Source organism: Phascolarctos cinereus, unplaced genomic scaffold (genome assembly GCF_003287225.1).
Source record: "Phascolarctos cinereus isolate Bilbo 61053 unplaced genomic scaffold, phaCin_HiC Scaffold_726;HRSCAF=1367, whole genome shotgun sequence".
Classification (NCBI taxonomy): Eukaryota; Metazoa; Chordata; class Mammalia; order Diprotodontia; family Phascolarctidae; genus Phascolarctos; species Phascolarctos cinereus.
The window spans coordinates 293555313-293627401 of record NW_027556098.1 but is presented as its reverse complement, the minus strand read 5'-3'; the positions used below and the strand labels follow the sequence as shown (position 1 = coordinate 293627401).

General features: G+C 38.2%; 2 protein-coding genes across 3 annotated transcripts; both read left to right on the top strand.

Annotated features, from left to right (window-relative positions):
• Positions 1 to 12973: 12973 nt before the first annotated feature.
• On the top strand, positions 12974 to 28048 carry LOC110215021 (neutrophil collagenase). Of its 2 annotated transcripts, none has more exons than XM_020996187.2 (11): positions 12974 to 13053; positions 13390 to 13635; positions 15328 to 15572; positions 16715 to 16863; positions 16952 to 17077; positions 20520 to 20681; positions 21293 to 21410; positions 22015 to 22148; positions 24533 to 24692; positions 25954 to 26057; positions 26503 to 28048. In XM_020996187.2, the coding sequence occupies exons 2-11, from the start codon at positions 13531 to 13533 to the stop codon at positions 26604 to 26606; spliced, it is 1407 nt and encodes a 468-aa protein (XP_020851846.1). In that variant the 5' UTR covers positions 12974 to 13053; positions 13390 to 13530; the 3' UTR covers positions 26607 to 28048. The 2 variants fall into 2 exon arrangements, with proteins under 2 accessions (XP_020851846.1, XP_020851849.1); XM_020996190.2 differs by lacking the exon at positions 12974 to 13053 and adding an exon at positions 14428 to 14493 and having other exon boundaries at positions 13554 to 13635.
• A 10838-nt stretch (positions 28049 to 38886) lies between these two features.
• On the top strand, positions 38887 to 59681 carry MMP27 (matrix metallopeptidase 27). Its single transcript, XM_020996197.2, has 10 exons — positions 38887 to 39047; positions 39996 to 40234; positions 45938 to 46086; positions 46510 to 46638; positions 50984 to 51145; positions 51337 to 51457; positions 52241 to 52371; positions 53516 to 53675; positions 54110 to 54213; positions 59007 to 59681. The coding sequence occupies exons 1-10, from the start codon at positions 38949 to 38951 to the stop codon at positions 59246 to 59248; spliced, it is 1536 nt and encodes a 511-aa protein (XP_020851856.1). The 5' UTR covers positions 38887 to 38948; the 3' UTR covers positions 59249 to 59681.
• Positions 59682 to 72089: the final 12408 nt, after the last annotated feature.

Below are 72089 nucleotides of genomic sequence, written 5' to 3'. Positions count from 1 at the left end.
CCAACAGAATGCTGAATGAAAATTATGTTTCCCACCTCGATGACTTGGATCCTAAACATTTTGCTTATATTTTGCATAAGTATAGGATCTTGATCTGTGACTTTACTCTTAGAGATAACTCCAGGAAGAGCAAACTCCTTCTACCAGCGTAGACTGACACATTCTCCATAATTTATAATCTTGAAAAAGTGGCATAGAGCACTTAGAGATTAAACGACTTACTCAGGGTCACATAGCTAGTATTGTGTCAGAGGCAGGACTTGAACCCAGGTCTTCCTAAGTTTTGAGGATGGCTCTTTAGCCACCACAGCTACAAATTCTCTTCCTCCCTTCTTCCCCTACCCCCTCCCAGATATGGTAAGCAATTTGATATAGGTTATATATGTGCAATCATGCAAAACATATTTCCACATTCATCATGTTGTAAAAGAAGAAACAGACCAAAACATAAATGGAAAAAAATAAAGTAAAAACAGTATGCTTCGATCTGCATTTAGACTCCATCAATTCTTTCTCTGGAGATGGTAGCATTTTTCATCATGAGTCCTTTGGAATTTGTTTTGCATCATTGTATTGCTAAGAATAGTTAAGTCATTCATAGATGATCATCACACAATATTGCTGTTACTATGTACAATGTTCTTCTGGTTCTGTTCACATTACTTTGCATCGATTCATGTAAGTCTTTCCAGGCTTTTCTGAAATCATCTCGCTCATCATTTCTTATAGTACAATAATTTTCCATTACAACATACAGCACAACTTCTTCAGCCATTCTTCAATTGATGGGCATCCCCTCAATTTCCACTTCTTTTCTGTATTCATTTTTGAATCCACTTTTGACACCATTACAGTTCAGAAGTTCATGTTAAAAAAATCATGCCTGACTTGTTTTGAGTTTCCAAATTAGACTAAGTTTCCAATACTATAAATCTTTGCACTATTATCTCTTACTCTTACCCAATCTCTTTCTACTTCAGGCAAGCAATAATTGGAATATAGAGAAAGGAATAAATACTTTAAAAGTTTGGAAACTTCTTACTAAAAACTTTCATTTCTTTCTCTTTTATGTAGGGAAAGAGAAATCTCCCTTTTTTTTTCTTTTGGTTGATTGAACTACAGGAAAAATACATTCTGCCCTTTTAAATAAAATAATACATAACAATATATGTCAAAAAACAGATGAATTTTTTTAAAGAGCCCTCTACTTTATAACATAGGTGATAGATTGAGAGGTAGATATATACATAGAGGTAGCGATAAAGCATTTCTAAGCTCTTCCTATGTGCCTCACATTGTACCAAATGCTGGGAATATAATTATGAGAAAAAACCAAATCCTCAAGGGGTTTACATTCAAATGGGAGAAAGACATTTTCTGGGAGATAACTTAACCTGTATGGCTTGTACTATTTCAGATGCTTGGGTGGATTAAGCTCAAATTTCCAAAGGACTTTATCTTGAAAACCCTGCCTTTGGATGTAAAGTACTCCTCCCCTCTTTTTCTCTCCATACCCACCATACCTAAGGCATGGCAGGGCATCCTATCATGTCCCATTGGTGAGATTTCTCCAATACTGCTCACTGAGTACCCTGGCCTAATGTTTGGCCAAATCTGAAAGGGAAGGGGAAAGAGGTCAACTTTTCTTCTTACATTTTCACTAATCTGTCAACTACATCATTTATCTTAGCAGGGCTGGTGGTATCCATCATTTACTTTGGCATTGGAATGGTGCAAATGCCTGACATAACCAAAAGAAGGATAAAAAACGTAGGTTTATTTAACTTACAGAGATACAATTGGCAAACACAGGATAAGAATGAATGCTGATAATACAAATAAATGCCTATATATCCTCTCTGTCAATTGAGACAAGACATTCTTTGACATATATTGTTTTGTATTATTTTCATTTAGAAGGGCAGAATGTATTTTTTCTGTAGTTCAATCAACCAAAAGGAAAAAAAAGGAGATTTCTCTTCCCCTACATAATGCATGAAAGTTTTTGGTAGGAAGTTTACAAGCCCTTAAAGTATTTATTCCTTTCTCTATATTCCAATCGTTGTTTGCTTGAAGTGGAGATAGGGTAAGAGATAATAATGCAGAGATTTATAGTACTTGGAAACTGTGAAGAGATTAAATTGGTGACTCAAGATGAGTCAGGCATGATTTGTTTTCAATGTGGATTTCCAAATTGTAATGGTGCCAGTTAAGGCAGATAGTTTGTGAAATTTGTATATAAATGTACCAAGACCTTTCACTCTCTTTTCCTCAGAGACTGTGGAATATTTATTGTTTTATTGTATTTTGAGTGGGTTGCTGTTCTGTTTCAGAGTCTGGAATAGCCCCATTACTTAAATAACTCCCTTATGCCTAGACCACTATCAGAGGGTTTGGGATTATTAAATTTTTGATGTGAGCCTTCACAAATCAGAAATTAACAAATGATACAAATCATGACTTTATTTTTTGTAGAATGTCTAGTTTTAAGGAAGTGATACAGAAAGTTCAAGTAATATAGATCAGGGGGCAGCTAGGTGGTGCAGTGGATAGAGCACCAGCCCTGAATTCAGGAGGACCTGAGTTCAAATCCGACCTCAAACACATAACACTTACCAGCTGTGTGACCCTGGGCAAATCACTTAACCCCATCGCCAGAGAGAGAGAGAGAGAGAGAGAGAGAGAGAGAGAGAGAGAGAGAAGTAATGCAGATCAAATTTAAAGCATGTCCTGGACATATATTTTTTTTCCAGAGAGCTAGTTATTAAATATTTACTAGCACACTACTCAGAACCCACTAATATTACAGTTTAGTATACAGTCTGTTCCAGGTAGATGTACGTTGCTGAGAAGGCTGAAAGGATGTCTTTATGATGGTAGGGTCCCCTCAATGCCATTTCCCAATTCTATATTTTTCCTTAGAATGGGAAAATTTCCCACCTGTTAGACAAGTCAAGTCACTGAGCACTTATTAAGGATTCACTATGTGCCAAACACTTGGGGATATAAAGAAAAGCAAAAGACAGTCCATGCTATTAAGAAGCTCACAGTCTAAGGGGAGAAGCAACATATAGACTGTTCTGTGTAAACAAGATACGAACAGGATAAATTGTAGGTAATCTCAAAAGGAAGGAACTAGCATTAAATAAGTTTCTTGAAGAAGGTGGGATTTTAGCTGAGACTTTACTGAAGCCAGGGAATCCAGGTGGTAGAGACAAAGAGGCTGAGTTCTAGGCATGGAGGAAAGCCAGTAAAAATGAACAAAACTGGGACATGAAGTATCCTATTCAAGGAACAGACAATGGCCTGGCTAAAAAATGCCTTGAAAATGAAGAGTTCTTATGCCCAAAGGGCTATAAAACTGTGCATACCCTTTGTTCCAGCAATACCACCATTAAGTCCGTATCCCAGAGAAATCATAAAAAGGGAAGAAAGGCCCCCATGTACTACAGCAGCTCTTTTTGTGGGTGGCCAAGAATTAGAAATTGAGGGGATGCCCATCAATTGGGGAATGGTCGAACAAGTTGTAGTATATGAATGTAATGGAATACTATTGTTTGATAAGAAATGATGAGCAAGAGGCAGCAAGATGGCACAGTAGATAGAACGCTGGCCCTGGAGACAGGAGGACCTGAGTTCAAATCCAGCCTCAGACTAAACACTTGACACTTACTAACAGTGTGACCCTGGGCAAGTCACTTAACCCCAATTGCCTCATGAAAAAGAAAAAATTACCAATGGTCTCTTAATTGCCAACCCTCATGATCTTTTGGGGCGGCCAGGTGGTGCAGTAGATAGAGCTCCAGCCTTGGAGTCAAGAGGACCTGAGTTCAAATCTAGCCTCAGACACTTGACACTTACTAACTGGTCAAGTCATTTAACCCCACTTGCCTCACCAAAAAAAAAGGGGAAAAAAAGAAATGCTGAGGAGAAGGACTTCAGAAAAACCTGGAAAGACTTACATGAACTTATGGTGAGTGAAATGAGCAGAACCAGGAGAACGTTGTACACAGTAACAGCTGTCATTGTGTCAACTATGTTAGACTTAGCTCTTCCCAACAATACAACAATCCAAGACACTTCCAAAAGACTTGTGATGGAAAATGCTATCTACGTCCAGAGAAAGAACTATGGAGTCTGAATGCAGATCAAAGCATACTATTTTTATTTTTTTTTGTATTTTTTCTTTCTCATGTCTTTTCTCTTTTGTTCTGATTCTTCTTTCACAACATGACTAATGTGGAAATATGTTTAACATGATTGTACATGTATAACATATCAGATTGCTCGTTGTCTTATGGAGGGGGGAAGAAAGGAAGGGAGGGAGAAAAATTTGGAACTCAAAATCTTGCAAAAAAAATGAATATTGAAAACTATCTTTACATGTAATTGGAAAAAAATAAAACACTATTAAGTAACCAAAAAAGAAAATAAAGAGTTATGATGCATTGATTAGTCATTTTAAAAAATTTTTATGGAATTCATCTAGAATAAACAAAGTTGAGAGTCTTGTCAATCATACTTATGATAGGTCAATCTGTGACCTTTAGTCTCAGGATTAACAGAAAAAGTTTGATGTTACCACATGATTCTTCCTTCTTTTACAGCAAATTTTTCTGACTGTTGCAAGAGCCATAGAAATGCTTATGATTAATCTTATTATTGTCATAAGGTATCCCCAAGTCTACAGTGATAAGTGGGAGGAAAACCATCCTACCTATATTTCTATTGTTTTGAATTTAAAGATGCTTCTGTGCTGTTTGGGGGACTCCCACAGCCCCATCTTAGAAAATAGAAACTGAAATATTAGAGTTCTTTTGGTCAAGGGGGTAGTCTTAGCGTCCTTCCTGAACCACAGACAATTGTCTCAAAGGAGAAGAACAAACTGTTTGGGGGACTCCCACAGCCCCATCTTAGAAAATAGAAACTGAAATATTAGAGTTCTTTTGGTCCAGGGGGTAGTCTTAGCGTCCTTCCTGAACCACAGACAATTGGCTCAAAGGAGAGGAACAACAATCCAAAGATTTTTTATCATGGACCTTAAAAAGGAGTATAATTTCTAGATCAGGATTTCTTTTTTTTCTTTTAATTTATTTTTTGGCTTTTAGGCAATTGGGGTTAAGTGACTTGCCCAAGGTCACACAGCTAGTAAGTGTCAAGTGTTGGGTCTAAGGCCAGATTTGAACTCAGGTCCTCCTGGCTTCAGGGCTGGTGCTCTATCCACTACACCACCTAGCTGCCCCTAGATCAGGATTTCTTAACCTGGAGTCTGAGAACTCTAAAAAAATAAATTTTGATACCTACATTTCAATATAATTGATTCCTTTGCAATCCTACATGTTTTATTCTGTGCATTTAAAAACATTATACTAAATAATGATCCATAACATTTACCAGACTGCCAAAGGATCAGAAATATAACAAAAGGTTGAGAAACCCTGCTTTAGGTGAATGATTTTACCTAAATGGAATTCCAATGAATAACCACATTATTTTTTTTAATAGCCCCTATATGGCATAGTGAATAGAGTGCTGGGCTTGGGATCAGGAAATATTGAGTATGAATCCTATCTCAGACACTTACTAGCTATGTGATCTTGGAGAAGTCACTTAACTTGCTTTCTTCAATTTACTTATCTGTAAAATGAAGATAAAACAGTACATACCTCTTTATTCTTACAAACTTGTTGTGAAAATAAGATAATATGCATAAAGTATGTTACAAAAATTAAAGAGATATCAATATTAGCTATTATTATTATCATCATTATTATTATTATTATTATTTTATCCCAGTAGTGACCATATTAGAAGCTGTATAATTGAATCTAGCATTGGCTTAAGCAAGAGAGAGATGAACTCATCCATGAATGCATCAAGAGAAACAATACATTTTAGAAATTTCTTTTCCAGGTAAATTGTGTGCTCAGATAAAATTCTGATCAGGTTTAGCTAAGTATGTAATAGTCCTCATAGGGAGTAGTATCAGTCTTGATGAGCTATGCTAGGGAAGTAAAGCCACTAATTAGGGAGCCTCAGAAAGAAAGGTGGTCATGGAAAGTTTCAAGCAGCACCTTTCCCAGTATTCATAATGGGAAATCTAAAGATTTTTAATAATAAAACATATGGGCCCTAGGTAAGTGGGTAACTTTATTATACCACCAGCAGTAATTTTAATAATAAAGTTCATCATCTGCTTGCTAAAATATTGCTTAGAAAGAATGCTCCACCCAGCAACTAATTAGATACATTGTTCTTTAATCTAGAGCAGAGAACTAGGTTCTACATTAATAATGATGATTTGAGTCATGGGACAACTACTCATGACCCCCAGTCAAGGGGTGGAATGTGGTAAGCCATGCCACGTACACATTTAAAACACAGGCTCTGTTACAGAATTTCAAAGAAAGAAGTCCCCAGATCATAGTGTGGCCAGAAAGTAGGAACCTGGGAATGCTGTTGCCCGGTAGCTCCTGTCACATAAGCAGCTAAAGCACAAAAGTTTCTTTGTTTCTTGTGTAATAACCTGGTGACATGGTCCCTCATATCTTCATGAATTTATAAAGAATTTGCATCCTCAGAATTATTTGGTTCTCTATTCTGGCTGGGCTATACTTGCCACTGATGGAGCATCATCTCCATATAAAAAAGGAAGACAGAGGGGTGTGCATTCAAATTATAAGGTTGTACCCCTGCCCTGTGTTTACTAACTGAATCCTCACAAGCTAAGTAATCCTTCTTTTTTCACTTTTGCTTATATTTGGTCATATATATATATATATATATACCACACTGATATCTCCTTGTAATACAACTCCCAGCAGCCCTCCTAAGACAAACCCTCATCTATATAAAGTCAACTAAAAGTCGTAGATAATGTAAGATTCCGCTATGATTATTATAGTCGGCTTTAAAAAAAAAAGACATGTGACTCAATAGTGCCAATGCAGTAACCTGTTATCTGACCACTCCTACTCTGTCTCCTTTGCTGGATCTTTCTCCAGACTAAGCCCTCTGTCTGTAAGTCTCCCTCAGGGGTCTGTCCTGGTTCTTTTCTCTCTATATATTATTTCACTTGGTGATCTCATCAGTTCCCACGGATTTAATTGCCATCCCTATGTTGACGATTCTCAAATGTACCTATCCTGTCCCAAACTCTCTGCTGACCTCCAGTCTCACATCTCCAACTGTCTTTTAGACATCTCAAACCAGATGTTCAGCAGAGAACTCATTATCTTTCACTGTAAATCCTCCCCATCCTACCTTCCCTGTTACTGTAGAGGGTAACACCATCCTCTTAGTCCCTCAGGTTGGCAATCTAGGAGTCATCCTGGATTCCTTCCTGTCTCTCACCCCACCTCCCACTTCAAGCTGTTACTGAAGCCTGTTGGTTTCACCTCTGCAATGTTTCTCAAATAGATCCTCTTCTCTCCTCTGACACTGCCACCACTTTGGAGCAAATCCTCATCACTTCATGCCTGGACTATTGTGATAACCTGCTGGTGGGTCTGCCTGCCCCAAGTCTCTCCCTCCTCCAATCTATCCTGCAGCCACCAAAGCAATTTTCCTAAAATGCAGGTCCCAACATGTCACTCTCCTACACAATGGTTGCAACAATGTAATGTAAAGAATGATAAAATAATCTAAAGTGCATGCTACACGATTTCAAAAACCAAGCATGGCCCCAAAGTAGAGATGTAAGAAGATACTCCCACTCCCCTCCTATGCAGAAGTGAGAACTGCACTGTGAAAAATGGGAGTTATTTTCAGCCTTTTTCAACGTATTGATGTCTGCTGTTTTTTTTTTCTCTTCCTTTTATTTGAAAATATTATTTGTTATACAGTATGGCTCTTGGGAAGAGGGAGAGGGATACTTGGAGGAATTGCCTGTATACTATTTCTTTCCACTTTGGATCCCTCTACTTCCCTGAATTCTGAGATCCAGAGAGTAAAGCTATGAAGGGAGATCCATCCAAAGTACAGAATTTTGATATTTTACTGGCCTACAAAACTTTGGAATACTGCAATTTGAATAAGGAGATCTGGGTTTTAGTCCTGGTTTTGCTTGGCTCAGCTGTGTTGCCTTCCTGAGTGGAGATAGAAACTTCTTTGCAATGCTTAGGGAAAATGAAAATAACAACAAAAAAATATGTATTGAGATCCTAATTGCCTCAACCCTCACCAGGACAAATTGGGTAACAACAGCTTGAGTTGGCCCAGGATAAAAACTATTGCAGCCCTGGAGGAAGCCAAGGCAAAAGGTTTGGCGATGAAAGAGCAGAGAGCTCTTTGCCACATGGTGGCAGTAATTCTCCACCTCAGTCCAACACATCCTAAAAGCAAGAAGAATCAGGTTAGATTGGAGGCAGGGATTTATCTCTTTATCACTTACTTGTCCTTCTCATATACAGATCATAGTATGTTAGAGCTAGAAGAGATCTTTGAGACCATCTGGCCCAATACCTTTACTTTAGAAATAAGTTATTAAAGGCCAGGAGGACAAGGTACTTGCCCACGATCACATAGCCAGTAAGTAATGGAGATGGGATTTGAACCCAGTTGTACCTATTAGAAATCCATGTTCCTTCTATTCTCACCTCACTCCAAACAGGTTATTCAGGATATTCAATTGTGAATTAACGGGATTAGAGTTGGAATGGATATTAGAGCTGATCTAGCCCAGAGGTGTCAAACAAGACACTGCCAGTCACAACTCTCCCAATTAAAATGTAATTTGTTCAATCATGTCCAACTCTTCATGACCCCATTTGGGGTTTTCTTGGCAAAGATACTAGAGTGGTTTGCTGTTTCCTTCTCCACCTCATTTTACAGGAGAGGAACCTGAGACAGAGTTATGTGACTTGCCCCGGGTCACACAGTGAATGTCTGAGGCCAGATTTGAACTCAGGAAGATGAGTCTTCCTGATTCCAAGCTCAGTGCTCTATCCAGTGCATCACCTATCTACCCCTAAAATGTAATTGGGACATATTTAACAAAATAAATAAAAATACTATAAAAATAGGTAATATCACTTTTTAAAACTAAGTCAATAGGCAGCCTGCAGGAATCCTTATGTACATACTAGTGGCCTCTATTTCTATTTAAGTTTGACACCACTGATCTAGTCCAACCCCTTCATTTTACAAATGAAGAAACTGAGGCTTTGAGATATAAACTGGCCAGCTTCATGGAGATTATTGTTAGTGATGAAATTATATAAGTATAGAGATAATTATGATACAAAAAGTGGCTATGTCTTAGGCTAGACCTATGTGACAGAGAAGATATAACTCTTCACAGGCAGTGTGGAAGAGTGCATGGAAATGGTCTCAAAGCCAGGAAGACCTGGGTTCAAATCCTGACTTCAACAGAGGCTGGTTATATGACCCTGACTAGGTAAGTCACTTAACTCCTCAGTGCTCTAGGAAACTCTCTGAGACTATAAGTTGCTGAGACATTGACTCTCATTGGTAGAGAGAGTTCCCTTAACCAGTAGTTTCCCATATAAGTAAAATCACAGGTCCGTCTTTTTCCCACCTTCACTGTGTTACATAGCACACCCATTTCATTTACTTTGAGAAAGCAAAATAACTAAGTTCAACAATGGATATTTGCTTGGTTTCCTATGTTATTTATACTTGTGTAGTCAAGTTTCATGTCTGGTGAAGCTGTCTGTACAGGAAAGGACTTTCTAAACTCTCAAGTGCCACGTAAATGCTAGCTAATGAGTGATTTAAGCCAAATAGGCAGTCACTGGCATAGTTAGATTTTAATGTTGCCAAGAAGGTCTCTCTTTCTCTGATGCCAAAAATTCCATCTACAGTAGAGAAATCCTTTCATTCTAGGTTTAAATTACAAAAGTTTTTCTGAGAGGGAATATATCAACTTAAAGTCATCCTAAAGTACAATTGGCTCATACCAGAGTTGTCCCTGAAAGCAGTTTTGATAGGGGAGCCTGAGGTAACACAAGGGCACTGGGCACCAGAAGCAGGGAGGTATAGCAAATGCCACAGAGGGATAACAAAGATGAAGAAAAGGGGAAGCAGGAGGACCAAAGACAAACTTCACCTCCTCCCCCATTTTGCAAAATGTTGGTCCTGCTGTCAGGAAACAGGATATAGCAAATGTGCAACTGCTAGAATCAGCCTGAAAGTGTTGGCTTCCTGACTGGTTGCTTAGAGAAAAGTCAAGTAGACCAAGTTTGACTGCACAAGCAAATTCCCCAATATGATTGCAGCTTCAGCTGGGTAAGTGTCAGACACCTCCATTCTGTCCAAAGTGGATATTTTAACTGCATACCTGATAAAAGGCGGGGGGGGGGGGTGGAAATCAAGCAAAAACTACCCTAAGAGTAGATCTGGAGCCAGGAAAATCTGAGTTCAAATACAACCTCAGACACTTACTAGTTATATGACTCTGAGCAGCTCACAACCTCTGCCTCAGTTTCCTCAACTGTAAAAAAAAAAGATAACAATAGCACCTACCTTGAAGGGTCATTGTGAAAGCATTTAGCACAGTGCCTGACATACAATAGGAGCTATATAAATGTGTATTCCTTTCCCTCCATCCATGAGACAATACAAGGAAAAACACTTTGAAGTGCTTATAGAAAAGGCACTATTTGGATTCAGAGTGCTATGGCTTTGATTTTGTAATGAATCTATAATGTACATAAATGTGTTATTTGGATAATAATAATAACTAACATTTACATAGCACTTTAAGGTTTGAAAGGCATTTTACACATATTATATCATGTGAGCCTCCCAACAAACCTGGGATGCCAATGCTATTATTATCATCACCATTTTACAGATAAGGAAACCAAGGCAAAGGTGAAATGATATTCTCAGGGTTAGGCAGCTGGTAAGTGTGTGAGGATACATTGAATTCAGGTCTTCCTGACTCTATGGATTCAGTTATTATCTCTATGCTGATGATTTTCAAGTCTTCTTATCCAAACTTACCCTCTCTGCTGACCTCTGATCTCACATCTCCAGCTGCCTATTAGACATCTCAAAATATATATCTTATTAACATCTTACACTCAGCACACATTTTTTGCAGCTGAAATTATACTGATACTCATCCAGAACTCTTTCTCTTTCCCCCAAAAGCCTCTCTACCCTATTACTGTCAAGGGCACTACTATCTTCCTACTCCCCTAGGTTTTCAATCTAGATGTCATCCTCTACTCCTCACTGGCTCACCCTACTCCCCTCCCTGTATTCAATCTGTCACCAAAACCTTTCAATTTCACCTTTGCCACATTTCTTGCATATACTCCTTTCTCTTCTCTGATAACTGCCACCACCCTGGTGCAGGAAAGGGTGACCTATCTGTGTCACCTCTGACTCAATAAATTCCAATGGCTCTTTATCACTTCCAGGATCAAATATAAAATCCTCTGTTTGGAGTTCAAAGACCTTCATAACCTACTCCCTGCTTCCAGTCTTCTTATGCCTTATATCCCTGTTCTATACTCTGCAATCCAATGAGCCTGGCCTCCTTGCTGTTCCTCCAACAAAACACTCCAATAATTCCTGAATCTGGGCATTTTCACCGACTGTCACGCATGCCTAGAATGCTCTCCCTCTGCAGCTCTGCCTTCTGGCTTCCCTGGCTTCCTTCCAGTCCCAGCTAAAATCCCACCTTTTACAAGAATCCTTTTGAACTTAAGTGCTTTCTCTCTGCTATTTACTACTTATCCTGCTTTTAGTCTGTTTGTACATAGTTATATGTATGTGGTCTTCCCCATGAGAGCGTGAGTTCCTTGAGGGCAGGGGTTGTCTTTTATCTTGCTCTGTATCCCCAGTATTTATCAGAATTCCTAGCATGTGCTAGATTAACTAATTTAAATATTAATGCATATTTACTCACTGACTCTAGGTTCAGTACTCTATCTACTATACCACCTAGCCGCCACATGAATCTAGTTCAAGTCCCAGCTCCTAAGTGGTCAAAGTTTTCCCAGCAAATATTACAAAGGATCTGAAGGCTTATCTCAAACAAATTAGATAACAGCAACATATGTATGTGTTTTCATTCATTCAATAAATATTCCTTGAGTATCTACCATGAACAAGACTCATGGTAGACAATCTGGGAGGATACAGGAGCTGATTTTATATCAAGTAGACCATGCTATTGCTTATAGGCTGTAATTTAAAAAGTACTGCGCAAGGGCTTCCCTAACAAAAACTATCCGGAATATGATACAGTGGGGATTCTCTGTGACAGTGGGTAACCAGCCAATTAACCAATCAACAGACATTTATTAGGCACCTACTACATTCCGGACATCGTGTTAGGCCCTGGGCAGGCAAATGAGACAGCTGTTGCCCTCAAGGAGTTTATATTCCCATGAAAGAAATAAGAGAAAGGAGTACTGTTGGCCTGAGAAGTGAGTTTTGGTCCGGGGAAGCTTTCTAGCAATTGTGATAGAATTAATTTGAATATTGTTCCCAGAATAACAACAACAGGTGGAAAGATATGTGGACCTTGAGTTTGACAGCGAGGCACTGAGCAATGTTTCAGCACTAGGTAGGCCCAGGAATCCTGCTGGATGACTAGATGGGATGAGAAGCATTGCCTCTACATACAGTGAGTTAGGTGAGTTTTCAGTTAGTTGCCCATCCATTTATTGGCTTAGCACAGCCCTTGGAGAAATGGAGTCTCAAGACTGAGTGAATTAACTTACCTTGGATAGGAAAACATGATTCAAGGAGTTCTGACCAGTTAACCTCCCTTGATCTCAGTTTCTTCATCTGCAGAATGAGGGAGTTGGACGAAATGACCTTTGCCAACTATAAATCTATGATCTTATGACCCTCCTTACCTTCATAGGACTTGAAATTCTACCTTTAGAGATTAATTCTTTAGGGCCCTTTTAATCTTGTCCCTCATCATTATCCGTTTTTGATTCCATCATTGAAAAAATTCTTTTTTCATTTCCCCCAATGCACAGCTCCTATCTTCATGGCCCTGTGGCTAGGCACAAAATCTTTTCATGTACAATGAGGTGGACAGAACCCAAGAAGTCTACGCTACAGGTAGGAGGCACGCAAGCACACCTTACCTGTCCCAGTGTCTTATATATGCAGGAGGAAACTTCTACTTTTTGTCTAAAAACTATCAGAGCTACTTCCTGCTCCTATGTAGAGCTCTTGCAGGTGTAAATTTTGCTGAGATGAACATCTGACTGAAAAAGCCTATAGAAAAATCCAGGAAGCAAAGAAAAAAATCTCTTTTTTTCTGTCGAAAGCCTCTTTTTTCCCCCCTTCCTTGTGATAAATCACAGAATAAAAATTACAAAATTGATAGTGTAACAAGCTGGGGTTGCTACACAACTTCTGAAGAAACCATCATGTTGGACATTGCTTTATCAGGTCTATAAAGAGAACATTAACAAGGGACAAAGGAGGGTATGAGCCCCAAGCAAGCAAGCAAAGAAGGTCTTCACCCAGAGAGCCGGACTTCCCTAGCAGGGAAAGATCTGTTGGGAGAAAGGAACGGAAGTCATACCAAACATGAAGAAGGTCCTTCTGTTTCTCCTGTTACTTCACCCACAGCTTTCAAATGCTTTTCCTGTATCTCCTAAGAGCCTTGAGGAGGAAAAAATGGCAATTGTTCAGGTAAAAACTGGTTGTGAATGACCTACTGATTTTTTGTTTTCAGGAAGTGAAATGGATATTGCTTCCCTTCTCAATGGCAATGTCCTAATATGAATGTTAAGAATGAGACTATTCTCTCTGGATTTTGGTTTAGGTTCAGCTTCATGATTTAGAAGATTTAAAGATGATGAACATTGTCTCTTCACACTCCTCCACCCCCAGAGAGAAGAAAATAAAATTAGCCATGCCTTTAGTATTTATAAAAATGCTGTAGCTCAAGTACTACTTACTGTGAACCTTTTACAGTGAGTTATTTTTTTATTTTTTGTTACATGAAAATTCTTTTATCTAAATTAGGATTTCCTGTCTCCTCCCACGACCCACCCTCCCATACCCACATGTTCATAGAAGGGTAATATGATGTACTGGAAGCCAGGAGACCTGGATTTGAGTTGTGATTCCCTTATTCACTGACTCTGTGATCTTGGGAAAATCATTTGACTGCTGTGAGCCTCAGTTTTCTTCTCTGTAAAATGGATCACTTGCACTCCCTCCTTTACAAGGTTGTTATAAAAAAAAAGAGCTACACAATGCTATTTGTTATTATTGTTAACTGGTTTCCCATTCACAGAATTCATTTGTAGCCAGGGACAGAAGGAAATCTAGAGCCATGAAAGTAGAACAAGGAAAAATCAATTCAGTAGATCCTGGCAGTGGAATCAGAGTGCCTACTCACCAGATTTAGGGTCTATTTATAAGTCATAGTAGTCAATAGAAAAGTAGATCTAAGGGATTTTTTCCATTATTTCACAGAATGAAAGCTCAACATCACAACAAAAAAGGAATTAGTGAAACTGCTACAAGCATTCAACATGTTCGGTGATATCATTGTTTCTCTTTAATTTTCCTAAAATAACTTTCTATAAACAATATTGCATAGAGCCATAACTAACTGAAATGGTAGAATAAATTTAGTTGATGTGGAAGAAGGAGGATAGGCCCCCAGAGAGGAGCAGAAACAATCATAAGACAGAAGCAAGACAATACTGTGGTGGTGGGTGGAAGGCAGTCAAGGTGTTTTCTCAGGAGCAGCTCCAACTAATGCCTGTGTAGGACTGCAAGGTAAAATCCAGGACAGCAATTAGCATGGGGAAAAGTATGGAAGCATGATCTCCCAGTGGTATGCCCTTGTCCATACTAGTACCCTAGTAAAAATTCCTGTTTATCTTATTGTGGTCATAGTTCTGATACACACACACACACACACACACACACACACACACACACGATGAAGTGTTTTTGTTATTGATTGTTAAGTATCTATTACATGCCCACAATGTGCCCCACTAAGAAATGTTCTTAGTATCCTTAGAATAAGTGCATAGATTTCCAAGGTGACTACTTTGAAAGTGACAGCACTTATTTGGATGTAAGCTTGGGTCTGCTTGTTCTCTGGTCACATGATTTCATAGTCAAAGTCTATGCATGGGTCATGTTAGTCCTCAATGGATTTGCACTCCAAGAAACATATATTTTGGCTCAAGTTCTATAGAAAGAGAGGTATTCTCTGTAGCTGTCCTTACATTTCCAGAGAGCACAGTTGATGTGAAAGCGGAGGTCATCCTGGGTTTCTACACCTGGAGGAAGGATAATTCAGAAAACATAACTGCACAGAGATTTCAGACAAGATTTCTAATGTTTGTCTTTGAACAGAGGTATCTAGAGAACTTTTATAATATGCCAAAAAGTGGAGATAAGATAAAACGGCAGAAGAATAGCACTCATTTAGTTAAAAAGCTTAAAGAAATGCAGAAATTTTTTGGATTGGAGGAGACTGGACAAACAGATGAAGAAACCATGGAAGTGATGCAAATGCCCAGATGTGGGGTTCCTGATGCAATTGAATACAAGCTGACTGAAGGAAATCCAAAGTGGAAACGGAATGAAATTACATACAGGTAAAGTTTCCTGTATTCAAGGATGATAGCATACAAAGAGTAAATGACAAGTTATACAGGATCCTTTCTCCCCCATATCTGTTATTTAATGAATTAATTCTCTAGTGGACTAAGTGGTACCTTGATAGCACGAAGATATCTGTCCATGCATCCAAATTGCTTGCCACCAAGGAAAGGTTTAGTTACTACTGGGGACAATCTAATTCAAATTTATGCAATTCACTAAATATTCACCGTATCTGATAAGCTGATGTTTGAATGGGGAAATCGGTTATATTATCATCTCCTCTTTCCCACTCTGTCATCTTAGCACTTTCACCCTTTTGGTCTAGCACCTACTTGTACCTTCCTCTCTCACTGTCTCATAGCCTGACATTCTCCCAAAGAGTGATGGAAAATATAGTATACCACTTTTTCCAAAAATAGGAAGGAGAACTCATGTGAGACATTAACTACTTGACTTCATTTATTCATTTATCGCATTTGTTGAGTGCTTAATTTATGCAATGCACTATGCTAGAAATCAAGGATACAAGGATGAACCATGGCATTGTGGTATGGTGCACTACAAAGGACACCAAATATGACATTACAAGACCTGAGTTCCAATCCATCTCTGCTACTTCCTACCTGTGTGACAGTGGGCAAGTCACTTAATGTCTCTAGGTCTTAGTTTTCTCACATGTAAAATGAGAAGTTCAACTAGATGATTTCTAAGGTCTACTTCAGCTTTTTGCTGTTCAGTTGTTTCAGTCACGTCCAACTCTTCGTGATCCCATTTGGGGTTTTCTTGGCAAGGATCCTAGAATGGTTTGCCATGTCCTTCTCCACCTCATTTTACAGATGAGGAAACTGAGGCAAATAGGATTAAGAGAGCTAGTAAGTGTCTGAGGATAGATTTGAACTCAGGAAGATGAATCTTACTGACTCCAACCTGCCACTTTACTCACTATGCTACCTAGACGCCCTCTATTTCAGTGACAGATCTCTGATTCTATGACCCTACCTACAAGGAATTTTTATCTAGAAAAAAGGATAAAACAAGTACCCACCTAACTCTAAAAGAAATCACAAAGTGATTAATGCTTAATATGATGACTTTAATGTTGATAAGTCTTTTACCAATCCCTTTCATTTAAAAGCATTATAGACTACACACAAGATATGTCACAAGCTGATGTGGATTCAGCCCTTGAGAAAGCCATACAGATTTGGAGTGGTCCATCACTTCTGAAGTTCACCAGGATCTATGAGGGTGAAGCTGACATAAAGATCTCTTTTGTCCGAGGAGGTAATAGCAACCTTGTCATGCTAAATGCAGTCTCTTTGGCCAATCTGAGAATATGGAAGGCTCAGCATTGCCTTTGTTTCGATTACAGATCATGGTGACAATTCACCCTTTGATGGTCCCAATGGGATTCTTGCACATGCATTTCAACCAGGCCAGGGAATTGGAGGAGATGTTCATTTTGATGAAGATGAAACTTGGACCAAGGACTCCAGGGGTAAGTTACAAAAAATAGTTTCCAAATTGATACTTTTGAGAGCGTTTTTTTTTTCCTCACAGTTCTTTTAACATCTCTCTTCTGGAAAATCAAGGTGGAACAAGGCTCTGTAGTCAGAGGACCCAGGTTCAAATCTTACCTTTGACTCAGTAGCTTTGTGACCTTGAACAAGTCACTTAACCACTTTCAGCCTCAATTTCCCCATCTGTAACATGAAGGGGTTGAATTGAATGACTAACAACAAAATTCCCTTAGACTCCAACCAATAGACAGTTTTCCAGTCTGTTTTTGTTTGTTTGTTTCTTTTTGTATAATCATAGCCCAGAAGATCACTTGATTTATGAACAACTTGTGTCTTAGCTATCTTTGTCCACCTCATTCTCCTCCCTTTTTACATGTACACACATACATATGTGGTGCCTGGAACATAAAAGGGGTTTACTATGTGCTTGTTAAATTGAATCCAATACTTCAATGATCTATGTAAACCATCTATATGTATACTTTTTCCACCCATGCAAATTCCAATCTTCTGTGCCTTTTTGGAATCACAGTAGGTGCTTAACAAATGCTAACTGAGCATTTTTTTTTAATGAAGGGACAAAGGGACCGGCTAGTCCAACTCCTTAATTTTACAGATGAAGAAATTGAGTCTCAGAGAAAGGAAATAACTTCTTCACAGCTAGTAACTGATGGAGGCAGGATTCAGACCCATTCTTCTAACTCCAATAAGTATTTTTTCCATGATACCATACCACCAATTCGTGATACTAAAAAATGCAAAGCATTTAGAAATAGTCTCAATTAGGAAAATATCTAATCATTTCATTTATATAGTTTAAACATTCTCTCATTAAATTTAACCAAATTTAAATAGTCATTAAGCACCAGATAAATTCACTGAGGTGAAAGACTTAATGGGTACGCTAAAGGAAATGGCCCAAATATGTCCCTATTCAATAAATCACTGGCTTTTCAAAAGCAGCACTAGCTAGAATAAGAAGGCTCTCATCCTTTTCCCTGGAAAGGTAGGAAGGAAAGGCTGTATAGGCTTAGAAGACAAATAGAAGACTATTTTTGATCCTGAAGGTAATAGGGAGGCATTGGAGTTTATTGAAGAGAGAGGTAAGAGTTATCCTTGGAATCAGGAAAGCTATATTGAAGTCTAGCTTCTTATATATAGCTGTTAAATGACTATAGAAAAGTTACTCGTCCTCTAGTGCCCAGGCAACTTTCTTAGACTATGAATTATAAAGAAGCTACTGATCTGGAGTGGTGGAAAGTATTTCCACAGCGTGAGTTCTTGACATTGATGAAATCATAGACTTGGACTAAAAATATTTGTGTAGTTCTGTATTAGACTACAGAGATATGAAGATAAAAACAAAGTAGCCCCTGCCCTCAAGTAGCTTATATTCTACTGGGGTTATACACAAATAAGTAGGCCCAAAGTATAGGAGGCAATACGGTATAGTAGAAAGAATACCAACTTCGCAATCAGAAGACTTGGGTTCAAATGTTGCTTCTGATTTTTATTATTCGTGTGCCCATGAGAAGGTTACAATCTCTTGGACTACAGTTTTCTTATTTGTAAAATGAGGGGATAGAATTAGGTGCCACTGAGATCCCTCTAGTTCTAGATCTATGATTGATGATAAAGAATTTCAGGAAGGAGAGTATACTAACAACTTTCAGGACTCAGGAAGGGCCTTAAATAGCACCTCAGCCATGCTTTGAAGGAAGCTTGGAAGACTGAGACAAAAATGAAGAGAGTTGATTTTAGAATTGGGAGGTAACCTGTGTAAAGCTGTAGAAGATGGAAATGAAATGTCGCCCAAAAGGACCAATGATGCCAATTTGACCAGATGGTGAGTGTATGAAAGTGAATCATATAAAATTAGCTTGGATAACTAAATTGATAATTAATTATTAAATTCCAAGCCAAGAATTTTATATTTTAGCCCAGCAGCAACAGATAGCCTTTAAATATTTTTGAGTAGGATAAAAGCATGGTCTGCTCTGTGTTTTAGGAATGATGGTTTGGCAACTGTGTGGCGGATGGGTTGGAGGGTTGAGAAATACTATAGATGCTGTACAAGTGCAGAGGAATGGAATAACTATTATAAGCTAGTGAGGATATGGGAAGAGATATGAAGACATCATGGAGGAGACAATATTTGAAATGGGCTTTGAAAGATGGATGAGATTTAAGATTTAAGTAAACAGAATTCCAAGCAGTCTTTACAGGTAGAGGGTGGGAAAACACAAAGGCATTTTCTGAGGAAAACCAGTAGACTATTTTGTCTGCAATAGAAAGTTTGTATAATAAGAAGAACTTACATTTAGTTAGTTGGTCAATAAACACAGTATATAAACTACTGTATGCCAGACACTGTGCTAAGCTTTGGTGATGCAAAGAAAGGCAAAAGACAGCAGGAGCTCGAAGTTTAATGCAGGAGGCAACATGCAAAACTATCTATAAACAAGCTATATATAGCATAAATTGGAGATAATCAACAGAGGAAGGCACTAGAATTAAGACTAATGGAGAAAGGCTTCCAATAGAAGCCAGGATTTTAGCTGGGACTTGAAGGAAGCCAAGAGGCAGAGCTGAAGAAGAAGAGAGTTAGTTCCAGGCATAGGAAACAGTCAGTGAAAATGCCCTAAGTTAGGAGATGGAGTGTCTTGTTTGAGGAACAAGGTTTTGAGATTAGGCTGGAAAGAAAGAAGTATAGAACAATGCAATGCAGAATAAGACTAAATGTCAAAATTACTGTTTCCTTTGACCCTCTGTGCCTACCCTGGATACCCATTCTCATTCATATTCTGAAGTTGGCCATGATTATACCAATGAGAATTAAGGATGTGAAAGACCAAAGAGTAGAGGAAGAACAAAAAAAGGAACAAAAAGGCTGAATGACATACAACAGAAAGAATATTGAACTGGAAGTCAAGAGACTTGATTTCAGGTCCTAAATCTGCCTCTAACTACCTTGTGACTGCGGATGAACGACATCATGTTTCTGCTGCTTCATTGTTGTCATGTTAAATGAGGGAGTTAGTTTTCAAAACATTCCATGAGAAAAATGCACTAGGTTATTCTCAAGTCATATCAAGAATGCCTGGATTCATCTACTTCCCATTGCTTGGTTCTATGTGTGAATAAACTCCTAAACATAGGGTGGAATGAGGCATCTTTAGGCATTTCTGATTTGGACATGTCAGCACCTATATTCATGATTCTTATAGTCTTTTTTTTTCCCCGGTGAGGCAGTTGGGGTTAAGTGATTTTTCCAGGGTCACACAGCTAGTAAGTGTCAAGTGTCTGAGGCTGAACTTGAACTCAGGTCCTCCTGACTCCAAGGCCAAAGCTCTATCCCACCTAGCTGCCCCCCTGTAGTCTTGAATATAGGGGAAAGTTATGACCACACTCTTGTTTCAGATTACAACTTATTCCTTGTTGCTGCTCATGAGTTTGGCCATTCGTTGGGCCTTTCTCATTCCACTGATCCTGGTGCCTTGATGTTCCCCACTTATTCCTTCTCTGAACCCAGCACTTATGTACTGCCACAGGATGATATTGATGGCATTCAGTTTCTCTATGGTAAGCGATGGCAATTCTCCTCTGTGAATAGCTATTCTTAGGGACTGGTTCATAGATTCAGTTAGGAGCTGAGACCCATGCCCATTTTTCTGTTTGGAGGACCCTAGAAGTGGTGTCTACATAGGCTCTGAAGAACTTACCTTTTACCCTCTTCAAGATTCTCTCCATAAGTCAGCTTCCTTTAGCATTTTCAAGCTGCTGATACCAAGGAGCTTATTTTAAAATGGCTCAACTAATGCTCTTCTAGCAATTACTGTAAAAGCTGCCATGCGGGCAGGAGTCGAATTTCTGCTTTAGCAACACCATTGACTCCAGGTATAATCTCCTTCCCTCCTCCAAAAGGATGTGGTGTATTGGACCTGTGTGATGGCCTAGGGGCTGGCTACATCAAAAGCCTTAAATTAGTATATGATAATGAATTGGATTGAGGTGAAGACATTCTTCCCACTAGGATTGGGCAAATCCTATCTCTCCAGGAGGTCTTTCCCTGGTGTCCTCACTACCTGCCTCTCTTGCTAGAGCCTTCCCTCTTAGATTACCTCAAGAAGCTTCACAGTAGTCTTGTAACTCTTCACTTTTTAAAACCTACCTCTTTAAATATTGTCTTTAAGGTGTTTCGAATAATTCAGTCAAACCTACTGGACCCACTACACCAGGAACCTGTGACCCGCAATTGACATTTGATGCAATTACCACTCTCCGTGGAGAAATCATAATCTTTAAAGACAAGTATAAAGCTGAATCAATACCTCCCTTAACTTTCTATTTTGTAGATGTATCCAAACGCATTTTAAAAATAAGTGATTAGGTTTAACTCATAACCTAATTCTCTGCTTTTCCTTTCTATTCTATTTGTTTTATTGGTTGGTTGGTTATGGTTTTCATTGGAAATCGTGGTTGTGTCTACACTGCTTTAAACCTTTAGAGTAGGGGTTGGCAAACTATGACCCATGGGCTAAATGTAACTCATTGACTGTTTATGTATGCCTCCAAACTAAGAATTATAGTAGCTTTTAAAATGTAAAAACCATTCTTAAATCACAGGCTGTATAAAAATGGGCAGAGGGCCATATTTAGTCTATGGGCCATTGTTTGCTAACCTCTGCTCTAGAAAAAAAGAACAATTACGGATATCTTTGTGGAATAGCTTAAGATGCAAGAAGCATTTGGTACAAGATAATTTCTTATGTCAGTTTATGATTTTGGTTAATCAGTCCTTTATAAGACATAACCAGAATCAACTTTGTTACATCCATTTTGGTTCACTTACTGAAAGAGACACTGTTACTGCCAACCTTAATTTTATTTTCTTTTTTTCAAAAATTCTCATCAGGTACTTTTGGCGAAAGCACAACCAACTACCAAAGCCTGAACTCCATAAGATTTCCTTATTCTGGCCATCATTACCATCTGGGATACAAGCTGCTTATGAGGATGATGAAAAGGATCTAGTCATTCTATTTAAAGGTAACTGCAGCTAGATTTCTCTTCTTACCCTACTCCTGCCCAAAGAGAGGCATGACCTAGTTTCAGTTACCATTTATTGTCCTTTCCCATGTCTCCATGTCAAGAATCTGCAATTTTAGACCTTGGAATAAGGAATTAAAGAAGTTACTTTTTTCAGTAGTCCACTTCTGATACATACTGGTGGTATGACCCTGAACGTAACCTATCAGTGCTCTAGGCAACTCTCTAAGGCCAGAAGTTGCAGAAAAGGTGCATTAGAAGAGGATATTTTCTTCATCTGGAAATACCTTTTATTAATGAAATTCCAAATCTAATACCTATCCATTAGAATATAAGCTCCTTGAGGGTAGAGACTTGATTCCTTGTATTCGTATCCCTAGTGTTTAACACACCATATGGCATAGCACTTAATAAATGCTTATTAACTGAATGATCCAAAGAGCTATATCAGCTATATTTGACTTTTGGCAGGAAGCATGATGTTCTCTCCCGCCCTTAAAGGTGTCATAGTGGGAAGCTCTTGTCAGCTGAAGCAGTATGAGCTCACTGGGTGCCTGAGTAGAGTGACTGCATAGTAAGAGGATGGAGATATTGAACTGAACTGAAAATAAATCTTGTTGTTGAGTCGTTTTTAAGTCACATCTGATTTTTCATGATTCCATTGGAGGTTTTCTTGGCAAAGATAGTGGAGCAATTTGCCATTTCTTTCTCCAACTCATTTTACAGATAAGGAAACTGAGGCAAACAGGGTTAAGTGACTTGCCTAAGATCACACAGCTAGTAAGTGTCTGAGGCCAGATTTGAGCTCAGAAAGATGAATCTTCCTGACTCCAAGCTTGGCAGTCTGTGCCACCTAGCTGCCCCAACTTTTGCCTGGCCTGACTTTGTTCATACCATTTACATGATGCGATAATTTTTTATCATTTCATAGTGGGGTTTTGAACTGTTTTTTGGAAAATCTAGTTAGGATGACACTATACAAGCTCAGAGAATATGATTCTGGATTATTTGCCTGAAATATTCCCATAATCAACATAACAGTTCCTCTTATTAATTATCTAATTACCCTAATATTAATTTTTCAAAGTAGTCCACTACTTTACTATACATTAACACCTAAACTTTGGGGTTTAGCTCTCTGATTTTCACAAGTATGGAGAATATGTAGTGTGGAAACTTCCTACACTCATGTAGATTGGCAGGTCACTTGTAATTTAGAGTCATAGAGAGTTAAATGGGGCATGGGGCACTAAGAGGTCATACAACCAGTTTATATCAGGGGCAGGACTCGAGCTCAGGTTTTCTCGATTCCAAGGACAGCACTTTAACCTACTATGCTATGCTGCTTCAAAGTTTGAGCTAAAAAAGTTGTACACTATTAGGTATAGAATTTCACTTAGGGTTTTTCTCAAGGACAATAGGAGATTCTTTGAGAACCTACAAATGGGAAGCTGACATTGGAGATAACCACCAGCTTCACCACATTTCTATATGTCTAAGACCAAATCATCAGACAAAAGGCTGGCTGGCTATAACATTGAGAGTACCAGAAAGGAAAATCTAGTTTCTTCTTACAGGGTGTCTAACCCTGTGAAGTCTCCCACAAAAACAAAAGTTCTTTTATAGGTATTAGCAAGACAAAGAATTTATATCACCACCATTGAAAAGTATTCTTTGGGTTCCTGCTATTTGCAAGGAAGGCCCTGTGCTAAGCTAAGGGGTGTGTGTGTGTGTGTGTGTGTGTGTGTGTATACGTGTCCATGTGTGTGCATGTGTGTTGGGGTAGGGATGAGGATAAGACCTTACCTCTGTCTTCAAAGAACTTACAGTCTTGCTGGTTAAACTATGCATCATAAAAGCTAAGTGGTAATTTAACAAATAAATCTGGACCAAGTGCCAAACAGATAATTAAGGCCACAAAACCTACAGGTATTTACATGAGGGAACCAGCTCTTTTTCTGGGGCTGGAAGGAAGGCACTGACTTTGAAATGAAAAGAGCAGAGAGGGAGGCAATCCCAATAGAGAAAACAACATGAGCAGAGGGGCTATTATGGCAATCATTTCTGCATGTTAACAGGAATCACTGTTTGCTCAGTAGATCAGTTTGATTGGAGCAGAGAGGATTAATTGGAAATTATTTCGAAGAGGTAAGTAAAGGCCAAATCACTGACAGCCAAGCTAAAGAATTTGGCTTTTATTATGCAAGTGATGAGAGATATTGGTAATTATGCTTAGCAGTATGGGTATGCCTTTGGTTATTTAAAAACCCACACATTTGGTCTAATTTCATTTTTATAATGATTTGCAATGAGACAAGTTGTGATAGAAACTGTTCAGAGAAATTGAAGAGTTTTACATAATGGCTTCCCATCACTATTTATAGGTAACCAGTACTGGGCGCTATCTGGCTATGAAATCAGGCCTGGCTTTCCCAGACATATCTCCAATTTTGGCTTCCCAAGAACCGTGCAAGCCATAGATGCAGCTGTTTCATATAGTAACTATGGAAAAACATATTTCTTTGTAAAGAACCAATACTGGAGGTAAGAGTACATATTTCCATATCCAGAAGTTGAAATCTGTTTTCTGAGATGAGAAGAAGTCATCTTTGCTCTTTTTTTGACAAGAAAAAATCCAGAGGAAAATGGGCAATTCCATTTTCTAGTGATTTCTGAGGAACTAAATGTTTGTTGCTACAAGGTCCTCTGGTGTTTGACTGAAACAGAGTGAGGGATTTGTTTAGGATTGCATAGCTATTTGGGGATCATTTGAGACAAAAGGCTATCTCTTCAATACTAATATTCTCCAGGTGCCATAATATATAGTTAGAAGTCATGGAATATCTATTTCAGAAGTTTCAAAATGAAAAATAATACAAAGGGGATGAAGTAGTGTGGTGACTGTGGAGTCAAAGAATTTGGACTAAAGTTCCAGATCTACCACTTACTGGTCATGTGACTTTGGGCTCACTTTATGTCTGTGGACCTCATTTTCTTTATGTAGTATGATGATGACTTGTATGCAAAAAGTGGTGCAAAATATGTTACTGGTGATATGGATTACTACAAAGGATGAAATGATATGGAAGGGCTCTGACCTATACTCATGGAGGGAGTGACCATATCAGTGAATTGATGGCTACATCAAAATAATAAAGTGTCGTGTCATTTAGGTGTCCTGACTCTTGTGTCGGTGCTCTTTCCATGATTTATATGTTGTCATTGTAAAGCTAGGATCTGTGAAAATTCCTTTTTTTTTTTTTTTTACAAATTCCTCATTCAAATAGTGGAATGGTGGCTTCTATAAGAGAAGAAAACACATCAGGCTGAGCTGAAACACTGTGGTACAATAGAAAGGAAGAGTAATGCAATGCAAGTACTCATTTCTTAGGGATTCAACTCTAATCTTTTGAAGCAAATATTTTTCAGATGGCCCAGAGAATTTGGTGACCACAACTCTCACACCAATGTAGTATTAAGCACAAACATGAATGTGCTCATGCAATGTTTTGTGCGGGTATACTGATAACTTTGTAAATCATAAGATCTCTTATTGAAGAAATAACACAGACACTGGGAGGCTAGGGTTCTAGTGCTGATTCTACCGCTGACTACTTCACCTTGGACAAGTCACTTGGCCACACTGTAGATCAGCTTTCTCATCTGTAAAATGTGTGTAAATACCTTGCCCCACTTATCTTCCAGGATACTCGTGAGGATCAAATAAGAAAATGTATTTTGAAAAACATAAAGTATACTTTATATGTGAGCTGCTTATTATAAACCTTTATCTATTTTTTATCAGATATGATAATCTAAGACGTGCCATGGATCCTGGTTATCCTAAAAATATAGCAGATAAATTTCAAGGGTTGCAAAGCAGTGTGGATGCTGTTTTCCAGAAAGATCGTAAGTAGAAATACCTATCTGGTGAGAGCATTTTAAAAAGTATACTTTCAGAAATAACATTGAGAGGCCCTGTGAAGATAGGTCTGAACCAAATACCCTCAGAGGCAGCATAGATAGCATAGTGTATGATAGCCAGACAGAGTCTGGAATCCCTGGGGTCAAGTCTTGCCTCTGGCACATATTAGCTCTGTGACCAGAAGCAAGTCACATTAACCTCTCAGTGCATCAGGCACTAAGTCTATAAGTTACAAGGAAGTTGTCAGTCTATACTGGCAAAGGGAATTTCCACACTAGGTGTTGCCTACATCAGTGAAATCACAGGTCCAGATAAAAGACATAACATTCAGAAAAGTCAGTCTGGAAACAAGTGTCATAATTTCCTCCAGTTGAAAAGTTTGAACATAATTGTAAGGTAACTAACTACTCAATTCCTTTTTCCCCCTAGACTATTTCTACTTCTTTATTGGACCAATATACCATAAATTTGATCTCCATGCTAAAAGAATTGTTGCTGTGGGAAGAAGCAACTGGTTGTTAAATTGTAGATAGAATACGACTAAAATGTAAGCTGGAAGTAAAGTGTATTTTAGAAGTATCAACAAGTAGTTTTAAAAAATCTATTGGTGAAGATTTAAGGCCTCTTTTTCACTTTTGTCTATTACTATTGTCTTCTGCCATCTTTCCAGTTCCTGTGCTTGTTTCAAATTTCAATTGTGAGTAAGGAATAAGGATTAATCAATACTTTTATATCCTGACCCAATTGTAATCAAGCCATATACTCTTTATCTAACAAGTGATCCTTAGTCAGAATAGTCCTCCGGTGAGTCCTTGTTTTATATACATTCTTTGTCATTTTGGCAATCCATTATCTGATCCTTAAGATATTTGACACCCACAAGTCCCTTTTACTTTCCATACATTGCTAGATAGAGAGGTTGTATAGTGCTACACTTTGAGTATGAAAGAGCTGAGTCAAAAAGTGCCAGTCTTGGCTTTGGCATTTACTAGCTATGTGACTATGAACAAGCAATTTATCCTTTCTGAGCTTTAAGTAACTCTCTAGGACCACAAGCTATAAATTACCTGGAATCTGCCCCCAAAGAAAGGAGTTCTTGCACAGAGGAAATCAGAGGTTCTTGATATATTGATTTTCTGGACTTGATGCCCAAACACATAGCGCTCTGTATTGGTTGAGAAAGGAGGTTGGTGTAGGGTATAGCCATGGCCCCGCGGGATCATGGAGATTCAGTGCCATTTTTCCCTGTGTAGTCCTCCACAAGTAAGGTGATTGATTTTCATGACTCCCTTGAATCTGGCTGGAGTTGGTGAGGAAAATTGCTGAGGGCGGAGAAAAAATATGCAGTCCTATAGATGGGGCTTAACCTAGTTTGTGAGGGTAACTGAGGCTTTCTTCCTTTCGTGCTTTTCATGTTTCTAACTTCAGCTTGCTGTTTCTCATATGTTAGTTGCATTCACTGTTGCTGCTTTTGTTGTTCTAATTCTCAATGTTACCCATGATGAATAAAAAGGATTTATCACATTAAGAAAAACCAGTCTTTAGTCACCCAGTATTGAACAGAAGTTTGTTAAGTTTATTAAACTACTCTATATTTCGTGAATTTGTTATTGACTCTCTTTTTCGAAAATATTATCTAGAGTATTTAGACAGGGGTGGGGAACAAATCCCCTTCTACGATTTGGATTCAGTTTGGATTCAGACAAAGGACCACACTTAAGGACCTAGAGGGTCACATGTGGCCTCAAGGCCACAGGTTTCTCACCTCTGAATGGGATTTAGAAATAACATTCAAATATTAAATGTCTCACAATGTTTTATTTTTAATTGTTGGAATATACTAATGAATCAACATACTGTTTCATGTCAATGATCGAGTGAATTTTAAACATCTGTAACCATGAGTCTGTTTTATATATATTCCATGTTTCTAAGTTTTTATAATGAGTAAATCATTGATTTGTTTTCCTCTTTATTTCTACTCAGATAAAATTTGAAGTTGATTTCAAAATCAAATGTTGATTGAAATCATGACTAACTTATATTTTCAATTTGGTTTTCATTCATCGGAATATTACTACCGTATTTATTGGGTCTTATTGGGTCAATGAGAATTATAGGACATCTGGTTGACTTTTCTGGTCTCTAGAATAAGGAACATGCCAAGAGTAAGGCTCCGTGAGCTCCTTATGGGCAATATGAATACTGCTTCAGAAAGGGACTTCAGAGCTCAACTGATTCTTCTTCCCTGGTGGCACCCCTAGGCCTTTTTAATAAGTTACCAGTAAAATGGTGCACTATCTGGATCTCCCTCAATAAGATAGACTGAATAAAACAAACTGGAAGAGCTTATTGTTACTTTTCAGAAATCTTTGTAGAGGAAGAATATGCTGATGAACACTTGAAAATATGCCAAAAGAGTTATTAAACTACTTATACCCTTTAAAAAAGCAATACCATTACTTAATCTCTTTCCAACGATGATTAGGGAAAACGGAAAAGAACCTATATGTTCGAAAATGTTTGTAGCAGCTATCTTCGTGGTGGCAAAGAATTGGACATTGTAGGGTTGCCCATCAATTGGGGAATGGCTGAAGAAGTGGTATATGATTGTGATGGAATACTACTTTGCTATATGAAATGATGAGCTCAATGATTTTAGAAAAACATGAAAAGACTTGCACGAAATAATGAAGAGAGAAATGAGCAGAACCAAGAGAATTTTGAATACCATAACAGCAATATTGTTTTAAGAATAACATTGAAAGAATAAGTTATTTTGCCTATTATAAGCACCCAAATTAACTATTAGAAGACATATTAAGAAAAATGCTATCTGCATCTAGAGAAAGAACTGATAAATAGAAGTATGTAGAGAATAGTTTTACATACATACCCACATAATATACCTATTTGTATTTAATCATAGCCATCTCTAGAACAGAGGGGGAGGGAAAAATTACATGATAATTTTGTTGTATATTTGAAAGGAATATCAAGTTGTGTGTAGTAGATTTGTAGTTTCATGTACAATTGTCTTTTTATTATGCTATGGAAATGCTTGTTTTATTCCATATAAATGCTATGGAAATGCTTGCTTTATTCCATAAATTAAAAATAAAATAAAATAAGAAAGTACATGAGAACCAGTATGGCATAGTGTTTATAAAACTAGCTAGGAAGACCTGAATTCAAGTCACACCTTTGACAAATCCTGAACAAGTCATTTACCTCTCAATGCTCTAGAAAATACTATAAGCCTCTAAGTAGCAGAGAAGACACTGATTTTTCTTGGTAGAAGAGGGTTCCTTCCCCGAGAATTCCCTATACCAATGAAATCACATTTCCAGACTTTGTCTCTTTCCCTTGAGAATACACAGACTTTCAGGGAAAGTTTTAGTTTTATCCAAATGTAAGTCTTGAAATTTAATAATTGTCATATATAATCATTTTCCCCATTGCTAGAGTCTATATGTGTCTGGAAAGTCAAATGGGGGGAGGGGCAGAAATCACACTATTTGTATTTCAAACATTGCAGATTTGAAGGGCAATAGGGTTCAGGTCAGTTTTGAGCAAAAAAGGTCCAACCCTGCTAATAAAAGAAAGCTATCTCTTCGATCACCCTGGGAGACTGTGCTTCCATGTTTCCTAAAAGCTATTGTTATTGCATAGGCTGATGAAAGGAATATAAATTATTATATTCCATCTTAAAATAGCTAGAAGATAGTTGACACAGAGGATAGAGCACCATGCCTGGATTCAAGGAAGACTGAGTTCAAATTTGGCCTCATACATTTACTGACTATGCGGCCCTGGGCAAATCATTTAATCCCATTTGCCTCAGTTTCCTCATCTGTAAAATGAGCAAAAGAAGGAAATGGCAAACCACTCTAGTATCTTTGTCAAGAAAACTACAAATGGGGTCACAGTCAGACACTACTGAAAAACAATTCAACAACTCAATTTTTGTTATTTTCATTAAAAACATATGGATCAATAATTACAATATTAATAGCCTCCTAAGAATACAAAAAATAATATTTACCTTGGAGATCTTGTCTGCTAACAGGCAAATGTTGAGACAGGGAATAAGTTTGTCCCTTTCATAAGTTGTGCTGGACTATTAGTAGTTACTTCCATTTAAGAATAAATCAAGAGGAAAACCTATCTATCAACAGACACATAGATCCACCACTGTGTATGGGGAAGTTAGGAGAGTGAGTTTCAAGCCCCCAGACTGGTTTCTTGTTAGTCTAGAATAAGTCATTAAGTGACCACTCTGCTCCATTACTTAACAAGAAAAGGGTGGGATGAACCAAGAACCTTGTGTCTCAGGTGCTTTCACCTCAAAGATTCCAAAGGTGTATTTTGAAGCTCCAGGTGCCAAGGGAGACTATAATAGGAGTTGAAGAATCAGCCAATAAAGGAAGTGACCAGGAATTTAGCCTGAATTAGAACTTTAGAAAGAGAAGGAAAAAGGCGAGAGAAGGTGGAACATGGGATAATGGCACTGGGGTATATGTGTATGTTTTCTGAGGATGTATGTTTTATGCTGGACGGAATGCAAAGGCTTGAGCTGGTGATCCCTGTGATGACCCACATCACCTATACTCACTGGTATAGAAAACTGAGCTGGAAAAACAGCAGCATCTATGATGCTTGGCTTAGAAATAAGACTATGTTGGGAAAAGCTGAATGGTTCAGGACTGGAACTTTTGAAACTTTATTAAAATTTGCACTTTTAAGTAGCTGCTATTTTACCTACCCAGGGGTTCCTGATTTTGATCAGTGTCAAAGGAAAATCCCTAGTGGCCTCCAGAGAGAGCGATAACACTAACTGTGACATCCTTGAATGGTGACACTTCCTGGACCATAAGACTCTGAGAGCTAAAATATTGCTTGGAGCTTTTAACATGGATTCCTCAGTCAAGGACGATTGAGCTGGGACTCCCAGTTGAAGCTGATACTGAGCTATTTCAGTAATCTGTGGGTTATAGGCCACTATGGATGAAATGAACATGTTCCAGGCCAGTATCTTGCCAATCAACCCAGGGTTAAGTGTGTGTATCTTCCTTGGCTTAAACCCAAACCCCAAAGTCTCACTGGATTGATCCAATCGACCCAACAATCTGCTGGCCCAGTCAGAAAATTGACATCAATTCCCTGTTGGTCATACTACAATATGCATAGTCAAAGCAGTCATATTTCATATTATATCAAGTACTATAATGTTCCCCTTTCAATTATTTAACAGGGCTTAGGATTCTAGAAAAATTTCACACACATGAAAAAAATCCACTTTCTTGGCAAAGATACTGGAATGGTTTGCCATTTCCTTCTCCAGTGGATTAGGCAAACAGAGGTTAAGTGACTTGCCAAGAAAACCCCAAATGGGGTCATGAAGAGTCAGGCACAACTGATGTAAGTGAACAACAATCATAATTTTTATTTGCCATTGAAACAACTACATAACTTTAGGCAAACTATTTGATACACTGAAAAGGGGAGATAGTCTTTCCTATGTCCCTTTCCTCTAACTTGCCTTGAAGCAAATTAGAATGCTATCAGGACTCGGGAGTAAAAGTCATGATGGCAGCCACCCAAATGCTGCCTAGTGGCAGTAATGAGAAAACAGTGAAAAAAGGGAATGAAATGAAGTGAGTGAAGAGTTCAGAGAAATACAATAAGGGAGACTAATAAGGAGTAAGACCCAGAAGGAAGCACTGTATCTTTACAAACCCGGAGTGGAGAAAATCCAGAACATTGAACCCTTACAGACATGAATCAGGCAAAGGTCTAAATGTAAAATTTCAGCTTTCTCTTGGGGACTATAATGTGGGAACATGGACTGGAAAGTCACTGGACATATCTCAGAAGGTTCTTCATTCATCAACATCATTGAGAAAGAAAATATAGAATATGATATTGGCAGACAAATGGATTTTTGAATCCTGGAGTCTCTGAGTTGCAAGGGAACTTAGAGGCTACATTGTACAACTTGTATCTTAGACAAGAATCTCTCTACCACAAGAGAGTGGTTACCTGGTCTTTGCATGAAAGACTCCAGTGGATTGAAATCCATTGCCTCCTGGGGCAGCCCATTCCACTTTGAGATAGCTCTGATTGTTAGAAAGTTTCTTCTTATGTCTATCCTAAAAGAGAAGAAAAGAAAATTAAACAAGATAAGAGAACCTAGGATCAAGAAGAGGAGATCCTTGGTAGTGGTGGTGTTTTTGTAATTTCCTCAGAAAATGTCCTGGGGGAAGAAGATAAGACAAACCAGTAGGGTTAAGGAGCCTACAATGACTTCATATTACTTATTATAGGATCATAGATATAGAGCTGAAAGGGACCCGAGGGGGTCACCTAGTCCAGCATCTTCATTTTACAGTTAGGGAAACTGAGGCCTATGAGAATTTTTCAATTTTTAGCATTCTTTTTTTCCCTTTTTCCATCTCCCTCCGTACATTGGGGTAAAAGTTAGAAAGAAGGACAGGAAAAAAGGAAGGAAGAAAAGGAAGGAAGGAAGGAAAGAAGGAAAGAAAGAAAGACTCATATCACATAAGTATAGTCAAGAAAAACAAATACCCACTTTGGTCATATCCAAAAACATAATTCTGCATGTTAGCCCATCAGGTCTGTGTCATGAAGTAGTCAGTGTTCTTCTTTGTCAGTCCTCTGGAATCACAATTGATCATTTAGTTGATCAGAGTTCTTACATGTTTCAGAATTGTCCATTCTTACAATAATAATCTTAAAGTATAAACTGTTTTTTTTGTTTCTGCTCTACACATCAGTTCATGAAAATTGGTCTCTTTGAAATCGTCTTTTTCCAAGGTTATATAGTTAAGGAGCAAGAAGAAAATTTGAACTCAAATTATTTTACTCTAGAGAAAATGTTCTTTCTACTATACTATGCTATCTTGCATTTTAATTCAGGTCTTCCTGACTCCCAGGCCAGAACTATTTCCACTATAACAAAGCGCCTCTTAGGTAACCCAGCAGATCAAAGCCAAAATCTTCAATTAAAGATAGGGTATTCTCTCTTTAAAACTTTATACTGGCATCATTCTTTCCAAATCTGTTAAGTCATACTCAACAAAGAAGAGATTGGCTCTGTCATTGTTTCTTCCTTTCCTTTTCCCTCACAATGACTTGTGATCTTCTATGTAAGCAGTCTCCATTTTTTTTAATGTGCATCCCCATCAGTTATAAAAAATAGCATATACCTCGGATATATATATTGTTATATATTGTATATTGATATACTAATAATTATTTACATTATAGAACTTATGCCAAAAATAAATGTAAAATGCTGAAGTAAAAATGAAATAATATTAGATCTTGAAGTCAAGTTGGAAACCACTGGAGTTTATTGAATGGGGTTTTATGGGTTATTGAATAGAGAGAATTATATGATCAGACCTGGAAAATCACTTTGGTTGTGGACTGAAGGATGGATTGGAGTAGAAAGAGACTTTAAGCAGGAAGACCAACCAGGAGGCTATCACAATAATCCAGGCAAGAGGTGATGAGGGCCTGAACTAGGGTGATGAATGATGAGGAGGTGATGGATTTGACAAATGTTGTTAAAGTAAGAACAATAAGATTTAGGAATTGATTGGATATGTGGGGTGAAGGAGAGTGATGATTAAATATGACACAGAGATTACAGTGAAGACACCAAAAAGACAACCTGGATAAATAGAAGGATGGCAGTGCCCTTGCTAAAAATACAGTATTCAGGTTCAGAAGAGAGGTGGGTTTGAAGAGAAACATGTAATAGGCCTTACAATGCATATTGCAATCAAGCTATGCCTGCTTATCCTTTGCAACTCATTCTGTCCCACTCAAAATGAAAAAGGATTGTGGTATTTTCTTAACTTATTGGTCACTGCCCTGGAACCAGAGCTAACCCTTCAAGAGGCACCTGCCGCAGCCACAAGGGAATCCAGGGGAAAAGGAGGAGTATCAATTTCTCCATGACATTTGCTACTGCTACTGGTAACCATTAGGTCTATCCTTCTCCATGATTACCCTGAGGGGCTAACTGCCAATGCAGAAGTGGGAAGGTTGGGAATTTGCAGAGTGGAGTAAGAACAGAGAATATTAAAGGATAAAGGTCAGCACAGTTGTGTTGGAGATAAACCCCAGGATTGGCTGACACAAGGTATATGGGAAACAAAGTCATTTTCACACTTTCTGATTGGTCCATTGCCCCCTTGGAATCGGGCCATGGTCCCCCAGATGGCCCCAGGCTCTACTTTAGGAGTCATTGTTGTATCTAGGCAATGAAGAAATAGATGCTTGATGTATTGGACTACGTTGAATAAACAACTTTGCAAACAAATGAGAGAGAAATGTTTAATGAGTACTTGAAGATGTAAGGACTTTCTGGGAAATTTCTAATTCAGTACAAATATGTAAGCCAATCAAAATTATCTATATTAACCAAAAGAATACAATGCAATAAATGAGAAAACAAATAAATGAGAATAAGTAGACAAAATTACTGATGGAAATTTATAAGGGACTGAAAAATATGTTATGATGTTTTGTGTTGAAATTAATGTAGCATCCTCTTGAGACATGCTCGGACCATAGAAAAGCACATGGAAGCTTGGAGTGTACTGCTTCTGTGTATCCCACTCCAGAGCATGCACATATATCCTCTGCCTGCTTCCTACTCGCCATGATGACTAAGGTCTGAACAGTATAATCATGAAAAGTCTTAATTGGCTACTGAGCTGGCACTCCATAGATATATAGGGACAATTCCTGTTCCTCAGACTTTCCTCTACTTGTTGGCTTTGACAAATAAGGACAACACTCAGAGCTGTCCAGAGGATTAGGTATAATATCTCTATATACTTAATATATAGGTATAGGAGTGCAGTGCCCATGCACATTTATTCAAGGCATCCTCTCAGGGAAATATCCTTCCAGACAAAATATTTCATCTTGATGAGTCAAAGAAGAGACTGAAATCTGAGGACACCATTGTCAGCAGGGGATTCTTTAGTTAAAATAAATGAAATTTGTCTGACAGAATTAAATCCCGTTGTCCATTTTAACAGTAATAATCCTCAGTTAACACATGATGGATATGTTAACACATATTAGAGTGGGGGTATATCTCTCCCTACCCAGTCACAAGGCATGAGCTCCTGGCCTCCCAGGTGAACCTTTGCAGGGTAGTAGATCACCTTCCATTTATGTCTTCTTTCCTTTGGTCCAGAGCCTTTCAGAGCTCAGTCAGCTGGCCTCTTCCTCTTCCTTAGCACCTGAGCAACAGGACAGTGGTTTTCAAGATGTAGTGACAGCTCGCTCCCACACATAGCACAGCGATGTCATTGTGTGGCTCAAGGGGAGAAAAAATTGACATTTCTATGCCTCTTCCCCCCCCCACCCTTCTTCAAGAGAGACTTTAATTCCTGCCAAAAGGGGAAGCAGGAGATTGGTTCCAGGAGCTTGACCACTCTACTCTCTCAGACAGGGAGTACCAGGTTAGAATTATATCTATCTTACACTAAGGCACTGTTGGTGCAGTTGTGAACTGGCCCAACCATTCTGGAGAACAGTTTGGAAGTGTGCCCAAAGGGCAAAACTGTGCAGATGCTTTCACTAGGTAATACTACAACTAGGTCTGTATCCCAAAGAGACAAAAGAAAAAGGTCTCAAATAACTTGCATTTTAATGAAATAGATAGTGCATAAAGAAGGAAGGTGTGTGCCAGGGCCAACTCAAACAGACTTGAGAAAGCCAATCGTTAAATTTCCAGCTTGAGGATTTTCACCTCAGAAATTGACAAATGCTATAAATCAGGGCTTGATTTATTGCTTTGTTGATTGTCTACACTTAACAAAGTGATGGATAAAATGCTAATGATGTGGATTAAACTTAAAAATGTGTTCTGATCACAATTCTGTTTTGACAATCTGGTTATTAAATATCTTCCAGCACACACTCCTAAATTGAAGGTTTCATTTGCAAAACAAATTGAAAGATCCCATAGTCTTAAGGGCACAGTGGCAAAGACAGAGATAATTCTTCTCCTTTAATGACATTTTCACCAAAAATTATATCAATTTCTGATGTCAAACTACTTGACAACATCAAGGACTTTAACAACAAAAATTTTCTTTTCTGGGTTTACAATAGATACGGCAGTAACACCCATAGGAGCAGTTGCCAGGCTATATCTTGATAGGGGTTCCTTCTGATGATGATGGTTGCAGGTACTAGGCTGTAAGCATTGCTTTTCCAAAGATCCTTGTGTTCAGGGCTGTCTCCATCAGGATCCTTAAAGGAGGTCAAGGTGGTGGTGGTACTTTGACTTGCCTGTCATATGTTGCCTCCTGTCTCTCCCAGTTTGGCTAGTGATTAGGGAGGATGACTGGCACCTTCTCAACAGGATTTGTTTTCCCAGATGATGGCTAACAGAACTAGGCTTGAAGTAGGACTGGTGGTCTGTGGATGGGGGGGGTTGTCATGCTTAGATTTATTGTGTTTATCTTTCTTAATAGTACCTCTAAAGATAAACACACACACAAGAATGCCTGCAAAGAAAACATGACTGGATTATTCATCTTGATCTGTCTTAGCCTCAGCCACACTTCCCAACCGTCATTAAAGAATCAAGGGAAATATGGAAGAGAGAGGAAAGAAGAGAAGTTTATCTTCTACTTCTGCCCATGAAGAAAAAAGATGAATGAGTTCAGAATACCCCAGTCCAATACTTCCAGTCTAGTGAAGGCCCATCTTATCCTTCTTGCCAGGGTTCATTACTGCTCTTCACATACCTCAGGGCTAGGATTAATGTTGTACCTTCTGCAGTCCAGGCTCTATACTAAATCTGAGAGCCAGTGGAGGTGTCCTTAGCTTTCAAGGGACAAATTAATTTTGAACAAAGAAAGAAACATGAAATAGTGCAAAGAGAACTGGATGTGGACTCATTGGACTTGGGTTTAAATCTTCTGATACTGCCAGTGTGACCTTAAGCAAGGTTACTTAACCTCCCTGTACCTCCCTCCTTCATCTGTAAAATGAGAGCATTGGAATAAATTGTCCCTGGGGTCTCTTCTAGCTCAACATCTAGAATCTTATGCCATTATGCACTTTTGAATCCAAGTAGTCCTTCCCTATTAACAAAAGAAAGTCATCCCCTCAATGCAGTAACAACTCAGTGGGAACTATTTTCCTGATACCCACCATTCTGACTAAAGCCCAATAGGGTAGGGACAATTTATTATGCTCCAACCTCTCATTCCAGATAGCTTGAAGATGTCAGGTGATAATTATTATATTGCCAAGGATGGCTGTATCATTCTTATAATTCAACACCTCCCATGGTCTGGCTCAATTCTTCCTATTTAATCCTATCTCCCATAATTCTCCCCAGGCACATTCTCTTTAGGTCGGTCTCATTAGCATTTGTGACACATGCTAAATTCATTCCCACCTCTGTGATTTTGCTTGTGCTTTTCTTCCCACCTTAAATGGTCTCTTTTTTCCTTTCTACAAGTAAATCCTGCCTACCCTTCAAGATTCAGTTCAAATCACACCAGTATAACATGCTCCATGACCACAACAGCCTTCCTCTTGGCCCAAAATCCTTATTGTTTCTATTATGTTTCAGCACTGGATTATATTTTATATATTACAAATATCCTCCTTTGTTTCGTTTGTATATAGCTTTTTTCTACAACAAGACTGATGCTTTTAGGAACCATGACAGAGATCCTTTTTCTTTCTTTTTCTTTTTTTTTTGCTTTTTGGTGAGGCAACTGGGATTAAGTGACTTGCCCAGGGTTACAGAGCTAGTAAGTGTCAAGTGTCTGAGGCCAGATTTGAACTCAGGTCCTCCTGACTTCAAGACTGGAGCTCTATCCATTGTGCCACCTAGCTGTCCCTATCTTTTTTTTTTGTTCCACCAATACCTAACATAATGTTAAGCACAAAGTAGATGACCCCCATCCACTCATTCATTGGTTCACACATTATGGAACAGGTATTATAAACCAATAGCTTAGGCCATTCTAGTCAATCTCAAAATCCTTCCTGGTATACCCTTAAGGTAGTTGCTACTACTATATCTTTTATTTCTCCACTTCTATCTCTATCTCTCTATTTGTGGGCTCTGTCTTTGTCTCTGTCTCTATCTGTTTCTGTGTATTTGTCTATGTGTTTGGGTATCTGTGCGTCTGCTTGAATTGAAGAATTAAATTAAGTTCAAGGGGAAAGAGGATGAATATTTCTTTCAAAGTATATCTCTTTGCTGATATATGTTTATGACTGAAATAAATGAAAATACAGAGCCTGTACAGTGAGAGTGTTAATTATTCATTCATTCATTCTCTTTCTTTATTTGTGCATTTCTAATAATGAAGTTGGGTACTTTGAATGTGTATGGATCTTCAGGAAAAAAATGTATGAAATAGAGGTTACAAAAATACTTTGAACTATTTAGAGGAAAACATGTCTTGTTAATTTCATTGATTTCAATTGAACTGAAAGTGCATTTATAAAATCTATTCAGTATTTCTATGTTTAATAATCAACTTTATAAAAAGCAAAGTTACACTTACGTGGCCAACTTCACAATTGAATTAAGTGGGCCATGGAGAATGGTTTTGTCTGATTATTAAAGGGAAATTTTGGGACTGCAAAATGAAGTTTGAGAGGAAAATAAAACCTTATCATGGCCAGCTTTATGAGCAATGCACTTCTCTGTTGTTAATTAAAAGATGATACAATCAATGAGTCATGGCCCTGCTGACTTATATTGCTGAAATGCTGTACAAGCAGGACTAGGCTTCATGTGAAGAGAGGAAGGCATCCTGCAAAAACAAGGCACAGAAGTGGGAACCAAGATGATCTTGCTCTTCTTCTGCTTGTTCTCTCTAGCGTCGTCTTCTGCTTTTCCTGCAGATCCAAAGATGGAGCATGAAGAAAGCAGGCAGCTTGCTCAGGTACTTACTCAATGAGTATTGTTGACTGACAGACTAAATACAATGAAAACTAGGGGCTACTTTTGTAACCATCACCTAAGGACCTGCAGCATTAGTAAAATGAGTACTTGACCTTTCTAAGAGGAAGAAGCTCCTAGGAAGAGGCATTTAATAGGGATGCGATGGGTGGGAGAGACAAACAGTTAAGTTCTGAACAAAGAAGGAAAGGGGACTCCAATGCTGGACTGTGGGAATTTCAGGAAATGAGAGAGAAAGAGAAAGGAGACAGAGACAGAGACACAGAGACAGAGACAGACACAGACACAGACATACACAGACAGAGACAGAGACGAAGACCAGAGATAGAGAGACAGACACAGACAGAGTCACAGAGATACAACCACATAGAAAAACACACAGATGGAAACAGAGGTAGAGACAGAGACAAAGACAGAGACCCACCAATAGAGAAATAGAGATGGAGATGGAGAAACAAAAGCATAGTCCCTTAAGGACGCACCAGGAAGAATTTTGAGATAGACTAGAATAGCCTAAGCTACTGGTTGATAATACCTGTTCCACAATGTGAACCAATGCACAACTCAGGAGGTGGCTTACAGAAATCATCGCAATTTGATGGTGCAATGTGACTGAAACTGATTGTATTTACAAAGCAAAGAATTTGTACATAGAAAATCTGTTTCTAGGAACACCAGGCTGAACATAGCAGCCAAGATAGTTAAAAACATAAACATCGCCCAACAAGGGAAAGAGGCCCAACATCCTCTAGGGTGTGGTTGGGGTTTGAGAAATTTTAGGGTTTGCTTTCTTTGGTCAGTTCCAAATCATTCTGTTCAATGAGTTTAATTTAGAGCTCACTATGTCCTAAAGTGTGCTGTTGCATTTTTTATGTTTGTATCTTTGTGTGTACATGTATGTGTTTTGTTTTGTTTTGATCTTCTGGATCAGGCATATGTAGGTCAGTTCTACACACTTGAAACAGAAGGGAGTCATCTTGTTCAAAACAAGAGCAATGTCCCCTTAGATGGAAAACTCCGGGAAATGCAAGCATTTTTTGGATTGACAGTGACTGGGAGACTTGACTCTAACACCCTTGAAATCATGAAACAGCCCAGATGTGGGATGCCTGATGTGGGCCAATATGGCTATATTCTGCCTGGGTGGAGAAAATACAACCTCACATATAGGTAATGCTTCTGTCTTTTTTAACACCCTGTAACTATCTACTCTCAAATTATACATATGTACTTGACTGTATGAAACGTGTCCAAAAATAAATGGAAACTAGAAGATGGCCAATTTAAGCTGGGGATGATAGAGAACTTCCCAACTGTGAAGGCTCTTAAATACTAGAATTGATTTTGAGGAAAGTTATGGAATGCTCTATTTAAAGCTGTTAAAAAATAAGAATTATCATAACAGGCTTGCAATAAATTATATATGTTCCTGATTTACAATGAAGGAAATGGGCAAAGTCTACACATCTTCTAAGATTCTTGTCTTTTCCACAGCTCTCTTGTCTTGCTCTATCTAGGTGGCTAAGCAGATAGAGTGCTGGACCTGAAATCAAGAAGACCTGAATTCAAATCCAGCATCATAATTTACTAGCTGTGTAACCCTCGATGAGTCACTTAATCTCTACTTGCTTGAGTTTCCTCATCTGTAATATGGGAATAATAATCTACCTCCCAGGGTTGTTGTGAGGATCAACTTAGATTATATTTGTAAAATGTTTGGTAAACCTTAAAGCACTACGTAAATGCTCACTATTATTTTTATTACTATACCTTAGAGACATGAGTAGCAAACAGCAGGCTCAGAAAGATAATATAGTGGTTCTAAATCTGCTCCTAAGTGCAGCAAAAAGATTGGTAGATCAAAGGACACCAAGGAAAATGTGGGAGGTGGCAAAGACGCAAAACTGTTTACAACTACCAATTATTCCCCAGGTATATTTATGCCCTATGGGAATTATTCTCAGTGCTAGTGTCAAAAGTTTCTTGGTGGAAGCCAGCTTCCTTTATGGTAAGAAAGCATATGTCAGATAGCTGATGTCTTTATAAATTAAGTCAGTAGTTCACCTAGTGCTAGGCAGCTAGGATGATGATGAATAAAATGTTGGACTTGGAGTGAGAAAGACCTGAGTTCTAATCCTTCCTCAGACCCTTACTAGCTGTGTGGTTCTGAGTCTGGGTAAATCACTTCACCTCCCAACCACAGTTTCCTTATCTATAAAATGGGGATAATAATAGAATCTACCCTACAGGGTTGTTGTGAAGATCAAATGAGATAATATAAGTAAAACATTTTATATAAATTATTAGTGTCACCATCACCACCACCACCACCATGATGATCATCATCATCATTATCATTCAGGAGGCACGAATTAAGGTGCAACATAGAGAGAGGTTGACTATAGTGAGGGTAGAGGAAAACATACAAAGCATCGGTGCAACATAGAGAGAGGTTGACTATAGTGAGGGTAGAGGAAAACATACAAAGCATCTGTATATAAGAAAAAGATGCTTTTTGTATTCAATGATACAAGTTGGGAGCCAAAAAGAATGTCCAGTCAAAAACTGCATATCTGATTAACAATTTTTCCCTTCCTCCAGAGAGCCCTGAATTTAAAGTCAATAGACATCTCTACCATTTCCTTACTCATGATCTTACCTCCCCCAAACACAGCCCTCTTCCCGTCTTTCCCCTTTCCCATCCTTCAGGTCACACAGATTCACAACCAATTACCCAGTTCTATCATCCTCACTCTTCCTCAGCCCACATATTCAATTGGCTCAGTCCAATGCAAGGTCTTGTTATTTCCACCTCAACAGTATCTCTAATTCATCTCGTTCTCTCCATTCATAGGTCTAACTCCTCTAAATTTAGGATTTCATCATCTCTTTCCTGGAATACTGCAAAAACTTTCCAACTGATTTCTCTGTCTCCACTCTCTCCCATCTTTACTCGACCCACATTTAGTTAGGTATATAAATTCATTAATGTATCTATTTTCCTTCATCCCCTTCAGCATTTGTCATTTCCAATAGGTGTGAGGTGGTACCTCAGAGTTGTTTTAATTTGCCTTTCTCTAACCAACAGTAGAGTATTTTTTTTTCATACAACTATAGATAGATTTGATTTCTTCTTCTAAAAACTGCCTGTTCATCTTTTGAGCAATTATCAATTGGAGAACGGCTCTTATTTTTATAAATTTGACTCAGTTCCCAACATATTTGATAAACAGTTTTTTATATTATTTCTTTGTCTGTGGTACCTTTTAGCAAAATGTATTTTCCTTGATTATCTCTTATAATTAGATCTATTTTTGTTTTTATTTTATCTGAGAACATGATTGCTGCCCTTGCCCTCTTCACATCAACTAAAGCATAATAGACTCTGCTCCAGCCCTTCATTTCAACTCTGTGTGTTTCTGTCCCGAGTGTCTTTTATACACAACATATTGTTGGATTCTGGTTTCCAATCCATCCTGCTGTGTGCTTCCCTTCTATGGATTAGTTCATCCCATTCACATTCACAGTTATGATTACTAGCTGTGCATTTTCCCCCACTCTACTTTCCTCTGCTAATTCTTCTCTCACTCATTTATCCTATCCCTCCTCAAAAGTCTATCTTGCTTCTGATCACTGCTCTTCCCATTCTGTCCTCACCTTTATTGCCCCCCCCCATATATCTTATCCCTTTCTCCTCCTATCTCCCTGTTGGGTAAAATAGATTTATATACCCAACTAAATGTGTGTACATATGTATATGGTTGTGTGCAAACATACATACATAAATATAAATATATATTCTTCCCATTGAACCAATTTCTGTAAGAGTGAGGTTCAGACCCTATTTTCCCCATCTACTACAAAAGCTCTTCCTTGTGTACCTCCTTTATGTGGGAAAGTTTGCCCCATTCTACCTTCCCCTTCCCCCTTCTCTCAGTGAATACCTCTTTCTCACCCTTACATTATCTTTTAAAAATTCATTCCGACATAATTGACTTATATCTGACCGCTTCTAATTGCCTTAATAATAATAAAATTCTTAGGAGATACATGTATCATCTTCCCACATAGGAATGTAAACAGTTTAACTTGAGTCCCTTATAAGAATTCTTTCATGTTTACCTTTTTATGCTTCTCTTGAGTTTGAATGTAAAATTTTCTATTTGGTTCTGGTCTTTTTTATCAGGAATACTTGGAACTCCTCTATTTCATTAGATATGCACTTTCCCCCCTGAAGTATTATATTAAGTTTTGCTGGGTATGTTCTGCTTGGTTGTAACCCTAGTTCCTTTGCCCTCTGGAATATCATATTCCAAGCCCTCCACTCTTCTATGTGGAAGCTACTAAATCCTGTATAATCCTGACTGCAGCTCCACAAACTTTGAATTATTTTTCTGGCTGCTTGCAGTATGTTTTTTTTTTTTACTTAGGAGCTTTAGAATTTGGGACTTTTTATTTGGGAATCTCTTTCAAGAGGTGATCAGTGTTGTGCTTTTTTTTTTTTTCAATTTCCATTTTGCCTTCTGGATCTAAGATTTTAGAGCAATTTTCCTTAATAATTTCTTAAACTATAATGCATAGGCTCTTTTTTTATAATGGCTTTCAGGTAGTCCAATAATTCTTAAATTATATCTACTGGATTTGTTTTTCAGGTGAGTTGTTTTTCCAATAAGATAGTTCACATTTTCTTCTAGCTTTTCATTCTTTTGACCTTGTTTTATTGTTTCTTGAAGTTTCATAGAGTCATTAGCTTCCACTTGCCTAATTTCAATTTTTAAGGAATTTTTTTCTTCATATTTGACCACTTTTGGCCAATTCTTCTTTTTAAAAAGTTCTTTTCTTCAATGAGTTTTTTTAAACCCTCTTTCCCATTTGCTCTATTCTGCTTCTAAAGGAATTATTTTTATCACTGAATTTTTGTGCCTCTTTTACCATTAGGCCAATTCTTTTTTTAAGGTGTTATTTTCTTCAGTATTTTTTTTGTTCCTCTTTTACCTAACTGTTAATTCTCTTTTCATAATTTTTTGAACTCTCATTTCTTTTCCTAAGTTTTCCTCTACCACTCTTATCTCTTTCTTTAACTCTTCCAGGAATTCTTGCTGACCTTGGGCCCAATTAGCATTTTTCTTTGAGGCTTTGCTTATGGCTATTTTCATATTCTTGTCTTCTTTTGAGTTTATGCCTTGGTCTTCTCTTCCACCAAAGTAGCTTTTTATGATCAAGTTAGGGGTTTGTTTGTTTTTTCTTTTCTTTTCTTTCTTTTTTTCCCCTGTTTTCTTATTTTCCCAGCCTCTATCTTGACTTTGAACTTTATGTTAAAGTTGGGCTCTGACCGCCTGGGGTGAGGAGGCACTGTACCAAGCTTCAGACTTTTTCATGCTGCTGTTTTCAGAGCTACTTCTGGGAGTCTGCAAGTTTTCAGTGCTCCAAGTTATTGTTATCCTGGGAGAGGTGTGGTCATACTCTCGTTGTCTATGCTTTGTGCTTTACTCAGGAAGGGTCCCTGCTCCCCTGCAGCCACAAGTACTGGTGCTCATCTTGGCCCTAGAACTATGACCAGTTCCTTTGTTCTCCTGCAGCTGCAAGTGCTTGTGCTCCCCTTAGCCCTAGAACTGTGCTCTTGGTCCCTGCTCCCTTATGACTGATCACAGGTGCTCTTCTCTACCCTGCACCTGAGATCCAGAACTCCATAGGGGTAATAAAGTTGCCAGTAAGCACCAGCTGCAACTAGTGTTATCAAAAGGTCCCCTGTAATCTCTTTACAACCAGCTTTCTGACCCCCTTTTAGTCTCTGGGTTGAGAACTCCCAAAGCTGCTGCTTTTGTTGCTGAGTTTTTGGCTACCTCCAAGACCGTTCCAACCCCAGGGTTACAGATTTCTCCTTTGGGCCTCCTAAGTTGTCTTAGGCTGGGGGAAAATAAATGTCTCCTTTTCACTTTTTGTTGGCTTTATCTCTCCAAAATTTGATTTGAGGTGTTATTTTAAAGTTGGGGAAGAATGTTGGGAGAGTTCAGCTGGATCCTAGCAAGTATTCCACCATCTTGACATAATTTCAATACTCTATATCCTAACCCGATTGACTTTCTTTTTTTAAATAGTATTTTATTTTTCCTGATAGTTTGCAAAGACAAATTGCGAAGTGACTTTCTAGATTTTCTTTATACATAACATTCCACCTCTCATCTCCATGTCTTTGCACAGACTTCCCACCCCCCTGCCATGCCTGGAATGCACTTATCTCTCACCCCCACCTCCTTTGGCAAGTCCACTCATTTCTCTGGGCTCCAGTTTCCTCATCTATAAAATAAAGATGTTGAACTGAAATGACTTCAAAGGTCCCCCCCCCCAATTCTAAATAAAGTTATGAAATAAAATTAGAACATAAGTTTCTTGAGAGCAGGGATTATCTTTTACCTTTCTTTGCATCTCTAGAGCTTAGCACAGTGCCTGGCACACGGTAGGCACTTTCTAAATGCTTATTGACTAATAAATAAGGGAAACATTTTCCCTTGAGTAGCTCTTAGTGGTTCAGAGGGAAGAATTTTAATGAGTAGAAATATACATTAATTAGCCAATGATGTGTGTGTACATGACTATATACACAGGTATTATAAAGCTGATTTCTATAAGCCATTCAACAATGTGAGTCTCATTACTTTGTAGCTATACCGAGTATGTATATCTATAAATACGTATGTACATACATGCAGGTATATCAAGTATATGTATTTGTATTTCTAATAGGGAATTAGACAAAAAAATCTGGGTAGTAGATGTGGACTTTGTATAATAAGACATCAGTGATTTAGTTATCTATATACCTATATGGATATGGAAGACACATTTGCATGAATGTTTATGTTAACTTTCAAGGATACTGAACTATACTCCTGATATGGAAAATTCTGATGTGGACGAAGCCATCCAAAAAGCTCTGGAAGTGTGGAGCAAGGTGACCCCACTAACATTCACTAGGATTTCCAAAGGCATCGCTGACATCATGGTTGCTTTTAGGACTAGAGGTACAGTTATAATATGATTGAGTAATAAATCAGGGTGTTTTCATCTTGGGTTATGTGAATTAGATGAGACTTGTCCTGCTTGGCCCCAGAGCGAAGCAATGGGTGCCAACTGCAGAACGCAGTTCAGGTAAGGAGGGTAAAACCTTCTCTAATAATTAGATTCTCAAGGTGAAATGGGCTGCCTTGAGAGGTAGTGAGTTCCCCATCACCAGAGATTTGCAAGGAAAGGCTATGACTACTTTTAAGGGATATTACAGAGTGGATCTTTTGTAGATATGGGTTCCAACATTGAAATTCTGAGATTCTGTAAATAGCTCATTCTTTCAAATATATTCTCATTCAAATGAGATAATATTTGTAAGATGCTTTGTAAATTTAAAACATTATATAAATGCTAGTCTGTTATTGTTGTTAATTTTACAGCCCACGGAAAATGTCCTCGGCAATTTGATGGTCCACTGGAAGTGCTGGGCCATGCTTTTCCTCCTGGCTGGGGAATTGGTGGAGATACCCACTTTGATGAGGATGAAAATTGGACCAAAGATTCAAGTGGTGAGTTCTAGGGATTCTTAATAGCCAACATTTCTTTTTAAGAATTACTTTAAATCAGTCTAGGAATAAAGAGGGTAATAGTCCTAGAGTCAGGAGGACAGGAGTTAAAATCTGGCTTCCAACATTAGCTCTATGACCTTGGGCAAGTCATTAACCTTCTGTCTGGCTCAGTTTCCTCAACTGAAAAATGATGATAATAACAGTACCTATTTTACACTGTTGTTCTAAGGATGAAAAGAGATAATATTTGTAAAGCACTTAGTACAGTGAATGGAATATAGTAAGTACTTAAAAAATGCCAGTTCCCCCTGTGCATTCTAGTTTCTTCAACTACAAAATGGAATAATAACACCTATATCTTAGTCTTGTTCTAAGCTCAAATTAGATACTATTTGTGAATTGCTTAGCATAATGCCTAATTCATAGCAGATATTTAATAAATGCTTGTTTCCTTCCTTCCTTCTTTCTTTTTTTCCTTCCTTCCTTCCTCCTCTTCCTTCTTCCTTCTCCCTCCCTCCCTTCTTTTCTTCTTCTATCTCTCCCTTCCTCATTTCCTTTCTTCTTCCCTTATTTCCTCAATTCCTCTCTCCATCCCTTCCTTCCTTCCTCCCTTGCTTCTTTCTTTCCTCCCTTCCTTCCCCATCCCAAAATAGTAGCTTTCCAATAACAGTTTTTCTCCAAATTCTCAAGGTTGCCGCAAGGCCCTAGCTTCCATATTACAGAATGATATCACCAACTACAAATACCAACTTCATTGTTAGAAAATATATAAAAATAAGAGCCTTCTCCACAGTGGAGCTAATTATTCTGCATGTAGAGGACAGTCATTCTTTCATTTTGTGTGAGTGTGTGTGTGTGTGTGTGTGTGTTTTAATTCCTACCATAGATGGAGCTTCCCAATCATTTTAGTTCTCTTACCCCTAGACTTCCAGGTAACCTTTGTGTACCCTTTATTTAATGTGAAAGGAAATAAGTTCTATTGTTTACCATACCCTTATATATAAGTAAGAGATAAAATAGTGTCAAGAATATAGTATAGTCATTTACCAAATAGTCTCCATAGTTCTTGACAAGCTTCTAGGATGTCCAGTGGGTAAATTTACAACTGGTTGGGAACACCTGACTTACTATATGCAAAGCACTAAGTGAGTGCTAGGCAGACTAACAACTTATATAATATAATACAATACAATACAATACATTGCTTTAAAGGGCCTCATGTCTAGTAATTAAGGTAAGGAAGATACACAAAAATACATAATACGAGTCTGAGCTCAATCAGCCTCAATTTCCCTATGTGCACAATAGAGATAATAATATCACCTACTTTTCAGGGTTATTGTGAGAATCAAATGGGACATTATTTTTAAAATGCTTAAAGCACTATATAAATGTTAGCTATTACAATTATTCTTATTACAAACTATGATATGGAAGTGAAATGAGGAAGGAGGGATAATTTCTGGCTAAGGAGGATCTGGGAATGTGTCTTGGAGAAGATGGCATTTGAGCCAAGATTTCAAAGACAGATAAGGTTTCTGCACCTGGTCATTGTAGGGAGAACATTCCACTAAAGTCAGTCATTCACTTAAGAGTCAAAAGCATTTAAGTGCCTGGCATTGGGCTAAGCACTGGAAATACAAAAAAGGGGGGGGGCAAAAAATAATAGTCAAATGGGGGAGACAAAATACAAAAAAAACCCCTCTATATGCACATGCAAGATATATACAGGATCATTTGGTGATGATCACCAGAGGAAAGAAACTAGAATCAAGGGGAACTGGAAAAGACTTCTTGAAAAAGGAAGGATTTTTGCTGAAACTTGCAGAAAACCAAGGAAAGCAGGAGACAGAGATGAAGAGGAAAAGCGTTCTAGGAATGAAGGACGGCCAGTGAAGTTTCACTGAGTTAAGAGATAAAGTGTCTTGTTTGAGAAACAGCAAGGAAGCCAGTCACTGGACTGAAGAGTACAGGTTGGGATTTAAGGTGTAAGAAGACTGGAAAGGTAGAAAAGTTTGAGTTTAGAAGGATTTTGAATGCCAAAAAGATGACTTTGTATCCTGGAGGTGAACAAAAGCAACTCAAAGTTTATTGAATGAGAAAGGGCAAACAGTGTGTGTGTGACATGGTCAGATCTGCATTTTAGGAAGATCAATTTGACTGCTAAGTGGAGAATGGGCTCAATTGGGGAGATACTTAAGGCAGGGAGACCAATCAGAAAGGCTTTTGCAATAGTTGAAGTGTGACGTAATAAGGGCCTTCAGCAAAGTGATGACAGTGTCAAAAGAGAGAAAAGGGGTATATAAAAGAGATGTTATGGAAGTAAAATCCACAGGATGATAAGTGCGAACAAAATGGGCGTAAAAAATGCCATTGAGAAATTACTTCACAGAAGAAAAAATGGGCTTGTCCTGTGGCAAGAATGATAGAGAACAGGCAGATAGAAAGTGCTCCACTGGAATTCTCAGGATATCAGGAGAAAGTGACGAAGGACACTGCTCCACGGGATGGACCTTTCTGTGGCGAACTTATGTGAGGATATAGACAAGAGGCGCATAATCATAGGCGGTAAAGCTGGGTTACAATTACTGATGGATTGTCGAAATCATTGAGTTTATAAATCTACATGAGTATTTGAGTGGCACCATCAGCAGCATCTTCTGAAATACAAGATAGTAGTCTATAGTCCTAACAGCAAACAATTATAGGTTCTTTTCCTTAGAGTAGCAATCATAGGGGTCTCTGAGACTCCAATGAGCAAAGACACAAGCAGCAATTTTGATACCTGGGACAGTTCAGTTATGGGAGGGTGAGACCCTCAGCTACCGCTAAGATGGGATGAAAGGATGATGAGCAGAGAGGGGTGTTCTGAGTTTCTCTCATATGCTGTAGACTGTGATGGAGAGGAAATATGTGATCATGAGGCTTCCTGCTTTATCTAATCCTTGCTAATTAGGTGCTTCATAGCTGTTTCTGAAGCAATTGCAAGAGTACAAGTGCTGTCAAACACCCTTTCCATTTCAGTGTTTGGGGCAAAGGACCAGCAACCCTACCCTAGCTGCAGCTATGCCAGGAAAAATCATTTTACCTCCATATGTTGAATTTCATCTTGTCTACCTGAATGAAAAGGTATCATGAATTGATTGGATGGAATGCTGGGCTTAGTACCTCTGAAACTTTATTAGATGGTGTGGTCCTGGACAAGGCATTTAACCTTTATGCACCTTGTACAACTCCCTAAAACTTAAATGAGCTGTAAGAACCTCAGTAGTCTTATCCTGCTAAATGAAGAAGCCCTAGGAAAACTCAAATGCCTTGAGTCACCTAGTCAAAAGAAGGTCATCCGTAACAACTAAAGCCCCTTTCCCAAAGAGTTCAAATATTACCAAGTCACCAATTCCCCAGGAGTTTCCCTGTCCCCACCCCACCACTAACATGCATCAGTGCCAGTTCCTAAGCCCAGGCTTCTCTCTCCTTCTCCCCAACATCTGGTCCTGTTTGACCTAGATAAGAACCCTATGAAAACACAGCAGACTTTACCAGCTTGAGCTCCCAATTCTAAGCAGGGATCCAGAGAACTTGACCTGTATGTATTGTTCCTGATTGCCCTTCTTTATCATATGTCCCCTCAATAAAGTTTTACCTTTTCAGTAATGTTGTGTGCTCATGTTTCCTTGAACTGAACTTTGGTATTCCAAACCTTATTAAATCTGCAATAAGACAGCTATCTTTTAATAGCAAGTTTGAATAATTCCTGAATGAATTCTAGCCCATAAAAGTATTACCTTCCTGGTGACAATCCTATTTTCACCTCCCTCAAGCCAACCTTTCATCTAACATGCAAGTGTTCTCATTTACACATGTCTATTATTCATTCAAAAAATATCTATTAAGCTCAATATAGCACAGTATTGTATTTTTCCCCAGTTACACTATACTGCACAGCTATTTATCTCATAATATTCCCCAACCTGACTCTTCATATGCATCCTATGTCCTCAATGCCCGGAATGCTCTCTCTGCGCACCTTTGACTCTTGCTTGGCTCACTGGTTTCCTTGAAGACTCAGCTCAAATGCTACCTTCTTCAGAAGACCTTTTTCACCCCTACCTTATCTCTGAGGTTATTTTCCATCTATTCTATATGCATTTGGGATTTACATAGTGATTTACATGTTTTATCCTCCTTTAGACTGTGAGCTACTTAAGAGAAGGGACTGTTTGTGCCATTCTTTGTATTCATAGTGCTTGTTACACTTGTTACTGACATACAGTAGGCAAACAGGTAGCCCTTAGTAAGCACTTGTTGACTGACTGGCTAATTGACTGTTTCCATTTTTTTTAAGGATTCAACTTGTTTATCGTAGCTGCTCATGAGTTTGGCCATTCCCTGGGCCTCTCTCATTCCAATGATCCCAGTGCCCTGATGTTCCCAAATTATGCCTTCATTGATCCCAGCAAATCTCCCCTTTCTCTGGATGATATCAAGGGCATTCAGGCCATCTATGGTAAGTGGAGTTCTAGGCTTTACACAAAGGTGTTGAACAATAAGACTTTCAGAAAGGAAATTAGGTAAATCATTTCTTAATTTTTTCACAAAAAAACTCCCATTGTGCAAGCCTCCTCTGTACTCATGCTGTTTCCTCACATTCTTGTTGTTCATTATGGCTGTTTCAAATGTATTGTTCTCTCACTGAAGGATCCTCACCTAAGGTATCTGCTAAGCCAAAGAGACCCACTATCCCCCAAGCCTGTGACCCTAACTTGACTTTCGATGCTGTCACCACCTTCCGCAGAGAAGTAATGTTCTTTAAAGACAGGTAAATCATTTTTCTCTCAACAGTATCTCTTCCTTTTCTGGAACTTGTTCCTTTTAAATGAATTTTTGTTTTGTTGAGTGCCCATTGTGCCAAAGGGTGAAATGTCTATTTTAAGCAATCATTTTGCAGGATTACTGCAAAAATCTTTAAATCTTGTCCCAGAACACTGTAATCTGTGGTAGGGACTTGTGCTATATTGAATTACTTAGGCTTTGATTGACCACAGTGGTTCACTTTTTTTCCTTATGCCATTTCTGCATTTGTTAACAGATTCCTAACTTTTAGTATTCAGGCAGACACTGGAGAACTACCTGGATGACTAGACTAGAGAGCGTTCCTACTTTGGGTGGGAGGCAGACTAGGCAACCTCCGAAGTCCTTTCCAAAGTTAAAACAGACTCTAGCATCCTATGGCTGCAAAGACATTTTTCAATCCAACAAATGTCAGTGCTAAAAGTACCATCTCAGAAGGCCAGCCCTAAGCCACCTAGGCTTTGGCTTCCTAGAGTTGTGGTCCTGTCTGAGAAATGCCTTCACTAGTAGGGACTCTTTAGAGAGTCCATAAGGAGCACAATCTCTTCTACCCAGCCCACAGAGGTAAAAACAAGTCCACATCCCTTTAGAGTTGCTAAGTGCAGGTAGCTTCAATACTATTGCATCTATTAGAGATACACAAGAGATCCTTATAAATCATGATGGTGATGATTATGGTCATTTACATGCATCTCTTTGCCACCAATATCTATACTGTATATACACCTAACATTGTTTATGTCTGAAATAGGCATTTATGGAGAATTCATCATGAAGTCTCAGAAGTTGAATTTGAATTAATATCTTCATTTTGGCCATCTCTGCCAGACGGTATTCAAGCTGCATATGAAAATAATAGGGATGAAACTCTGATTTTTAAAGGTAACTTTTTCCATTGTATCTTTCTGTCATTTGTAGCTAATTTAAATATTAGGAAAACAGACATCACCATTGATCCAGAATGAAAGTGTTTCCCTATTATAAAGTAAGGAAGCATCACACTCTGTGCTAGTTACTTTACAAATATCTCATTTAATCTTCACAACAACCCAAGGAGGTAGGTGCTATCATTATCTCATTTTTAAGATGAGGAAATTGAGGTAGACAGAGGTTAAATGACTTGTCCAGAGCCACACAGCTAGTAGGTTGCTGATGCCATATTTGAAATCAGGTCTCCCTGACTCTAGACCCAGCACTCCATTCATGGCATCACTTAGTTGCCCTCACTTTGGCCTTAGCTTCTTAATTATAAAGAAAATTGCAACAAGGACATCATAAAGAGTCTCCAGTAGTTTTATATGTATATATTTCTGAGGTGATAGCTGAAATATAATGCAAAGAGCATTTGACTTGGAATCAGAAGACCTGACTTTGATTTTGACTGTCATTTAATTTGTAGGTGACTCAGACAAGCCCCTTCTTTTCTCATTCCCTCAGTTTCTAAATCTGTAAAATGATGATAATAACACTTGCACTAACCACCTCAAAGTGTTATGGTGAAGAGCATATAAGACAATGTGTACATCTTAAAGTTGTATCTACAAATGTCAGGTCTTTTCTACACAAATTTGAATATAAACACCAAGGTACCCAAGGCATGCGTGGGTATCATAAGAATTAAGACCCTTTCTTAAAAAAATAGCATGCATTTTCTCTCCTTTCCATTTTCCTTTTATTTGGCTTCCAATAAGAAGATGTGCCTCTAGTGATACTTTGATTGGATATGCTCAGACTAATGTGATTATTTTGACTTCTAAAATTGGTCAAAGTTGACCATAGAAATCAAGGTATTTCTCTTATGTAGACATAGCCTCAAGGTGTTTTCTATAAGTAGATGTTTATTTCCCTAAGTCTAGTGATTTCTTGAGCAGAAGGAAGAGATTGGACATGAAGTGGATAAAATGAATAATCATGTCAGTAAGCAGAATTGACCTTGTGACCTGAAGATTTTTCATGACTCTTAAGACATTTTTTTTTCACCCTGAGAGCAAGACGTTCAAAGATTATCTCTTTTTCCTCACTCTAGATGGACATTTCTGGATGATCAGTTCAAATGCCATTCCGCCAGGTTATCCCAAACCCATCTACGACCTTGGCTTTTCAAGGCGCATACAAAAGATAGATGCTGCTCTCTTTAACAGGAACACAAGAAAAACCTATTTCTTTGTTGAAGATAAGTACTGGAGGTAAACCCAGAATGCACTGTGCTCTTTGTTTGTCCTAGAGTGAAAAGTACCCATACAGCTTTAGGCCCATAGAGAGGAAGCAAGATGTTCCAGTACTGGCTTGTATTTTTTGGTAGTGCATGTTTCGATCAAGAGAGCTTTTTGCTGTCTGCATCTTTTGGGGCACAAGCTGTATGCCAATTACAAATCTCCAGGTTTGAAGGCACCTCGGGATCTACCTAGTCCAATGCACTCCTGAATCAGAATCTTCTCTCAAAGATACCCAACAAAGGACCAACAAAACTTTGATTGAAGAAGAAATCCAGCATCTTCTGAAGCAGTCTATTCTATCTGACTCAAATTATCTTAAATTGTTAAGAACTGTTTCTCTTTAAAAAAAAAGTCTAAATTTGCCTCTTTGAAACTTCCACTCCTTGCTCCATTTTTTATTGCAGATATGATGAAATAAACCAATCCATGGAGAAAGGTTACCCTAGACAAATATCAGGACTCTTTCCAGGAATTGGCCTTCCAGTTGATGCTGCATTCCAGTATAAGAGTAAGTAGAACCGCCAACCAGGATAGGTGGGAAAACTATTCTAAGTGACTAAAAGTTTGAATCCTTCTTAAAGACATGTACTTTCATTGCTTTCAAGAATATGTAGTAGCCAAGTGAACCAAGTGATTTTGTCTCTTGTCACTAAGGGAAGGATATCCAGCATAAGAGAATAAGAGTATGAGAAGTGGGGGGAAAGGCCACTGGATATAAAAAATTGGAAAGTCATTGGTGGCCAGTGTAAACACAGGTTCACTAGAATGGTGAGGTCAAAAACTATATCACAGGGGGAATGAGGAAAGAATAAATAGTGAGAAAGTAAAACCACTGTATATAAACAACATTTCTGAATTAATTCAGTATTAAAGGGGAAGAAAGAGATGACACAGTCACTGAATGGAGTAGAAGAGTCAAGAGAAGGCTTTTTTTGAGACTAGCTTGCCATCTCTCTCCTAGATTGGAATTTCAGTAGCCACTCATATCAATCCTACTGTTGATTGGCACAGAAACATTGACTTTCTCTATTTCCAATCTGAGCCCAGTCTCCACCACTTTGGACAGCCTGATAGCCCTTCTGCTCCCACAGGCTCATCATCTTGATGCTGGAGTTAGTGAGGGTGCACATCTGGCTTTAGCCTTACTACATCTCAAAACTCCTCAGTTCAAGCAATACGCTAGCTCCAACCACCTCAGTATCAGGGCATACACATAGGCATGTAGCACCACACTCAGTTGAGGAAAAGCTTTTTTAGGTGTGGGAGATTTGACTATTTTTATAGAAATATGGTAAGGAACCACTGTTGAAAAAGAATTTGAAGATGCTTTAAAGAGAAGAAATAATAATAACAGTAGTAGTAGTAGTAGTAGTAGTAGTAGTAGTAGAAGAAGAAGAAGAAGAAGAAGAAGAAGAAGAAGAAGAAGAAGAAGAAGAAGAAGAAGAAGAAGAAGCCACAGTGGAAGTATCAACACATAAGAATTCTAAGTAGCATTGAAGAATAGAATGTCAAGAAAAGTGGCTTGACCAGACCAATATAGAACAAGGAAATCTATACTGAACGTAATACAATCTTGAAAACATTGGGAGGGATTACTTTATAAGAGGGCAAGATTTCAAAAAAAACAGAAAAAAATGCAGAAAAATTTAATAATCATTCCAAAGGGATCGAGAATGTTGCAACACCTACCTACCTACATATCTTGCTTTCTCTTCTTTATATAATTCTTATGACAATAATATGAAAGTATAGAAGCCTTTTACAACTGATTTTCTTCAATAAGTCACAGCTTCATAGTCATTCATCTGACTGCAAGATGCAGAGAACAAGATCCCACTGTGCTTATTATTTGTAAATTATTTTTAAAATGGAAAAGTATTTGACTCAGTAGAATAAAAGGCAACCTAAGAAGCTCTCTTCCAACAAGGAGTCTTTTGCGACCAAATTATGATATAAGCTATCCAGATAAATGAAACTACAGAGATAAATGTTTCAATTGACTCTGGTTATTACTGTCAAATAGGATACAAAACAAGGAGATATATCTTAGCTAAAGTTGTTCCTCACTATCATAGGGGATGCCCTGTTCATGACACAAATAGAGGAAAGATTCCACATAGATGATTCTCTGATGATCCTGTTTGTAGATGATAATGTTTGATTACATCAAACTCCAAAAAATTATAGGGCTTCCTCAAGGAGATCCAAGGTTACATAAAAGAGTTTTGGCCTAACAATTCATCCAGGAAAAACTAAATGGATGAAAAATGGTTGTGGCTCAAACTGTGACATATCATTGTATCATCATATCCTTGAGTTTGTATGTCAGTTACACATAGCTGGGATAGGCATTGTAGGTGGACAATGAATTGAACCCATAAATACATAGAAGGAAGAGTAGAGGCAATTGCATTTTGGAAATTATACAGTGCTTTTAAGATGTCAAACTAGTTCTCAACAAAAAATACCTATATTGTAACATAAATGATCTCCTGGCAATTTTGTTTAGCTTAAAATCTTAGAAAACCACAGTGTCTGAATAATCAAAGTTATGGCTAACTCAAAGGGAAACAGTGGGTATATAATTGGCTGCAGAATATTTTCAGTGACGACCAGCGTGAAACAAATGGTAAAAAAGGAAAATTGTTATGGAAATGCGTGATTTGAAAATAAGGAAAGTTGATAATGTAACAAGAGCAATTAATAAAAAGTGGATGGCTCAGGAGTGGCACTGGCACCCATGCCTCTGATTGATTTAGAGATGGGGAATGTCTCCACTTACTAAGCCTGTTCTACTAAGACAGCTCCAATTGTTGAAACTTTTTCCATATATTAAGCTGTAACCCACTTCTTTGCGATTTCCATCTCTTTTTTTTGTACTTTGTTTCGCCCTCTGGAACCAATCAGAGCAAATCTAGCTACTTTTCTAGATGACCATCCTTTAAATGGGACACATATCACAAAGGTTGAGTTTGCTTTTTTTTTTCCTTTAAGCTCTGTCAAGGAAACAGATCAAAGAAGAGATGGGACCCTTGCTTATAATTGCTAGAATTATGATAATATATGATGAAGAGAATACAGAATTAATCTCTTTTTGCTTTGTTTCTATTTTCTTAATCTAAAAAAGATATCTCTGGATTCAGGAGAGAACAAAAATTGTTAAAAATAGAACTGTACCCCCAAGAGAAGTGAGGAGATGGCATCTATCTTCAGTGAGTTCATGGCAGTAAATGAATTGTAGCCTCATTTACTGGAAGGACTTATGGATGTGAATTCTGAGATATTATCAGGGATCTCTTGAAAAACAGGAGAATAGGAAAGGAGCTGAAGTATGTAATATGGACATATTTTGTCTACAATTTATAGGTTGCAGAACTTGACTTTGATTCTTTATAAATATTCTAAAGAATGTTATAAAAGGGATGGTTTGTGAGCATTTAAAGAAGAAAAAGAATTTATTACTTCTTAGTGATTACTAAAAGCCACCATGACTATCAAGAACAGGCATAACAAAGAACTTACATTTTCTTTTCTGACAGGATTTTGCACTGATAAGTCAGGGTATAATGGATTTCAGCAAAGTATTTTACAAACAACTATGTTAAATTGAAAATGTGATGAAGAAATGTGCCTAAACAAAAATATGGCTAGGTGGATATGGAACCAATTGGATGACCTGAAAAATAGGCATTAGTGGGTTGAAATCAATCTAGAAGGAGAATTATAGTAGAATTCCCCAAAGATCACTCCTCCCTTTGCTGTTTGAAATCTTTATCAATAAGTCAAAGACATAGATGGCATGCTTACCAAATTTAACACAAAGCTGGGGAGGATGGCAAACTTGTGGGATGACAGTATAAGAATTCTAAAGGGTCTTGATAAAGATGGGTCAAACTTAATAAAATATAGTTGAATAGAGATAAATTTACATTCCTAAATTTGGACTTTTCATAATTAATGACACAAGTATGTGATAGGAAGTTGAAGCTAGACAACAGCTGATGTGAAAAAAGATCTCAGAGTTTTGGTATACTGCAAACACAAGATGAGTCAAGTATGTTTTTTAAGTAAAAAATTCTATCATGAAGTTTGGCTGCACAAGAGAAGGGTGGTGTCCTGGCTTCGGGAAGTGATCATCTCACTGTGCTCCACAATACTCAGTTCCCTGCTAGAATATTGCCTTCAGTTCTGGCTGCCAAATTTTAGGAAGGATTTGATAAGTTACAGCATGTCTAATGGTAAGCTAAAATGATAGTGACAAGGACCAGAGGCTTTGCTAAGGGAGGTGGGTGTTCATTTTCGAAGAAGACCATGACATCGGGGAGGTAATACCATGACACGCAAGTGAATTGGATTTAAGTGAGGGAGGGCTGTGCAAAGTCACCAGCCTCACTTTCTCCTCTGGAGGCACCTGGGTCCAGTGGCAAGATATAGACCAGGATGACTGGAGATGGCCCTCTACAGGAGAATTATTGAAGGAACTAAAGATGTTTAGCTTGGAGAAAATATAGGAGGACATAATAACTATTTTCTTTTCTCTTTTCTCTTTTTTCTTTTTTTTAGGCAATTGGGGTTAAGTGACTTGCCCAGGGTCGCACAGCTAGTAAAAGTCTAGTGTTTGGTCTGAGGCTGGATTTGAACTCAGGTCCTCCTGACTTCAGGGCCAGAGCTCTATCCACAGCACCACCTAGCTGCCCCCATGATAACTATTTTCAATGTCCCAGGACAGAACCAGTGGATATTACAGAAAGGCTTTTAAGTAAGGGCAAACTTTCTTACAGTTTAAGTTATCCAAAATTGGATCAGCCTGCCTGGGGATGGAAGGGACTATGCTTCCCTGGAAATCCTCAAATGGACTCTAAATGCTGTTGCTGCTGTTCAGTTATTTCAGTCATGTCCAATGTGTGACCCCATCTGGGGTTTTCCTGGCAAAGGTCCTTCTCCAGCTCATTTTACATTTGAGGTAATTGAAGTAAACAAAGCTCAATACCTAGCCCAGAGTCACACAGCTAGTAAGTGTCTGAGGACAGATTTGAACTCAGGAAGATGAGTCTTCCTGCCTCCAGCCCCTGCACTATTCATTTCACCACCTAGCTATCTACTCTAGATGACTATCTGTCAATGATAATGTAGAAGAGATTTCTGTTCGGGTGCAGTTGGTCTAGATCAGTGGTTCTCAAAATTTTTAGTCTAGGGACCCCTTTATACTCTCAAAATTATTAAGGATACCCCCAAAGTAAGAAAAAGAGGTATAACTATTTAGCTGCACAAGGTAATAATTGGACTTAATTTTCTTTCTAGGATTCTTCTATTTCTTCAGTGGGACAAAACAATTTGAGTTTAACCCTTATACCAAGAATATTACTCGCGTTTTGGAGGCCAACAGCTGGTTGAAGTGTCAAAAAACATTCAACTCATTACCTTATTATTGTTTCAGCCATGAAAAAAATTCAAATTCAAAATCATTGCAAGTGATTTCTCAACAGAGTTTTATATTACTTATTTACTGTATCGCTTATCTGCTGACAGAAATCTACAGCTGATGAAAGAACTGTCAAATAATAGACATGGAAGAGATTTCAAAAAGTCATCAATTCTAGACTTGTGCCCCAAAATATTACTGAATCATTCCTGATGGAAGGCCATAAATCCTTTCCTTAAAGAATAAGGATGGTGACTCTATGTCCTTTGGGAGTTACCAGGTTCAGTGTTTTATTATGTTTAGCATTAAGTTGTTCTTAAATCTCCCATATGACAATCTCAGTACTTTGTCGGCATAAAGAAGACTTGAGTAAGTGACTAATAATGACCAAATACTAACAACATTTATTAAGCAAAATTCAGAATTGTTTTTCAACTAGATCAAATAACTCCAATCTAACTATAACTTACATGTGTTAAGACTGAGTAATACACAAATTGCAAGCATGTGTACCTGAACAATAGATATTTGATTGAGGCACGTGAATGTGAAAAGAGTGTCCTTTCGCATATTTATCATTCCTCTTATAAAACATATTCTTGGATATCCTTCAGATTCTAATAATAACTGACATTCATAGAGTGCTCTAAATTTGAAAGTTGCAAAGTGCTTTACATATATTTTATCATTTAAACCTCATGATAACCCTGTGAGATAGGTACTACAGGTATTATTACCCCTATTTTACAGATGAGAAAATGGAGGTTCAGAAAATTTAAGTGACGACCAAAATCACACAAGTAGTCAACCAGCAGAGGCAAGATTTCAACTGTGGTCTTCCTGACTCTACATCTAGCATGTTTTTGCCCTCTATCACACAAATTTCTACAGCAAGTTCTCTATCTCTAGCATTTATTTTTCATACTATTAGTCACCAACCCAAATTCTAGTTCTTTTCTTAGTAGCAAAGCCCTCAGTACATTGTCTTGGAAGCTGGGAAAATCTCATTCTCATTTAATATTAATTGGGTGTTGATATAGGAACTACACACACTAGAGACAGTACAGAAACTGAAAAATGTCACAGGTGCTATACATTTTCACTAGACTCATTCTTATTTCTTCTCTAAATAGTTGCTTTCCCTGAGATCAGAATTTTTCCAATTAACAAAGACATTTTAGTGAGTAAATATTCATAGCTCACATTTCTGCATAGTTGAATAGGTTGATAGAATGTATTCCTTACTACAGTCATGTGAGGTAGGTAGTGGAAATGTAGTTATCCCCATTTTACTGAGAAGGAATAAGGAAACTGAGTCTCAAAATGGTGAAATGACTAGTCAAAGTGAGAAAGCAGGACTTGAACCCAGATTTTTTCACTATAAATTCACTATTCATTATGCCACACTGCTGCCTAAAGCTTTGCACCACCTGCAAGGTGAAAAATATTTTTATAAAGATAATGTCTCTCCTGTTAGGCACTCAATAAATATTTGTTGAATGAGTAGTTTTACTTTTGTTATCATGGAATGGGGAAGGGAAAGAGGGAGAGAGACTTACAGACTCAATAAAAGAACATGAATGTAAATTAATGTAGAGTTGGAAAGAATCTCTGATGTCATTTGGTATAACCTTCTCATTTTATAGCTAAGAAAATTGAGGCTCAAGGAAATTAATCATCTGAAGGTCCTCTGACTTTAACTCAGCACTTTTCCCACCATACCATACTATTTTGCACATATAGCCTCTACTATCCCCAAAGCAGCTTAATCTGGTGAGTATCTGAAATTCCAGAGCTATTCTTAACTTTAAAGAAATAAAATCTTCCTAGGAAAGATCAAGAATGATACAAGAGGGCCAATCTCTTGGAATATTATAGGATCATACACTAAGAGCTAGAAGAAACCTTGGAGTTCATCTTGTCCAAAATCCTTCATTTTTCTGATTAGGAAACAGATCCAGAGAGCTTAACAGACTTAGTCAATGTCACAGAGGGAGTAATTGGCAGAGCCAGATTTCTAATATAGATCTAAATGTTAGAACTATTAGAATGACAGGTGGCATAGTAGATAAACCATTGAGCCTGGAGTCAGAAAGAGGTGAGTTCAACTATGACCTTAGATACTTACTAGCTGTGTGACCTTGGGTAAATTACTTAAATTCTATCTGCCTCAGTTTTCTTATCTGTAAAATGGAGATCATGACAGCACCTACATTCCAGGATTATTATTAGAATAAAATGAGGTTATTTGTTTAAAGCACTTTGCAAACTTTAAATATATAAACATATATATAAGTTATAATATATAAATATATAAAAGTATATATTAGTATATAATTATTAGCTATATTAACAATTATTATTATTATTATTATCTAAAAGATTATAAGAAAGGCATTGGGTGCACCCTTCTTTCGCCCTATTTGAACAGATGGAAAGCCAAGGCTGGAATTAGGTAATGTATGTATCACCTCAAGTAAGTTATTCCACTTCTCCAGGCTCCAGGATCATACCAGATGATTTCTAACACTTCTCCCAACTTTAGATGTATGATGGTATTATCCTGTAAGTCCTCACAGAAGAACTGCTGAGCCCAGAAAGAGTCCTTGGTTGTCTCGCTAGTGTGCTCCATAGCTAACAGAAAGCAAGGGCTATGCCCATCATTGCCTTTGTCCCTGTCTTATTTTCTTGTCAGTATGACTGGAGCTCAAAGAAATTCCTTCATGGACAAGCAGCAGCAAGATGACTTTGTGACGTTTATCATTCTGTCTTGGAGATCTCTCCCACATAAACCATGTTGATCCCAAGATAGAAAATTTAATCATCACCATGGAATGGAAATGAATGCACACTCATTAAGCAGAGATAACTTTTTCACCCCTTACCTCAAGCCAAAGACAGAAATTCATGAAAGGTGGGCCTCAAAAATGAATCACTTGCTTAGAGAGCTGGTTTTGTGTGCTGACTTGTAGAGATTTCTGATTCAGCCTTGTTAAGACCACACTTTCATATCTTTACCTGAAATCCATGTCTTCAGATGTTTGTCTTTAGGTATACAGGGAAGTTCCTAAATAGACAAATCTGCGTCTACCGAATATGTTTTTAGGCTGTTTTTTTTTCCTATATCTGACCTACAAAGCTGCATCTGACTCACAATCACATATATTCTGTCCCCATCCAACATTCATTCCAAATCTGTCCACCTTCACAGCATATCCTAGAACCATCTCTTACTGGCATCACACAGGGAGAGCTGGGCTGCTGTATTTCTGCATGGAAAGGAGAATTTGATCCTTAGTCAAGAAAAGGAAAATGCAAAATCTATGATTTAATAATTAATTTAGGAGTTTGTTTTCCCAGTCAAATCTTTCCCGAATTGACAAACATTAAATTGTAACAGCTAATATTTACTATATGGCTAATGAGAAAATTAAAGTAAGTCAAATTTGCCTTGAATCACAAGGTTTAAGGAAATTCTGCTTTATTTGAATGAATGGATCATGTGAGTGAATGTATAAATGAATGAATGAATGAATGAATGAATGAATGAATGAAAAAACATTTGTTCAGTACTTACTATGGTACTTGGCACTTACTATACGCCAATCACTGTGCTAAGTGCTGTGAACATAAATGGAAGTGAAGGACCTCAGTTCAACAAATATTTATCAAACACCTTCTTTACATATGTGTGTGTGTATGTATACACACACACACACACACACACACACACACATATATATATACATATATATATACAGAGAGAGAGGAGTATAACAGAACTTTCACTGTTATATTCTTCATTTTATATATATATATACATATACATGTGTGTGTATATATATACGTGTGTGTATGTGTATGTGTGTGTGTGTGTGTGTGTATATATATATACATATATACATATATATACAGAGAGAGAGAGAGAGAGAGAGAGAGAGAGAGAGAGAGAGAGAGAGAGAAGAGTATAATAGAACTTTCACTGTTATATTCCTCTTCTAAGGACCAGTGGACAATTTATTGTATTGTAACCAGTAACCATTTTCTTTTACAACATTTTGGAGTCAAGAGATACAACTGCTGCTGTACCTTCCTTTTCGCTACCAAATGACAGAAGATAGGTGGTCAGAGACAATCAATTTCTTTGTGTATGATATTTAATAAAATAGTTATAATTATAATAATTTAATGTAATTTTTATCCATGATGATTATAAGCTTTTGAAAATAATAACAGGGAATGATAATAGCTAACATTTACAGAGTTTACTATGTGCCAGGTACTGTGCTAAGCATTTTACAATTATTATCTCACTTGTTCTCACAACAACTCTGTGAAGTAGGTGCTATTATTATCCTCATTTTATTGATAAGGAACCTGAGGCAAATAGAAGCTAAGTGATTTGGTCAAGGTCATACAGCTAGTGCCTGAGGTCACATTTGAACTCAGGTCTTCCTGACTCCAGGCCCAGGACTCTACCCACTGGGCAACCTAGCTGATAACCAGTGTATTCAGTTTATTTGGTGAATTTTCATTTTTATTGTGTTTTGAGATCACCAAGGATAAAAGTAGAGAAAAATAAAAGAAGTTTAAAAAACATAATTTAGGGAAATATATCATTAATGGGACAGGAAGAAAAAGATCAGTCATCAAAGGTTACAGGGAAGTAGTGTCAGAAACATGGGAGGAAAACAAAGTTACAGAAGGAAGTAGACAAAAAGGGGGCTCATCACCAGAGGCAAATCTTATAAAAAGTGAAGAACGATGGGTAAAAGAAAAGGCCATTGAATTTGGCAGTTTAGGCTTCTGCTGTGCCTGGAATAGGGTTCCCTATGGTGCTATGTTCCATTTTCACTATGACGTTAAAGCAAAACATTCACAATTTCTATAACCTTAGAGCTCTTAATGAAGGAAGAGGATAGCTTGCTACATGAAATCACTTAGGTGGCATCTACTTGTACCTCCAAATATCTACAAAAGAGTGATGATATCTATACTACAAATCTGAAGAGAACTTCGGAAAAATTTCTGCTAGTGACCTGTGCCATTATTGTCATTCAAAATTCAACTGCTGTGGCATTTCACCCACTGTTCTGACTGGCATGATGTTTTAAAATGTGTTGCTGTCAATGGAGCCACCCCTATTGCTGGGAGTTTCACACTGAATACTTTCACTCCCCAGATCCAGGCAGCTTTCTGAGAGCTTCTCTTTTTGTGAGTTACTGATCCCACCAGCCCTCAGGGGAGCTTATGTTAGCCTCCCAGCTACTGCACTGTGTCACGGACTCCCCTCTTTGATATATGGTAATTGCCATTTCATGGAATTATAAAAGAGCTTACTCATTGGCTCTAATGTAGTGGATGCTGGTCCATGAAGCCCTTATTATATATGGCACCATCCTTTGTGAACCCCCATGAGAGATTACATCTGATTTTACTTTTACTGGGGTGTAGAGAAGATTGAAATGGAGGAGTAAGTAGTAGCTAAAAAGGCAGTCACAAAGGGGGAGTTTCAGGGTGAATGGATGGCCCCAGCCCCAGGATTCACTGCATATTGGTCTGAAGGAGTACAGGTGCCAGGAGTGCCCATCTGGTACTCCACTGAAGATGGCAGTACTCAATTTGCTACCGAAGACTGGTCCACAGCTCCTAGTGGGTAGGAACTACCACAGAATGGCCTTAAGTTTTAGTCCAGATGCACTTAATAATGTTGAAATAAGCTGAATAAAAATAATTTCTTACCACTATCACTCCCCCCTCCCAGGAATCTGGTGACTTATTGGAGAGGATAGACAAAGATGTGCCCAAGTTTTGAGGTTGTGAGGAAATAAACATTCATGAACTGCCTAATCTGTGCCAAATACTTTACAAATATTATTTTATTTGATCCTCATGACAAGCCTGGAAGGTAGGTACTATTATTATTCCCATTTCAGAGTTGAGGAAAATTGAGGTAGACAGAAGTTAAGCAGTATCAGATAGCTTATAAATGTCTGAGACTTGATTTGAATTTAAGTCTTCCTGACTCCAGAGCCAATGATCTATCCGTTGCACATCTTATGCCTTTCCACAACTCATGAAAAGTTGAGGAAATTCATAGGGAATGTCCTTTTCTCAGTAGAATAGAAAAAGAAGTCAACCACTGAGTGTGGGAGAGTACTGTGAGGACTTAGGAAGAGTAGAAAAGTTTAACATTGGTGCTATGGGGCAAGTGAACAGGTGGGAGGGGGTTAATATAAGATAAATAAAAGTATTTCCTAGAAGGACCAGCTAAGATTATGTAGCATACACCAATAATGGACAAAACCAGCTCACTTTTGTGATTTTCTTTAGGCATGTTTGATAGTCTGGGGCCAAGAATGAGAAACAATAAATAAGGTTTACTGGCACTGGAGTTTAGCAGGGCAGGAATGACAGAAGGTCACAGGGGTAAGGAATTCTTAGGTGGTATTAAGCACATCACTGAAATGGATGAGCATGGATCTAGACTGAGTTGGAAGATTAGAAAAGACAGAGCAGAAAGGTGGTGGGAGGGGGGAGGTGTAGAGGGATGGACTGGGCAGAGCATAATGGAGAAAATCCTAGACTTGTAGTCAGGAAGGCATGGGTTCATATTCTTCCTTTCATGCTTATTAATATTGGACAAGTCATTTAACCTCTCTGAGCCTCCATTTCCTAAACTGTAAAATGATAGAATTATACTACAATGGCCTATAAGGTCCTTTCCAGCTGTGATCTTATGATCCTATAACCCAAGATCACCAGGAAGATAAAGGGCAGCAGAAGAGAGGGATTGGGAGTTGTGGGATTATATGAGGTTATAGTAACTGACAATAGATAAGGTTACACTCAGCACCCATGGATTTTGTTATTGGGTTGGTAAAACACTAGACAGCCCCAGGAAGTAAGGCACTCCTATTAGGATAGGCTTTTTAAAAAAGAATTTCCATCCACCCCTGTTACGTGTGCGCGCACGCGCGCACACACACACACACACATTTATTAAGCACTTACAATGTGTCAAGCACTGTCCAAGCAAAAGTACAAAGTAATAGCAGAGTGGTACGACAAAGAACTAACCTCTGGGAAAATCAAGAAAAACCTCTTATAGGATGTATTATGAGCACTTAATCTGAGTCAGGAAGGGAACTAGGATGTGGAGCTTAGGAAGCAACTCATTCCAGGTTTGTAAGACAACCTGTACACAGAGACAGGAGATGATGTGTCATGTATAAGAAATAGGAAATAGATGAGTTTGTCAGGAACAAGGACGTGTGAAGGGAGTAATATATAATCAGCTATAGCAGTAGGTTGGAGCCAGGCTGCTAAGGACTTTAAATGCCAAACAGAGCCCTTGGTATTTTAACCTAGAGGCAATACGGACCTACTGAAGCTTCTTGAGCAGCGGAAAGATGCCACGGTCAGTTCCTTCAAATGATTCACAAAAAGCACGATTCCCAGTCTTCCTTCCATCCTGCTCACTGTCCTCAAACCAACCGAAATTGTTCATCCTCAGAAGGATGGCCACCAGACAATGAATTTGGAGGGTCGTAGTAACTGATGAAGCTGTCAAGGTGAGGAGGGTTTGTGATCTGCATCAACGAAGTAAGACTAATATCAATGAAATTATAGCTGCCCTAAAATCTAGACACATCTGCTTAGTCATCATAGTTTGTTCCTCATGAACCATAATCCCTTCCTTACAATCTAAAACAATGTTAAAGGAATCATTACCTGTCATTAAGCTGTCGCCTGATTTAGCAATTGCAAAACATTCTGGCTTTCAAATTTACCTTTGAGTAGTGGGGACACACTGTTTATTTGGAAGTCTTAGTCTCTTATTGATACTTGCTATGAACTAATTCACCAGATCGTAAGCTCTTTGAGGAAAGGGACTGGGTTTTTTTTGTTTTGTTTTGTTTTTGCTTCTTTTTATATCCCCAGCACGTAGCAAATGCCTGACACATGGTAGACACTTACTAAATGTTTATTGATTGATTGATTGGGTAGAGGGTAGGGAGAAACAATTCATATCTGTGATTTCATTGTGATAGAAAACTCCCTCCATGAATACAGATCAGCAACTGCTCTGCAACTCATTATCTCAGTTGTCTGAGACACTAAGACATTAAAAGACCTGTCCAGGGTCATAAGCCTCTAGGTGGAACTTGAACTCAGCTCTTCCTGAGGCCAAAACTGGTTCTCTCCCTCTTCCTCTCCCTCTCCTTCTCTCTCTCTCACCACCCCCTCTCCAGCTCATCGTGCTTCTTCTTGGATCTGAGCTGGAAAATGCAAATAAATTAAGAAACTGCTTGGAAAATACTTCTAATAGTTCCAATATTTCATCTTGAAATTGTCTGTTTCTGGACTTCAGGAATTCATTTATTGTACAAACTTTCCTCTCGTGAGGGAAGTTATTATTTGTCTTCTTGTACTCTCTACCCTGCTTCCCCTTGGGACCACATCCACACACACATATGCAGACACAAATGTGCTAGAGCACACACACTTATGCACATGCACATGCCACTGCACGGTCTTCCATCTAATCCATTTGCTTTGCATAAGTACTAAGAAGCTTCTTTGCAATGTGGGTTTCCTGGCATTTCCGCAACTCATTTCTCCAAAGTTCTGGTTTTATAATCACTGTGGTTTCTTTGCACAATTTCTTTAGAGAACATAGCTGAGATGCACCATACCTTTAAGCAATCCTAGTAAAAGGCTAAGGGGCTAAATATATTAACCTCAGAGGTGCCAGCCTCCTAAGTCACATTGTGAACAGAGCCAAGTTTATGTCACCTCAAGCTCTTCCACCTATTGGATCTTATTGCACATAAAATACTAGGAAACATAAATTGCTTTCATCAGATCTGTACTGAAACTGAGCATGTTAGCCCCCTAACCTCTCAGTGCAGCCAAGCTAAGCTTCCTGCAGGAGTAGGACAAGGAGCCTACAAATTCTTTTAGGAATGGAACAGCATTAATCCTTCTCTATCTTTTTCCTCCTTCCCTGTGAACACTTCTCTTATCTTAAATTTTTATGAATTCTTCCAAGCTATAGCTCTTGTTCATTTCACTGTTACATTCCTAAAAGAACTTGACTACGCCTGATGCCTCCACTTCCTTGCCCCTCATTCACACCTCAATTCCTTGCAATCACACTTCCAATCCCAAGACTACTGAAATTGGTCTCACTGCTTTCACGGCTCCTTCACATCCTTCCCCCCCTCCCCCACCCCAGCCCGAGTGTGGACATCTATCTCCCAAGACTCTGCTCTGGGGTCTCTTCTCTCATCACATTCTTTCCCTTGTTGATTTAATCCGTGGCAGTAGGTTCTATAGGTTCCATAGGTTCATATCTCTCCACAGATAACTCTCAAATCATTCTACCGGCCTCAATCTATCCCCTAAACACTAGTCCTGAATTTCCATCTCTTTGCTGGACTTTTGCAGTTGGATGTCACAACAGACCCTCAAACTTGATGTGCATAAAACTTTCCCTAAACCAATCCCCCTTCCTATATCCAACATCTTTCCTCACACAGGTTCAAAATCTCACTTATTTTGACTTCCTTCTCCTTTCCCCTCCCTACGTACAATTAGTTTCCCAGTCTTGTTGACTTTACTTTCTGAACATCTCTCTCCTCTTTTCCACTCATCCTCCACTCTAGTTTATACCTGCATAATCTCTCTCTCCTGTACTGTTACAATAGTCTTCTAATTTAACTTAGTGCCTCTAGACTATGCCCACTCCAATTCTTCATTCCTGAAATTGCCAAAATAAACTTCCTAGTTTACAAGTTAGACTATGTCACTCCCTTGTTCAAAAACCTTCCATGGCCCATTGGTTAAAATGCAAATTCCTTAAACTGGTATTTAAAGTTCCCAGCATATGGCCCCAGCCTTATTTCACATTAATGCACTCTTTTATACAATCTTTTTTCCAACCAAATTGCACTATACCTTGTGGCCAATCTTGACCCATGTTCCGCTGCTTGAGTGCAGGCTATTTCCTATGGTTGGATTATATACCCCCATCTTATTCCTATCTATTAAACTCCTTCTTCATTGCTCAAATATTCCGTGAAACCTTTCCCAAATTCCCCCATTTGAAAACATTCTCTCCTTCTTAAAGTTTTCCTAGAGCATTTTGTCTATATTTTCCCTTTGATCCTATCAGATTCTACCTTGTATTACACTTACCTATATACCCTTCCCCTCACTGATAGATTATAACTTCTCTGAGGATGGGGAATATGTCATTTTTCAAGTTCATATTTACAGCATCTAGCACAATGCCACAGACTTAATATTTCCTGAATCGTTATTGTTGTTGTTGGAAAGGCAGACTTTTAAAATCAATTTTATCCCTAAAAGATTATAATTACTGGTTATCAGATGAGCACAGCCAATACAGAAAAAAAAACTGCAAAAAAGGTTAAGTGTGTCTTCAACTCTTCTCCCACTTTTCCCTTCAGTGTTATTACACAGAAGTATTGCCCTGGGTATGACCTCCTGGCCTGGTATCCACAGGCAGCTCTCAACTGTTCAAGAACTGTGTTCTAGAGTCCTACTTTGAGCCTGCCAGACAGTCATACACTAACTGCTATGGCCCTATTTTTTCCCTACCTACACTAAAACTTACCTTTTCTACATTCTATGCTGGATGTAAGAAGGCCACAACTAGCTAATTTATTCGTGAATGTGTGTGTGGGTGTGCTTGTGGGTATGGTTTCAGTAGCATGGCAGCCGAGGGCTCTATCTCCTTTGTCAAGAAACATACACAAATCTAGAGAGGTAGTGACTCCAGCTTTGCTGTCTAACTTGGAAGTGAGGAGATGATGAAGAATAGAAAGGAGTTCAGGAAAATGAAAGGATCTCAGAACATACTACACAGGCAACCATCTACTTAGCCTATACATAAAAATGGTCCTATAGGCTGGAGTTCAGGATTCATATCAAGAAGTCATCTAACAATTTTTGAATTTATCCTGTGCTTTCAGCAACTCTCATGTGAGTCCCAGATGTATACCAAACACAGATTGGCAAGCCATTCATTCAGCTTTCTCAGCCAACATCTTTCCAATCCCTGGAGATAAAAAACTTGGCACCTGGAATGCATTGATATGGTTTATGAAACCCAAGTGCCAATCTGAACAGACCATGTGAGGATAGCATAGCTTGCAGTTTCAGGAACTGATTTGAGGAATCTATGCACTCATTGCATTAATATGATTTGGAAAAGGGACTTGTTTTTGAGTTTAGTTTGAGAAAAGAGACTAGAGCCAGGGCTACAGGTGAACAGCTGCCCAGCAAAACCTATAGGAAGCAGAAAGATGGGGGAGGGGTACAATGAAAGGTACTTAAAAATGTATTTATATCTTTTGTTTTTATATAACTATATATACTTCATCCTCCATCCCTTCCCCTTCTGAGAGCCTTCCCTTATTACAAGTAATTTTTAAAAGAAGAAAAAAAAATTAAGAAAGCCAATCAACACACTAAAAAATAATCCAATGCCATACTCAATGTTACCCACACCTGTGACATCCCACCTCTGCAAAGGAGTGGGGCAGAGGTAGCCTTTCATATTCTTCTTTGAAGCCAAGCTTGTAACGTTAATTTTCTGTGGGTTTGTGGTTGTTCTCCTTCCCATTTACATTATACTCTCTTTCCATTGTTGTATTGTTTTCATGGCTCTGCCTACTTCACTTTAGATCAGTTCATGAAAGATTTTCTGTGATTCTCTGTATCTATATAGTTCATCCTTTCTGACAGCACAATCATGTTCTGTTACACTGATGTACTACAACTGGTAGTCATTCGCCCAAGAAATAGTTTAATGTTTCTTTTATCTAAACGTAGACATTTCTAATGCCAGAAAATTCTGCTTCCATGTACATAGCTACCTATTTTACAATCGGTCAAGTTGCCCATTATATGAGAACTCAAAACCTTTGGTAAGTAGTAATATATAGGGACTGCAATTTTCAAACCATTCATGGTGCACAAAAGGCCTTTGGCTCAGCTCAGAAAGAGATTTTACTTTACCCATAAAAAGTTTGGCCATCTGACACATTGGAGGAGGAGGAAATGCTAAGTGGTACTAAGGATGATGTGTATTTTTCCAAGTGGTCTTAATCATTTAACAAAAGTTGATGAAGTCCTCACTATGTGGTCTTCTTATGTGTTCTGTGCATCTGGTGCTTCATCTCCATCTTTGTACTTTTGCACTGACTTGCTCCAATGGCTAGAAGGCCCTTTCTCCTTACTTATGACTCCTGGAATTCTTGGTTTCCTTCAAGATCTAGCTTAATCTACCTTCCATAGAAGATCTTTCTTGATCTCCTCAACTATCAACCTTCCCCTCCAAGACTACTTTATATCTATGTCTTATATTTATCTTACTTTGTATGTGTCTTCATACATACACGTATGTATGCATATACATATATATGTATGTGTGTGTATGTGTATGTGTATATATATATATATATATATACATATATATATATATATATATATATAAATGTGTGTGTACATGTTTTCTTCTCCTTTAGAATGTAACATCTTTGAGGGTAAGGACTCTTTCACTTTTCTCTTTGTATCCACAGTCACTTATTGGTTGCTGACTGAGTGGCTGATTGATTATTTGTTTACCCTAGACCCTCGTATCTCTGTTCTACAATTCATCTTACAAACAACCAGACTGATATTCCTATAGCGCACTTCTGATCTTGTCACTCCTCTGCTCAAGGAGTTTCAATGGTCCATCATGTCCTTTAAGATAATATACAACTTCCTCTGTTTGGCATTTAAAGCGCTTCACAATCTGGCTGTAGTAGATTAATCATAGATTGACTGCACAGTAATCTGCTTTGCACACTCTACAATCCACTCAAGTTGGCCTACTTTCTGGTCTCCAGGCACAGCATTCCATCATCTGCCTTGATGTCTAATTC

Coding starts and splice junctions, on each gene's coding strand:
- LOC110215021 (XM_020996187.2), top strand. CDS start 13,531: ATGAAGAAGGTCCTTCTGTTTCTCCTGTTACTTCACCCACAGCTTTCA. Junction 13,636..15,327: donor AAAAAATGGCAATTGTTCAG/GTAAAAACTGGT, acceptor GTCTTTGAACAG/AGGTATCTAGAGAACTTTTA. Junction 24,693..25,953: donor GTAAAGAACCAATACTGGAG/GTAAGAGTACAT, acceptor ATTTTTTATCAG/ATATGATAATCTAAGACGTG.
- MMP27 (XM_020996197.2), top strand. CDS start 38,949: ATGATCTTGCTCTTCTTCTGCTTGTTCTCTCTAGCGTCGTCTTCTGCT. Junction 40,235..45,937: donor AAATACAACCTCACATATAG/GTAATGCTTCTG, acceptor TTAACTTTCAAG/GATACTGAACTATACTCCTG. Junction 46,639..50,983: donor TTGGACCAAAGATTCAAGTG/GTGAGTTCTAGG, acceptor ATTTTTTTTAAG/GATTCAACTTGTTTATCGTA.